The sequence below is a fragment of the Mirounga leonina genome, unplaced genomic scaffold, assembly GCF_011800145.1.
Source record: "Mirounga leonina isolate KUSES-001 unplaced genomic scaffold, KU_Mleo_1.0 Mir_53, whole genome shotgun sequence".
Lineage (NCBI taxonomy): Eukaryota > Metazoa > Chordata > Mammalia > Carnivora > Phocidae > Mirounga > Mirounga leonina.
This window is the reverse complement of record NW_023270807.1, coordinates 87,807,545-87,879,633: the sequence shown is the minus strand read 5'-3', so window position 1 is coordinate 87,879,633 and position 72,089 is coordinate 87,807,545.

Here is a 72,089-nt window from a genome sequence, read left to right as displayed (position 1 = left end):
TTTTCGTTACCGGAAATATTAGATCCAATAATTACATTTGGTACTCTATAAATTAAGATAAATTGTTAGCAGTTTAAAAAAAAATCAAGTAGTGATAAAAACAATGGGCATAATGATTTTATCACTGTTCACTTTGTTTTTAAGGTATCTGTAGCCTTTTAAGCATTGAATCAAATGCATGAAGAGATTCACTACACGGAGGAGCACATAAAATGAATATAAATGACTGATTAATATGAACAAAAGGAATAACATAAAATGCTTAATAACATTTTAACTAAGCAAAATATCTTATTCCTTATATTTTAAAAAAAGTTTTTAAAATTCACATCCTCGGTATCTATTCCGTCACGTGTTTAGTGAAGAAAGCTGCGGATATATTTTCTCAGTAGAATCTTCTTGGATTATTTCACCAAGACTCACTACATAATGAAATAAAGTTCCTTAAGAAGTGCAACCAACCGTACTTGATGGAAATAAAGGACAAACTGTATGAAAATATCTTAGAGTGGAAAAAAAAATAGACATCAGTAAACTGTTGCCTTTTTAAGCATCATTTCCCCCTGTAATTCTAAATTCCTTTTCTGTTTTCTGACCCATGGGCCACTGAGCTGCCAGCAAGAGCCATAATCATGGGCAACCCAAGCCAGACACAGGGTCAGGGCAAGCACGTGGCCAGCACAGGCTGGTGGAGGGACCGGGCCTAGTCTTCCTGGATGAATGGCTGCCTCCTACACTGGAGATTAGTAGAGACCTCATTTGAAAGCCAATTACTTGTGAAAGGGAAGTGAACGTGAAGGGCAAAGCTCAAAGGGACATGGAAGTAATAACCATTGCTGCCGTCCCTTTTCATTTAAAGAGCAAATACTTGAAGAAGGAAAAAACAAAGACACTACCAACAAAACAAACACAGGATGAGAAAGTCCAAGACGACCTGTATCTTAGGTCAAACTATTCTTTTAAAAAATGTTTTATGTAAATAAAGAAATAATGTAAGTGCCTAGATTGAGAGTACTAGATGCACCTAGATTGTGATAGAACAGTGTAAATGCGTGGGAGTTAAACACACCAGAACTTGCCCACCACTGATTTATAACCAAGTGGAAATAACCAAGTGGAAGGGTTGGGCATGGTTTGGGGGTACAGAAAATAGTACTCCAGGGTCCACTTACCCTCAACCTATTTGCAAAACCTACTATTAGTGGTAAGTGACAGGGGCAGGGGGTGGGCTGGAGCAACGTGAAGACTTTTCCCTTAACAGCATATTGGCAACTAATGTTATATAATTTCCTCCTACTGAGCACAGAATAGCTGGTCATTACAGCTTTTAGGCACTAAGCATTGTTGTTATCATGTAATATCATACACAATAGAGTTTACCACAAATACTGCAATGAATCTTTACACAGCAAAAATCCTAGGAAAATACTATGATTTGTAGAGTAATAGTTCAACCGGAAGGAAATGTGTGACTTTTTATGGGTATTTACAATAAGTGGGGTAGCATAATGATGATTAAGGGTATTATTTGAAATGTACCTTTAGGTGGAAAATTTCAAAATAAAGAATAATAAATAAAAGTACCAGACATTAACATTTTAAACCACCTTATACAAAAGTACTTATTTATACCAGAAATTTCTTACAATTCTAGGTACAAGTGTGAATTATGTGAAGGTTTTCTCCCCTATTTCTTTTCTCCCTTAACTCCTTAAATATTCAGTTATATGACCTGCATCCTACTCCCCTTAACATACCCAGATTAAAGTTTCCCTTCTGAAAAGGGATCTGAAAAGCTAAAGCACACTAAGGTGTAACTGATAATGATCTTTATATCCTACCTGTTTCAAAATATTGGCAGTTTAAATCTTAGAAGGCTTAAATCAAAAGATTGAGTCAAAATGCTTTGATGCTAAGATTTCCTGGATAGTTTCTCCTGAATCTCCAGACATGATCCCTATTGGTTTCTCCTTGCTGCCTCGATAGGATCATTACAGGTATAATTTCTCATTTTTCCTTATTAAAATGCCAATATACTTGGGAAGGAACACTTACTATGCCATATTAGCCAATAATACACAAGTTGGAATTATACGATCTTTCTGAAAATTAATTAAAAGTGGGTTTGTTAGGAAACAAGATGGTGAGGTAATCTCCAAAAGGAAGGAGAGAGAATAATCCGAGAGAGACTATTATATGGCAAGCACAATGCCGTATCTCTAATGCTATATACATTATTTCATTTAGTCAGCATTTAAGTGGCATGGTATAGATAGTTTCCCCATTCTATAAATGATAAAATTGAGATTCAGAGAGGTAAATCTAATAGTTGAAGTTCATGAGTGACAGAAATTCAAACTAAAAGATGTGTGAATTCAAAGATCTTGCTTTTTTAAGGAGTACTGAAATCTGAAAGCTAGAGGCATATAAGCCGCAGTGGAGTCCAACAAAGCTGGCCCTGCCACTTGTCCTCAAAACTGGACCAAGAGCAAATCTCCGATTTCCTGACTCCTGGCCAAGTGTTCTCTCTATGAGACCACACACAGGCTCTTAGGCAATGATCAGGATCAGGACTTGGCTCTTTTGTCCAGCAGTCTAAGCCAATCTCTATGAATCAAGCCAGATTTTTTTTTTTTTTTATACTGGTCTGGAGCAATCAGAGATAAGAGTCAACCTGTGCAACTCATCTTCTGGAAACAGGAATTTGGCTCCTTCTTCAAACACTTTTTCAAAAGTACCAATTAATCCTACAAGGCAATTGCTCTCTTATGTGGTATTGAGACATAAGGGCATATGGTGCACTTGTGAGAGGCATGGCATTGACAGTGAGTCCTCATCAGTCATGGGATCTCAGTCCTGAAAAGGACCATAGTTGATGAGACCACAAAAGCTCACCAAAAGCGGGGGAGGGAGAATTAGGATCGAAACATTTTAAACAAATTATTGCATAGGAGTTAACCCAATAGAAACTCTAGAACACATTCACTTTTATTTGTTGATGTTACAAATCTTCTCCAAAATGTGTTCCCATAAATCAACTTCTTTAACCCATCTAGTGTTACCAAAACATCTAATCAGGTTTGGTTTTTATGAAGTACAAACGCAAGGTAAACAAAGAGGTTTCCTCCACCAACTGAACAATTGTTAAATAATTGTTTTTGGAGCTAAGCCTCTATTTCAGTTCAGATGATTGTGAGATCCAAGCGGAGTGTAATTTTTCCTTTAACTCCACATTCCCAGGAATCCGACATAACTTTCCAGTATTATAAGTAACCTGTATTTCTTTCATCCTTCTGACTCCAAGGAAGCTAACAGAGCAGTATGATCCCTTTGCTATTTTTGCTCCTGGGGTCTTATATTGCTCTTAATTTGTACAAGCTCATCATATTTGAAATATACTAACTATTAAATATTTGTGTGGATATTCCTTCTCAGTTATCTTTAACATTGGGAATTTTAATGTAATCAATATTAATGTTTTGTAATTTATTTAATAATTTCTAAGCTAAGAAAGTCCTTCCTACCTAGAGATAAGCTAAATATTTATCTATAGATAAATCTGTAGATAATTTCCTAAATTTGTGTATGTGTGAGTGTGTGTTTAGCATCTCATTCCTAAATCGTATTGAAATTTGTTTTGCCCTTGGAATAAAGTGATGATATACAGTGATTTTTAAACAAATGATTAAATAACTTTTAAATACTATTTGCTGAATAGTTGACTCAACTTCCACAATGATTTGTGATGTCAACTTTTATCATATATCACTATATATATTAAGAGCTATTTCTGGGCTACATATATTTTTATCATTGATTATCATTGTACCCTAATGTAAAAATATATTCTCATTTGAGTTTTGGTTTTTCATTTCTTTACAAAAAATTTTTAATGTATTACTTTATTTTTCATGCTACAGTATCTAAAATCAAATAATATATTCAACACAATATTAACAATACATAGTAACTAACATTTGTTGAAAGTTTGCTTATGCCAGGCACTATTCAAACTACAGTGTACAGTACAGAGGAGAAAGCTGGAGGCCTCACAATCCCATATTTCAAGATATACTACAAAGCTGTAGTAATCAAAACAGTATGGTACTGGCACAAAAATAGACACACAGATCAAAGAACAGAATAGAGAGCCCAGAAATATAGCCAAGCTTATATGATCAGTTAATCTATAACAAAGAAGGCAAGGATATAGTGGGGATAAGACAGCCTCTTCAACAAATGGTGCTGGGAAAACTGGACAGCAACATACAAAGGAATAAAACTGGACCACTTTCTAACACTATACACAAAAATAAACTCAAAATGGATTGAACACCTAAATGTGAGACCAGAAACCACAAAACTCCTAGAAGAAAACATAGGCAGTCATTTCTTTAATATTGGCCATAGAAACATTTTTCTAGGTATGTATCCTTAGGCAAGGGAAACAAAAGCAAAAATAAGCTATTGGGACTACATCAAAATAAAGGCAACCTACTGAGTGGGAGAAGATATTTGCAAATAATATATCCAATAAGGAACTAATGTCCAAAATAGATAAAGAACTTATACAAGTCAACTCAAAAAAACCCAAACAATTCCATGAAAAAATGGGCAGAAAGACATTTTTCCAAAGAAGACATAGAGAAGCCAACATATACATGAAAAGATGCTCAGCATTACTAATCATCAGGAAAATGCAAATCCAAACCACAATGAGGTATTACCTTACACTTGTCAGAATGGCTAAAATAAAAAAGACAAGAAGTAACAAGTGTTGGAGAGGATGTGGAGAAAGGGGGAACCCTCGTGCACTTTTGGTGGGAATGTAAATTGGGGCAGCCATTATAGAAGACAGTATGGAGTTTCCTCAAAAAATTAAAAATAAAAATACCATATGATCCAGTAATTCCACTACTGGGTATTTACTCAGAGAAAACAAAAACACTAATTTGAAAAGATATATGAACCCCTATGTTTATTGCCGCATTATTTACTATAGCTGAGATATGGAAGCAATCCAAGTGTTCATCCACAGATAAAAGGATAAAGAAGTGGCATATACATACAATAGAATTTTACTCAGCCATAAAAAAGAATGAGATCTTACCATTTGCAACAACATGGATGGATCTAAGGAGTATAATGCTAAGTGAATTAAGTCAGACAGAGCAAGACAAATACCATATGATTTCACTCTTACGTAGAATTTAAGAAATAAATCAAAGAGTAAAAAGACAAAGTACTTTATATATTGTAATGGTTAATTTTTTTTGTCAGCTTGGCTGGCTGTGGTGCCTAAATATGTGAACAAACATTATTCTGGATATTCCCATCAGAGTTTCTTGAATTAGTTTTTTGAATTAATTTTTAATTTGGTGGACTTTGAATAACATAGTGTTCTTCATAATATGAATGGGCTTCATCCCATCAGCTGAAGGACTGATTAGAACAAAAGACTGACCTCCCCAGTGCAGAAGGCCTTCAAACTTGAACTGCACCACTGGTTCTTCCCTAGGTCTCCAGCCTGTTGGTGCACCCTGTAGATTTTGGATTCTCTTGCCTCCAAAATCACAGGAGCCAGTTCCTTAAAATAAATTTCTCTCCTCTCTTTTTCTTTCCCTCCCTCTTTTCCCGATATAAAATATATTATTTTATAATATAAAATATTTATCTATTATCTATTATATAACATGTTTTATATTAAATATAATTTATCATATTATATGATATAATAATATTATGTGCATATACACATCTGTAGACATACACACACATTATATACATGTACATCCATTGGTTCTGTTTCTCTGGGAAACTGACTAATACACATGTATAAGGTCATTTGTTCATCACAACTAGGTATATTTTTACTATCTTTATTTTACAGATGAGGTCACTGAGTCTGGAAAGCTTAAATATCTTGTCTAATGTCATTCAATTGGTAAGTGGCAAGATGAGGATTAAAACTCATTGCCCACAATCTAAACAATACAAATATATTTTTTTAGATCAATGACACTAACTTTTAAAACTTTCTTCAAAGAAGTTCCTTATACTTTTTTTTGGGAGATCAAAATATTTGAGAGTAAGTTCTCAAAGTGGTTATCAAGAAGTAATTCTAAGAAGTGATCTGCCTTTCTCACTCTCATTTCCTCATTTGTTAACAATTTAGGTCTTCAGTAGCTATATGACATATGATGATACCATTGCTTTGATGTTAACAGATAGTGAGTCTATTTCTATTAATTTTGAATGAATTAATAAATATTTTAAAAACTTCTCAGGTTTAACTTTCAATACAGTAAATATTTATTGATATAATTCCCATAAACAAAAGACCTTTGGGGTCTGAATAATTTATAAATTTGAAGAGGTCCTGAGACCAAGAAATTTGAGAACTGCTGTTTTAGATTCAACATAAAAATTAAGACATTTTTGTGAAATGAGCACATTTATCAGTTAGCAGATGCATTTTTTTATATAAAATTCTGTTTCTATAAAATTCTTTAATTCTTCCCATACTCAAGTCTGGGTAAGGGGGGTGGGGAATAAACCTAAAGTGAATCTTCACAAATATCTCGAATGCTATTTTCAATTTTATTGTTTTTAATTTGGCCATAGTCAGAAAAATTTTAGGCGCCGGGTCTACAGCCCAGTCATAATTTCTACCAATTTCATCCAATTCCAGTTGGATAAATGCTATCTTACCTTCTTAATGGTGAGTGAAAGACTAACAGGACATTTTCCCAACTTTTTGAAATGTCCAATATTGGGCATTTGCAAGAAGGCCCACTGAAAATGCATGTGGTGGAGAAAAGATGTGCGTGCTGGTGCCTGGGTGCACAGGGACTCTGCGCTTTCTGCTCCAGCTTCCTGTGGGCTGCCTGGGGGCCGTCCACATCCCCTGGGCATTTTCCCAAGGGTGGGGTAACAGCCATAACCACTTAACATCTCTTTTGCTGAGCCTTTCAGAGGAGCAGCCACAAAGCTGAGGCAGAATGAAGGGAGCCTCCTCACAGCTCTTAGATCAGTAACCCTCTCTGGAGATGCAGAATGGCTCAGCTCCAGGGCAGAAATAGGAGGGAATCCAGAAGGCTCGGCTTCCCCCTCCATATTTGGCCAACCTTCGTTCTCCCAGCCCACAGGGGAGAATGCAGGAAAAAGTCGTCGCCTCAGTGTTATTAGATGACTCAATGAGATGGAACAAAGGAATCCCAGGTTGACTCCTTTCTCTCACCACTGTTGTGGAGAGTCTCATTCTGTCAAAACCAACACCATCATTCCTTATGTTTGTATAGAACTGTCGTAGTTTAAAAGCGCTTTCACATTTACTATCTCTCAAGGACACCATGAAGTAACCCTGGCAAGTGTTGTTATCCTTAAAGCTGGGAATCCAGAGGGTCAGGCAATTTACTCAAGGTCACAGGTAGCAACAGCCTTGCCAAGGCCTGGAAGCCAGCTCATCTGGTTTCAATCCCACGTCGTGTCCACTGACGCGATGGTACACATGACAGGCCTCCTCATTTTACCTGACATTACCTAACCACAGGCATGTTTTCTGCACAAATGTATTTGGAAGAAAGGTAGAGAAACAGAACGAAAAAAGTGGAGATGAAAAAGGAAGAGAAAAAAAATCAGGGGGAAATGCACCTCCTTTTACAAAATGTATGACTGCTCTCATTTCTTTACTAATTACATGTAGGAGGTCTATGGTCATCATTGTCAACTTGGAGAGGTTAAAAGAATTTTGAACATCCACCAAGGTCATCATTTGAAGTAGTATGAAAACACCCTTGACACAAGTTTTTCTTTACAGGTGTCAATGGCCAAAATGAATGAGGGTGCAGAGGAGACTGAGATTGAGACAGGAGTCTTCCAGCATGCACCAGGATGCTCCCTCGGGGTGTGAGAGGTGGCCACTTTGGGGCCATAGCTCGTTGTGAATGCAGAATGGTCTTCTGCAGGACGTGCTAGAGTTTCTTTAGCCATTAATTACTTTTACAGCTGCCTCTCTAAAAACAGAAGGGATACAAATTGCCCTGTTTGTTCCACTGAAAGTGCAGAAAGGACCAGCAAAAAGAAACCCACAGCCTCTGCCTCCCAAATGAATCAAATAAGCTTCTCTTTTAATGTATATTTGCTTATTTGAAAATCACTTATGAGAGAGTACTGACAAATAAAATATGAACATACAAAAATTACTGACCTCTAGATACTTCAATTTCTGATTTATGCGCCTGTTCTCTCTTCTCTAATTAATTTGGCATAAAATAGTAGCTTACTGTTTATACAGTCAGACCCCTTTGTGGGATATACTATAGTCAGTACACTGACATTCTTTCTGTTCATGAGTTTACACCTGGAAATTACGTTATGTTTATATTTATATCTAGATTAAAAATAATGAATTATTGGATGGGGTTCAAGATTTTCTCAATCATACCAAATTCTCTTTCTTGGAAATATGTTGCAGCCATGTTCTAGTGCATTAAAGTGTGGTAATGCTCTTTGGATCACATACAAGTCTTAAAGAAAACCACGGAAACATTCCTATTTCATAGGTAAATTATAGTGTAAATAATCCAGTGTGTGAAAAACAATGTCAGAATTTTCCTCACTTCTCCCAGTTACAATATTTTTTTTTCAAATGAATTTAGAATCAGTTATTATCTACCATCAGTAGTGGCTAAGAGTGTGGGCTCTGGAGGATACACTCAGAAGATACAATGTTGGCCTTGCCACTTTTGGCTCTATGACCTTGAGCAAGTTCCTATACCTCTCCAAGCCTCAGCCTTCTTCTCTGTAAAATGGAATATTAAAGGAACCTATCTCATAGAGTTGCTATGGGCATTTAACAGATAAGACTTATAAGAAATGTGGCATAGAGGTGGATACATAATAGGAGTTCAGTAAAGGAGAGCTCTTGTTCTTATTTTTAATCTCTAGAATCCCTTTTTGTGCTTTTACTTACAGAGAGGTGGCAGACAGCACAAGCATACTAATTCTGCCCCTTAATAAGCCTCATGTGAATATATATTTGGGAAATGGGAAAATGCGAAAAACATGCATATCAGTATCATTTAGTATAAAGTGTAAACAGTTAAGGGGATTTAAACAGCAATGTTTAAAGTGAAGATAACACAAAAGAGGGAGTTTAAGTTGAGGAATAGAAAATTTAGGGTCTGATCAAAGAATTTATTAACTATAACTTCTTAGTTACCTTTGGGGGTTTTGTTGTGGTTTGTGTGTTTGTTTTGACTAACTCTCTTTATTATCTAGTCTCAAAACCAGAATCATTGCTTTTACTTTCAATCTGTCACCAGGTTGTGTCAAAGTTTCCTGGCTGACATCTATCACTTTTTTTTTTCATTCCCAATATTATCTCCTAGGCTGAGTTCTCACACTGTTACACCTGGATTAATGTAACATTCTCCTAGACATTCTCTCTGTCTTTCAATAGCTTCTTTCTTCTAGTCAATCCTGCATTTTGCCTACAGATTAATTTTCTCAAAAACTTCTTTGTTTCACCTCCGATTTTCCACTGCTTACATGGTAAGATTCTAATTCCTTAATTTAGCTTTCAAGCCTTGATACAATCCAACTTTAACCTACTTTTTTATCTCCATCCTCCCATCCCTTCTCCCCGCCCCACCTAACCCACCCCAGTTAGAGGGAAGTGATCTGGCAGAATAGGAATGTGGACTCCAGAGCAGGCTGCCTACAAGTCAGCCCCAGCCCTAGCACCAAACCACTTAAACCCAAAAGTTCAGGTTTTATGAATTATGGAACGAGCATTACATGTACCCCCTGGGGGCGGAATCGACCCGTTGGTAAGGGTCCTGCCTAAATCTGTGGAGTGGGCAACTCACCTAATTTCTGTGTTTACACTAATCATCTAGATGGAGATTGCAAACATTCTAACGCTACAGAGATAGAGCATGGCTGGCAGCCAAAAAGAGATTTAAGGCATCAGTAATGAGAATATTTAATGAGTCCTTTAGCCAAACTCAGGAGGTCTGGAGTCAACGGGGGAGGAGTTCAGGGATGGGGAAAGCTAGAAATGGTGGGACTGGGAGAGTAAGCATGCTTGAGGACCACCAGGAGCCTGCCACTCCGTTCTGTACTCTACCTTCCCTAACCCCACACTCTTCTAGTGGGAAGAAGTGCCCCAAAGTGCAAATCATAGGTGGGGTCTGGACTAGGCTGCCTGAAGGTGGCAGTGACTTGCTAGACTGCACTGAGAGTCAGAGTTGAGTGGGTGCTGGGGTTACAGGTCTGGGGAACCATCAGATCTGAGCCTCAGCCACTGAGAGCAATAGTTCCCTTGCAAGGTCCTCAAATCCTGTGGGAGAAGACCTGAGCTCAAGGTCTCAAGAGTTCCCAGCTTTCCTTGGCCCCACTGTAATATCCTCATGGATGGGCTTTGGGTGGTGTTTAGACTATACCCAGAATCTTCTATGATTCCTGGATGATATTTACTATATTTTTGTACCACTGAAAGTTTTTTGGAATAATGGTAACATTTCTTGAGCCCCTACTATATTCTAGAACCTAATCATACTGCTTCTAATTGCATTATTATCAATCCCACTTTATAAATGAAGAAACTGAGGCTCATTTAGGTTAAGTGGTAGAGCCATGATCCTAAAGGAGTCTATATCTGCCTCTAACCCAAGGTCTTATAGGTTTCTTCATGAAGATCTACAGATCTATTACCTTTCTTTCTCATTTGCACCCCCCCCCCCGCCCCCAGCTTTGACCTTTCTGTCATCCCCAGCAAAGTTCTGAACACAGGTTCTGACTCTGAGCTGAGACATACTACACGGAATTTTCTGTTGCTCTTTCTCCACCCTCTTTGAACATAGAATGGAATTCGAGGATGTAAAATGTAAACATTACAGTTCCCATGTTATTCCTTATAGAGATTTAAAAGAAAATATAGAAAGCAAAGCAAAGCTAATAACTCAGTGTTGTATCTGTTAGCTATAACAAAATAAAGTAGCCAGTCCCAGAATATAGCAAAAGTTCCATTTCGAAGATAAATGCAAGATATTTACAAAGCAGCCTCATATAAAATTTATGCTGTACTATTTTATGGCCTTCAAGCCAGGCATTCAATGTGTCAACAAATCTTTAGAGGGAATCTATTATGTGACAAGCATGTTGTGGGTGCCTGCCATATATCTGCTTTGTTTTATGAGTTTCATCTTTCCTACTGAATTTCTTATAAACTTTGCAACATTCCTATAATCAGGTTAAATATTCTAAAATTTTAAATAAATTATGTTAAATGACATGGAAGCAGTATGAGTGAGTATTTTTTAAGACTCTGTTGGATTTATTCACGTTTATGACTTCTTGGTCAGGAAAAAATGAGACACTTTTTCGTATATAATAACATTCTTATAACTTACAATTTGGTTAATAATTAACGTTTAAAACTTTTTTTACTTCAAAAACTGATATTTGGATGCTGGATCAAATCGTGAATGACTTAGCTGCAGCTCTCTTTTTCCAGGTCTACTTCACTGAAGCTCTGTTTAAAAAAACAAACCAAAAAAAGGCAAACACTATCTATGTCACCAAAGTTTAATCAGACAAGTGATCCAAGTTGTGGAAACACTGGTATCAATAAAAAACAAAAACGATCCCCCCTAAAAGCCCCAATTCTTAATATATTTTACCTACTAGAAAATATTTTATTAACAAGCAAGTTGTCTCATTCTCTAAACTCAACTTTAACCACTTTATCCACATGGCTTATATCCCTTTGATGCCTAAATTATCCACCTAGCTAATTGTTCCTGTGCCAACATGTACCGTAAAATCCTACTGAATAGCTCCTTGACTGATGTTCTACTTGTCAAGAGGTGTTCTCCTCGGCTTCCCTTTTTATCTTTTCTTCCCCCAACCCCACCCCTGGCCTTCCCAGGAGAGCTATATGACTGTGTGAAGTGTTCAGTTATTAAACAGAGCTACACACTGATGGGTGAGGGCTCCACAGAGCTGAGAAGGTCTTTATCGGGAAAACCTGGGAACAACTGGTCTCTTGGTTGAAAAACATCAGAACTCTTGCACTAAAAACCAGGCAGCAATCCAGATGTACTCAGTTGCTTTTTTTTTTTTTTTCTTGGTATCCATTCTAAGAAGTTATCATTTCCATGAGAATGAGGTGCTTATTCCACTACAGAAATTTTAAGTTTAGCATCTCTTTGTAGTTCTAATTTCTTTGAGGATAGTATTTTTCAGGCTTGTTTATGTCTTCCGTGTTTGGACATCTGAGTTGCCCATGTTTGGACGTCACATTTTGAGGCTCTGTGTCCTCAGTGCTCTGTCCTATGGCAATTTATGCCAGTACTCTGTAGCTAAAGTAAAAGTGAAAATAATTAGGAACCTAAACCTATTCATGACAAAACCTGTGTTTCCTAGTTTAACATGTTTTATTTTGCTATACCTAGAACATTGCTTCAAATCACTCCTTCATTTCGGAAATGATAATTTTTTTATACAATGCTATTTTTTTTTTTGCTTTTCTTGCAGAACAGTGAGTGAAGTATATCTATTATAATATGGCTTATTGCTATCATATCATTACATCTCCTTTAATAATAATCCCTAATATATTGGGTATTGCACTGAAAGGTACTAAAAAGCTTTTTACTAGTACTGCTAACAAGATAAGCTTCTGTTGATAGGTTACACTGATATTAGTTTGTATCATTTTTATTTATTTATTTATTTATTTTACTTTTATTTTATTATGTTATGTTAGTCACCATACAATACATCATTAGTTTTTGATGTGGTGATTCACGATTCATTGTTTTCATATAACACCCAGTGCTCCATGCAGTACGTGCCCTCCTTAATACCCATCACCGGGCTAACCCATCCCCCCACCCCCTTCCCCTCTAAAACCCTCAGTTTGTTTCTCAGAGTCCATAGTCTCTCATGGTTCACCTCTCCCTCCAATTTCCCCCCCTTCATTTTTCGCTTCCTTCTCCTAATGTCCTCCATGCTATTCCTTATGTTCTACAAATAAGTGAAACCATATGATAATTGACTTTCTCTGCTTGACTTATTTCACTTAGCGTAATCTCCTCCAGTCCCATCCATGTTGATGTAAAAATTGAGTATTCATCCTTTCTGATGGCTGAGTAATATTCCATTGTATATATGGACCACATCTTCTTTATTCATTCATCTGTCGAAGGGCATCTCGGCTCTTTCCACAGTTTGGCTATTGCAGACATTGCTGCTATGAACATTGGGGTGCATACAGCCCTTCTTTTCACTACATCTGTGTCTTTGGGGTAAGTACCCAGGAGTGTAATTGCTGGGTCATAGGGTAGCTCTATTTTTAATTTTTTGAGGCACCTCCACACTGTTTTCCAAAGTGGCTACAGCAACTTGCATTCCCACCAACAGTATAAGAGGGGTCCCCCTTCTCCACAACCTCGCCAACATTTGTTGTTTCTTGCTCTGTCAATTTTTGCCATTCTAACTGGTGTAAGGTGGTATCTCAATGTGGTTTTGATTTGAATTTCCCTGATGGCTAATGGTGATGAACATTTTTTCATGTGTCTGTTAGCCATTTGTATGTCTTCTTCAGAGAAGTGTCTGTTCATGTCTTCTGCCCATTTTTTGACTTGATTTTTTGTTTTTTGGGTGTTGAATTTGAGAAGTTCTTTATAGATCTTGGATACCAGCCCTTTATCTGTAGTGTCATTTGCAAATATCTTCTCCCATTCTGTGGGTTGCCTCTTTGTTTTGTTGACTGTTTCCTTTGCTGTGCAGAAGCTTTTTATCTTGATGAAGTCCCAAAAGTTCATTTTGCTTTTGTTTCACTAGCTTTTGGAGATGTATCTTGAAAGAAGTTGCTGTGGCCGATGTCAAAGAGGTTACTGACTCTGTTCTCCTCTAGGATTTTGATGGATTCCTGTCTCACATTGAGGTCTTTCATCCGTTTTGAGTTTATCTTTGTGTATGGTGTTAGAGAATGGTCGAGTTTCATTCTTCTGCATGTGGCTGTCCAATTTTCCCAGCACCATTTATTGAAGAGACTGTCTTTTTTCCACTGCATATTTTTTCCTGCTTTGTCGAAGATTATTTGACCATAGAGTTGAGGGTCCATATCTGGGCTCTCTATTCTGTTCCATTGGTCTCTATGTCTGTTTTTGTGCCAGTACCATGCTGTCTTGGTGATCACTGCTTTGTAATATAGCTTGAAATCGGGCAACGTGATGCCCCAGCTTTGTTTTTCTTCTTCAACATTTCCTTGGCAATTCGGGGTCTTTTCTGATTCCATACAAATTTTAGGATTGTTTGTTCCAGCACTTTGAAAAATGTCATTGGAATTTTGATCAGGATGGCATTGAAGGTATAGATTGCTCTGGGTAGCATAGACATTTTAACAATGTTTATTCTTCTGATCCATGAGCATGTAATGTTTTTCCATCTTTTTGTGTCTTCTTCAATTTCTTTCATGAGTGTTCTGTAGTTTCTAGAGTAGAGATCTTTTACCTCTTTGGTTAGGTTTATTCCAAGGTATCTTATGGTTTTTGGAGCTATTGTAAATGAAATTGTTTCTCTAATTTCTCTTTCTACAGTTGCATTGTTAGTGTATAAGAAAGCAACGGATTTCTGTGCATTGATTTTGTATCCTGCCACATTACTGAATTGCTGTATGAGTTCTAGTAATTTGGGGGTGGAGTCTTTTGGGTTTTCCACATAAAATATCATGTCATCTGCGAAAAGCGAGTTTCTTTGCCAATTTGAATACCTTTTATTTCTTTTGTTGTCTGATTGCTGTCTCTCATCGTTCATCTCTCCCTCTGATTCCCCCCCCTTCATTTTTCGCTTCCTTCTCCTAAAGTCCTCCATGCTATTCCTTATGTTCTACAAATAAGTGAAACCATATAATAATTGACTTTCTCTGCTTGACTTACTTCACTTAGCATAAACTCTAGTACTATGTTGAACAAGAGTGGCAAGAGTGGGCATTCTTGATGTGTTCCTGATCTTAAGGGAAAGGCTCTCAGCTTTTCCCCATTGAGGATGATATTCACTGTGGGTTTTTCATAGATGGATTTTGTGAACTTGAAGAATGTTCCCTCTATCCCTATACTCTGAAGAGTTTTAGTCAGGAGAGGATGCTGTATTTTGTCAAATGCTTTTTCTGCATCAATTGAGAGGACCATATGAGTCTTCTCTCTCCTCTTATTAATGTGTTCTATCACATTGATTGATTTGCGAATGCTGAACCACCCTTGCATCCCAGGGATAAATCCCACTTGGTCGTGGTGGATGATCTTTTTAATGTATTGTTGGATCCTGCTAGCTAGGATTTTGTTGAAGATTTTGGAAACCATATTCATCAGGGATATTGGTCTGAAATTCTCCTTTTTGATGGGGTCTTTGCCTGGTTTGGGGATTAGGGTAATGCTGGCCTCATAGAATGAGTCTGGAAGCTTTCCTTCTGTTTCTATTTTTGGAAACAGCTTCAGGAGAATAGGTGTTATTTCTTCTTTGGATGTTTGGTAGAATTCCCCAGGGAATCCACCAGAAACTGGACTCTTGTTTTTTGGGAGGTTTTTGATCACTGCTTCAATCTTGTTACTGGTTATTGGTCTATTCAGGTTGTTGATTTCTTCCTGTTTCAGTCTTGGCAGTTTATAGGTTTCCAGGAAGGCATCCATTTCATCCAGATTGCTCAGTTTATTGGCACACAGTTGTTGGTAATAATTTCTAATAATCGTTTCTATTTCCTTGGTGTTAGTTGTGATCTCTCCCCTTTCATTCATAATTTTATTAATTTGGGTCCTTTCCTTTTCTTTTGGATAAGTCTGGCCAGTGGTTTATCGATTTCATTAATTCTTTCAAAGAACCAGCTTCTAGTTTCATTGATCTGATCTACTGTGTTTCTGGTTTCGAATTCATTGGTCTTTGCTCTAATCTTAATTATTTCTCTTCTAATGCGTGGCTTAGGCATTGTTTGTTGCCTTTTCTCTAGTTCTTTAAGGTGTAGAGTCAGTTGGTAAATTCAGGATTTTTCTATTTTTTTGAGTGAGGCTTGGATGGCTATGTATTTCCACTTTAGGACCACCTTTGCAGTATCCCTTAGGTTTTGGACCAATGTGTTTTCATTCTCATTGGTGTCCATGAATTGTTTAAGTTCTTCTCTGATTTCCTGGTTGACCCAAACATTCTTGAGCACAGTGGTCTTTAGCTTCCAAGTGTTTGAATTTCTGCCTAATTTTTTCTTGTGATTGAGTTCCAGTTTTAAAGCATTGTGGTCTGAGCATATGTAGGGAATAATCTCATTCTTTTGGTATTGGTTGAGACCCGATTTATGATCCAGTATGTGGTCTATCCTGGAGAAAGTTCCATGTGTGTTCGAGAAGATTGAGTATTCTGTTGTTTTAGGGTGGAATGTTCTGTAAATATCTATGAAGTCCATCTGGTCCAATGTGTCATTCAAAGCTCTTGTTTCCTTGTTGATTCTCTGCTTAGATGATCTGTCCATTGCTGCAAGTGGAGTATTGAGGTCTCCTACAATTAATGTATTGTTACCAATATGATTCTTTATTTTGGTTAACAGTTGGGTTATGTAGATGGCTGCTCCCATGCTGGGGGTGTAGATATTTACAACTGTTCGATCTTCTTGTTGGATAGACCCTTTAAGAATGATATAGTGTCCTTCTGTGTCTCTAACTACAGTCTTTAGTTTAAAATCTAATTTGTCTCATATAAGAATTGCTACCCCAGCTTTCTTTTGAGGTCCGCTGGCATGGAAGATGGATCTCCATCCCTTCACTTTCAGTCTGGATGTATCTTTAGGTTCAAAATGAGTCTCTTGTAGACAGCATATGGATGGGTCCTGTTTTTTTATCCAATCTGCAACCCTGTGCCATTTTATGGGAGCGGTTAGGCCGTTCACATTGAGAGTGATTATTGAAAGATAGGAATTTATTGTAATCATGTTGCCTGTGAAAACCTTGTTTTTATAGATTGTCCCTGTAAATTTCTGTTGTATATCATTCTTGGGGTCTTTCTCCTTTTATAGAACCCCCAGTTTGTATCATTTTTAGATATCATCTTGAACATGAAGTTATTTCCATTTGATCCAAAGGTCTGGGTTGCTGATGAGAACCCAAGCTTTGAGAATCAAAGGTTGTTTCATTCTTGTTAAGTAAAGCAATGCATTACTGATTTTGTAATTAACCCAAACTGACATTTTCATGACTCTTATAGACTAAATGTTTGCATTCCCCCAAAATTTACTTATCAAAGCCCTAACCCCTTGTGTGGCTGTATTTGGAGATGGAGCCTCTAAGGAAGTAATTAAGGGTAAACAAGGTCATAAAAATGGGGCCCTGATCCAATAGGATTAGTGTACTTAAAAGAAGAGACGTCTGAGAGCTCACTATCTCTCCATTTACATGTGCCAAAGAAAGGCACATAGCAAGGGAGTGGCCATCTGCAAGCCAAGGGGGAAGTCCTCACCAGACACCAATCCTACTGCCACCTTGATCTTAGACTTCCTTTCTCCAAAACTATGAACAAATACATTTTTGTTTTTTAAGCTACCCAGTCTATGATATTTTGTTATTGCAGCCCAACTAGACAAATACTATGACTAACTTATTTTCTTGAAAAAGTTTAGCTAGCTTTTCTTCAATTGGGAAATGCACAACATAAGGATAATGCAGTATTAAGTTTTCCAAAATAAATTTCTATATTGGGGTACTCCAAAAGTGTGATCACTTTTGGCTTTAGGTCTTTTGCTAATGAACATGATTGTTGAAATCTACTAAAACCAACTTAAAACCAATCTAGGCATATCTCAGCAGTGACATTCAAGATTTGTCATTGTTTTGAACATTCAGATAAGGTGTAGCAAGACAGTTCATTGTCATATATAGATCTGTAGAAATTGCTAAGAAATTGAAAGTAAAGAAAAACATGAGTTCTAGACAGTTTATAAAATAAAATTTTGCTTTCTGATATTTATTCATTAAATTATTTAGAGTTAAGCAGTCTTAACTATATAGTTTTATAGGTAAGCAATATAGTTTTATAACTAAGTCAATAAAGTCAAGCAAATTAAGTAACAGTTGCACTTCTGATATGATTGTACCTAAAAGAATCAAACAAAACTTGGAAGAATAATGTTTTGTTTGATAAAGAAACATTTAGATTATTTAATTGTTATAGAATGCAGAACTGTATCAATCTCTAGCATCTTGCACAATAAAGAACTAATAAAGAATGAATAAACACAATTTTCAAAAGGTCACAAAATGCTATCTTTCAAGATGTCATTAGTATTTAATAATTATGTATTTTTTCTGTGGACTTTTTTGATTCAGAAAATAAGAATTAACTTTGTACTTAATTATTGGAAAAACAAACCTAAAAAATGATAGATGAAATTTTAAATCAAATTGTAAATATTTATAATCCAAACAATACACAACATTTCCATATTGGGCAAAAGTATCAAATCAATATAGCACTTGTTCAACACCAGCAGATGGACTAGGGCTAATGTGTCTAAAAAATGACAATGCTGTCACAAAGATCTGAAAATAAAATACCTATAAAATTTAAACTAATTCCTGGCACTAGATGAGAACTTGATTAATGACATTTCCACATGTGACCAGGTTTTTCTTCCTGACATTGGTTGTATTTGTAATTAAGTCATCATTTGTATAATTGCTTGTGTGACAAGAAGTTCTAAGCTCCATTGGGGTGGGACTACATCTGTCTTGTTCACAGCTGTGCTGCCATTATTTACAACAATAAGTGCTCAAATAACAATTTGACAGATTAATGAACAAATGGGAGGGGGAAGGTATGAGCATCTACAGATTAGTGGATCTATAAATAAATGCAAAACTACCAGATAAAAGTTGTAAATGTGAGTAACAGAACAAAACAGAAAGAAAACCTACATGTAAGGCTTATTTGGATGTCAGAAAGTGAAAAAAAACCAAGGACCATCGGAAAGCGATTTATCCTATTTCCTTTTTTTTTTTTAATTTTTCCTTTATTTATCATTTTCCAGCATTCTTGTTTTAGCTAAAGATTTATCCTATTTCCTAATGGAAATATCCCACTTAGTAAATTCAATCTATTTTTTTTTAAATAGCAAATACTCAGGCGCCTGGGTGGCTTAGTTGGTTGAGCATAGGACTCTTGGTTTTGGCACAGGTCATGATCTCATGGGTCATGGAACAGAGCCTCATAATGGGCTCCATACTCAGCAAGGAGTCTGCTTGAAGATTCTCTCCCTCTGTCCCTCCCCCCACTTGTGTGTGCACTCTCTTTCGCTCCCTAACATAAATAAATAAATCTTTAAAAAAAAAAAAAAATAATAATAAAATAGCAAATACTCAATTCATGATATGTTTGGTCAGAACACATTCTGTAAGAATATTCCCCATGTTACTGTGTGAATAGCTACAGGGTATACAAATATTAGAAACTAATATAAATGTATGAATCAAGAATTTTTAAAAAATTTACAACTGTAGCCACCACCAAAAATCATGGCTTTATAGAAGACTTAAAAGAGGACATAAAGCCATGATTTAAATATATTCTTACTAGGTTATTAATGAACTTGATTCTTTGCAGGAAGATCTGTGCTATTGAGAGAATTTTCTGAATGAAAGCAGTAATTATGTTCCAAAGACTTAACTTGTTTCTTAATGTGATTAACAGAGTTATGTATTTTTAAAAATTTCAGTGCAGCTATTCAAAGATATCTTGTAATAATAGAGATTGAGGGGACATTATGTGCTTCATAAAGGCTGCCTGTGCATGCACATTTTTCTTCTCATTATCTTGTTTCTTTTTCTGGTTTTTTATTTGTTTTTTCTTTTTGCCTTTCTTGTTTGTTTTTGTTCTTTTAAAAATTTGAGAGTTTTTTTGTTTTGTTTGCTTTCTTTCTCTCACTGTAATTAATTGAGGCGCTGAAGTTTTTGTTTCTTTTCCTAGGAGTTGATTCCATTCGTTGATTAAGAATGGTAAAGTCATTCAACAGACATTACAGACACCTGCAGGCAGCATGAGTGATCTTGAGGTTCCACAGCACTAACAGCCCCTCACAGATCAAGTGGACATTGATTGTAGCCCAGGGAAGCAGAACAGGAAGATAGGCTCTGAGGCTGATACTAGGTGTCAAATAATATAACCACCACAGAGGAATCTTACTATACATAAAGCTGCTCAACAAATGAGAATTCATACTAGATAATCCCCCCAGGTTTTTGCAAGTGATGAAATGTTTTTGATATATTAGGAATTCAGCCTGGTAGGAGACAGTTTAACCTGACATGCTGGTGAACTTGAGCAGTAATTATGCACAGTATCCTATGGATCATTTTGACTTTTCTGATTTTAGTAACTTTTACGCTAGAGTACATAGTCAATCACAAGAGCCCAATGATAGCTATAAGAGGTCCTGAAACAAACACTCCTGGGCATGAAAATGATAACTGTGTACTAGGGCCTGGACAGGACAATTTGATTTAGAAAGGCAGGAAACAGCTGCTGAAGATAGTTCACAACTTAAAAAAAAAAAAGTGTGCATGGAAGCACAATAAAAAATAGTTTGGTTCAATTTATGTAAATATTTGAATACCTATTATGTGATGACCCCCAGAAAAGTGTAATTATATACAGTAAAATGACAGATTAAAAGAAGTGCCTGTTCAGTGTGATAAGTTTGGACAATTACATATACTCGTGAAACTCAAATTCTTACTGAAATCTAGAACATGTCTATAATCCAGAATGTTCTCTTGTGCCCCTTCCCAGTAAACCTCAGCCCTTCCTTCACCCAGAAGTATCACCATTCTGGTATCCTCAGTAATAGACTAGCAGAATCATACAGGATGTACTCTTGTGTCTGGCTTCTTTCATTCAGCATAATTTTTTGAAGCTTATTCATATTGTTGCATACATGAGTAGTTAGGTCTTTTTTTTAGTGAGCTATATCAATATATTATATAAATATACCACAGTTCCTTTATCCTTTCTTCTGTATGGGGCTATTTGGATTGTTTCTAGCCTTTACTTATTTATTAATAAATCTGCTTGGAACATTTTTGTACATCTTTTTGTGTACACACAAGAAAACATAACTCTTGGGCAAATGCCTGACTGTATGATTGCTGGGTCATAGGGCAGATACATGACTAAACTTATGAGCAACTGTGAGACTCATTTCCAAAGTGGTTATATGCCATTTGACAGCCCTACCAGCAATGTACAAAAATTTCAGTTGCTCCACACCTCCTCCAACATTTGGTATTGTCAGTACTTTTAATTTTAACTATTTTACTGGGTTCGTTGTGATGTCTTATTGTAGTTCTAATTTACCTCACTGATAACTAATGAGACTGAGCACTTTTTCATGTGCTTATAATTTTACATGCATGTATCTTTCTTTATGAAGTACCAGTTCAAGCAATTTATCTATTTTTATTGTGTTGTTTATCTTACCATCACTGAGTTGTAGAAGTGTTTGTATGTTTTAGAGAGAAGCTTTTGTATTACAAATGTTTCCCCTCAATCCTCAATCCATGGCTTTCATATTTACTTTCTTAACATCAGCACTGATAAGCAGAACTTTTAACTTTGGTAAAGTTCTTCTAACCAGAGCTACTATTTCATATCCTGTGAATCACTGGCCAGGTCACCTACAGCTTCATGGAGAAGGTTTCCAGCTTAGCTTGCAAGTCACTCACATCAACAAAATTAAAGGGGTGAGACAAACACATGTTCTTATTTGTTCTAGTGGGTTCTAATTTTCCCTCACAGATTCCGTCAGGGTTCATCTTTGCTCTTTTCCACTTCATGTCTGTATTTCTTTGCCAATTACAGGCCTAACACTGCCACAGCGGCAACAGCCTTATACAGACTGCCAACCAGTTTCCACAGTGGCTTAAAGTCTAATCCTCAAAATAAATCCCTTATTGTACATCCCATATAGTGGATCTCTTACCTAATTGAGCCCCAACGGATATGCTCTGGGACGGTCTCCTTGATGTTTACCCTGCTTGGGATTCGTTGAACTTCTTAGATCTGCTTGAAGTTATACCATAAATTACCAAAACTCTATTATTATTTTTCAGCTGGCTTTTTTTCTTCTATGCTTCAGTTTGGATAATTTCCATTGCTCTATCTTCAAGTTAATTGATAGCTTCTTCTGCAGTATCGAGTCTGCTGATGCACCCAGTCAGTGAGTTTTAATTTTTGATACTATATTTTTTTATTTGTAGTATATCCTTTTTTTATAGTTTCATTTCCCTGTTGAGATTTATCATATTCTTTTCTTTATCTTCTTCCCCCCGCCTTTAAATCCTTGAGTATTTTTATAATAGCTTTCATAAAGACATGGTCTACTAATTTCATCATCTATGTTATTTCTGGGTCTATTTTTACTGAATAATTTTTATTTTGGTTATGAGCCACATTTTCCTACTTCTTTTTATGTTTGGTAATTTTTTTTATTACACACTGGACATTATGGATGCTTCATTGTTGACTATCTGGATTTTATTGACTTTCTTACCAGAGTGTTGAGTTCTGTTCCCATAGACAGTCAAATTATTCGTGGTAGAATTTGATTCTTTCAAGCCCTGTTGTTAGGGTAGGTCAAAGGTCACCTTTCTCTAGGACTGGTTTTGCCCTACTCCTAAGGCATAGCCCTTCTGGAGTCTCTATTGAATCTGCACTGTTCATAAGTTACTTTCATGCTGGCAGGTCAGAACACAAACACAAATGTCTTCCTGCTCTGTCTAGCTGTAGTAGTTCAATTCTCAGCTCTTCAGTATGCATCCTTTTCTAGTATTATACTTTGTCTCACCTCAGAATTTCAACCTGCATATACACTGCTTACTATTCAGCCAAAGATTCAAGAGGATCCCTATTCAGATTTCTGGGACTCCTTCTCTGCCCCACTCACTTCCCTCCAGAAACCTGCCTTTCAGATTCCAGCTCCCTCACTGGCTCTGAATTCTCACCTGGGTTTCCTCAGCTCAGGAAGACTGCTGTGCTGTTTGGGCTCCCCTTCCCTGAGCCACAGTCAAGAAAGTGACACCAGGTGGAAAGCTGATACAATTGCAGGGCTCATTTTTTTTCCCCCTCCTTCAGGGATCACAGTTTTGTGCTGCTTTTTTTTCAATGCCTAAAAGCAGTGATTTCGTATAAGTTTTCTCGTTTTCTAGTTGCTATTGATGAAAGGCCTACTGTGATACTTGTTCCTCTATCATGGTTGGAAGTACAATTTATTTGTTCCGCTCCTGTTTAATCTTGACAACAGACAAATCTATTTGCATATATTACGTTTTTAGAGGTTTAACATTAAACCAAATGGAATCAACTCCACAGCAAGCGGAACCACTTAAAATTGTTCTTTCACCCCCTTCCCCACCATAGACTGCTTAGGATTTGATAATCTTAAAAGCAGAGTTATCGGAATGCTCAGACATTTATATGTAAATTTTTATTTTGTTTCTTTTGTTCAGCTCAGTGGTTGTCAAAATTTACTATGCATAAGAATGACTATATAAATCAATGATCCCCTACTTAACAGGATATTTAAAGGTTGTTCTAGGATAGTTTTGACTATAACGTATTCAAGTACAATTTTAGTCCCAATGTAAAATGTGAATCTATTGTATGTCTTTCATGGATATTAGGGTTATTTGGTTGCATTTGCATTTGTGTATTTTGGGAGAATTTTCAAGGACAACTCAGTTCTGTGGAAAGGAGATGGAGTGAAGTCATGTTGTGTATAGAGTACCTAAAGGGGGAAAAAAATACCCAGAGCAAAAACTAAAACCGAGATACTAGGCCTTAGATAGAAAGGAAAATATAATCTGTGTCTTAACTTTTCTTTCGATTTAGATTGCAAAAAAACAATATATATATAAAATAATATAAATATATATATATGTTACACACACAACACACACACCACACACACACACTCCAGAAACGTAGTGTTAAAGATGGTTTCAATTTAGGTTAAATAAATAACTTTAGATTTAAGAAAAATCACAAAAGTAGTACAAAGAATTTTCTTATACTTTCACTCAGATTCCCCAAATTAATATTTTATCATATTTGTTTTCTGTGTATGTATGTGTAATTTTTCTGATTTGAGGATAAGTTACAGAAGTAATGACCATTTGCCCCTAAATACTTTCATGCTGTTTCTTAAAAACAATCACATTCTTTTATATAACCACCATAGGTATGGATCTAGGATCCAATCCAGAACCACAATTTACATTTAGTTGTTCTGTGTCTTTAATCTCCTTTAATCTCATACAGTTCCTTAGTCTTTTATGACTCATGATCTTGATACTTCTGAAGAGTATAGGTCACTTACTTTGTAGGATATCTCCCACACTGTCTGATGTTTCCTCATAAATTCAAGTTATACATTTTTGGCAGAAACAGCACAAAAGTGATCTCAGTGCATCAAGTCAGGAGGTTGAAAAATGGTGATTTTCTGCTGACTTTTTAAAAAGAAGATATATCCTTATCATGATTTTCATGATTTCCCTAGGATTTTAGTCCACTCCCACCCCACCGAAGGAGAAAAAAACAATTCTATCTGACTGCATTCACAGAAAATGACATCTACAGGATCTGGTTTCTGCTTACCTGTTAGATTTTGCTCACTATACTATATCTCTCATTATGTGACCCAATGGGCATATCTATTATTTAAAGAAAAATATTGCTGGAAAAATCCAATTTCTACTATATTTACCATTTCTAGTGAGATTTGACATATGTTGAAGTTATGTTTTAATTTGGCTCACAGCATGTTCAGTGATAGTTACTCGCCTCATACGAGAAATAGAGAAGAAATATTTGGACACAGAACAGATGACATCTCCTTCTGCCTTGTAGTATGTTATGATGTCATTTTCTGTGAATGCAGTCAGATAGAATTGTTTTTTGCTCCTTTGGTGGGGTGGGAGTGGGCTAAAATCCTAGAAGAAAAATGTTATCTGGTGTGTCTAATATATTTTATTTTGCTCTTGTTTTTCAAGAAGAGTTGAAATTTTTTAATATAGTTGACGTACAATATTATATTAGTTTTAGGTGTACAATTTAGTGATTTGACAAGCTTATACATTATGTTATGTTCACCACAAGTGTAGCTACCATCTGTCCTGTCACATTGCTTTTACAGTGTCATTGACTGTATTTCTTATGCTCTGCCTTTTATTCCTGTAACTTATTCATTCCATAGCTGAAAGTCTGTATCTCCCTCTCCCCTTCACCCATTTTGTCCAACCCCCTGTCCTCCTCCTGCTCTGGCAACCATCAGTTTGTTCTCTGTATTTATAGGTCTGATTCTGCTGTTTGTTTCTTCTTTTTTTTTTTTTAGATTTCACTTATGTGTGAAATCATATGATATTTGTCTTTCTCAGTCTGACTTATTTCACTTAGCATAATACCTTCTAGGTACATCCATGTTGTCTCAAATGGTATGATCTCATTCTTTTTATAGCTGCATAATACTCCATTGTATATATATATGTACACCATATTTTCCTTATCTATTCATCTATTGATGGACTCTTAGGTTGCTTCCATATCTTAGCTATTGTAAATAATGCCACTATATACATAGGGATGCATATACCTTTTTGAATTAATGTTTTCGTATTCTTTGGGTAAATACCCAGTAGTGGAATTATTAGATTATATGGTACCTCTATTTTTAATTTTTTGAGGAACCCCCCATACTGTTTTCCACAGGGACTATAGCAATTTACATTCCTGCCAACAGTGCACAAGGGTTTCTTTTTCTCTATATCCTCACCAACACTTGTTATTTCTTGTCATTTTGATTTTAGCCATTCTAACTGGCATAAGATAATATCTCATTGTGGTTTTGACTTGCATTTCTCTGATAATTAGTGATGTTGAGTGTCTTCTCATGTGTCTGTTAGCCATTTGTGTGTCTTCTTTGGAAAAATGTTCATTTGGGTCCTCTGCCAATTTTTAAATCTGATTGAACTATTTTTGATAACATGAGTAAATGGTGGAAAATTATTTAAAAAAAAAAAAGTCATGTCCTCTTTCTAAGATCCTTTGTGTCTATGGTCTACCTGAGATACTCCTCTCTTCTCCAACATCCTCCACCTTACCTGGGCATCATCTGTCAGCTCTCCCTATATTGGGATAGTTATCCAGCCCTAACCTGTCAGACCATTTCACATTTTTAATTACTTGTTTTATGTGCTTCCTTCCAGGCAAACTCTAAACTACTTAAAAAGTGTGATATTGGTATATTCTTAGCACCAAAACCCTACTACAGTATTTGGCACATAGAACACTTAAAAATATAATTTTGAGTAAATTCATTTTAGGATATAATTCCCTGGGAAGTTTGGGAAGAGGAAGTTCAAGTGTAAAAATTAAGGACATAGTCATTGAATTAGAAGAAAGCTGAGTTTATACCCATTTCTACCACTTCTTAGCTCAGTGACCTTAGGCAACTTCATTAATGAAAATAATAACTCTTATTTGAGATTAAATGAGTCAATGTATGTCCCATGCTCAGTACAAATACAGATAATTTGAATAGTGTCCCATAAGTGGTGGCTGGTATTAAACTTGCTATGAATCCATTGTGCACACTTGGACCGTGATGTGAAGAGTAAAGACCCAAGCCCACAGTGAAGGCCGCAGCATCTAACTGCCAGAAACCTGAAGGAGGGAGTAACCTCAGGGAGGCAGAACAGTGCCATGGGCAGCCTTTCTATTCCTGCTTAGATACTCTTGCTGGAGCCAACTTTGAAGTCATGGGGTTTTGTTTATTGAAGGTAAAAGTAGATTTGTGATAAATGCCGACTCTAGGCACAGTGATGATTAAGCAAAAGACAAAAGAGGTGGTATGATAAAGGTCACTCAGTCCACTTCGTGACATCACACTTGACGAGCTATTTCCTGGGTAATATACGCTTAATTCGATGCTAGGATTGTCTGGTTGAATCTTTATCTCTGTGTCAGAACATGCATGTACGTGAGATAGCACTGCATAACACATGGATGTTAAGTTATGGGCTCAGAAGTCAAAATGCCTTTAAGACTTTGAACATATAATGTGCTATCTAGTGTGCCACAGTTTTTTCCTTTTAACTCTAACATGGTGATAAGAAAAGTTCCTGGTTTATAGGATTGTGAGGATTAAATCTGCTAGTCTACATAAATCACTTAGCCTAGACAGAATAAGCACTCAAAACTGTTAGCTATTATTATACTGTATGTGTATTTGAGTTTATATGTGTGTGACTACAGGCTCGTTGGTCTTTAATATACCACATCATCCAGAGACGTCCTTGTTTCTCAGTTTTATGTTAATGTCCTGGTCTAATGGTTTAGCTACAATGTGTAGATTGCATTCTCTCAAATATGCTCATTTGGGGACTTAACATCCTTCAGCAGAGAAGCACTGTATTTTTAAATGCTCTGTTTTGGATACAGTAGAGGCATCTGATTGGAAATATGCCACATTTTCTGTCATAGGCCTATAATCAGCATCTGGCATTCTTGGCTAAATATTTGTGGTAATGTTAATGTGAAGTCTTTTAATGTTTAATAAACAAATAAAAGATATAAATAAATTCAACTTATGGAAGTGAATTTTTCTAAATAATAAAAAATTATTTCAAGATTATTTTCTGAAATACACATTAATCTAGTTGATTCATCGTATACTTCAGTTTACAGAATGTAGCTCTTTTTCATTCTTTTCTGCTGGAAAGAAAACATTTTGGTATACTTATTTCTATGCTTTTGGGAAAATATTTGTCTTCAAATCTGCCAAGATTACATCCAATAATTGTAATCACAGCAAGTTTTATTTGCTTATTAGCTCTGAGAAAAAGGTAATGCTATTTTTTAATGGGTTTAGTAGAACCATTTCTGTATACACAATCTTCTGTTTTTACTGTTTTAAAAAGAATTGTATACTTTTTACAATTCCAAGAACTCAACTGCTGTGAAATACTGTGCTCTGAAGGAGAAAATACAAAGCATGTAGAGATTTTTATACATTTGCCAATTTATATTAATTTGAAGGGATATTGCTTCATATGGTTCTGAAACATTAAAATTGCAATGAAATCACCAGACACAGAAAAAAAAAAATCTTTGTCTTGCTACCATACTTTTAGTTCAGGTTGAATAAAGAAATAGAAGACGAATTTTCTAAAGCAAATTTCTCTTGTCTTGTGCTTGCAGAAGTCTGTATTTCCCAATCCTTGTTCTGCATGCTCAACAAATGTTAACAGCACCTGGGATAATTTTAGAATTCACTATTTTTATTACGTCCAAAATATGAGGATATATTAATGAGAATATTCAGTGGAGTTTCATAGTCTGAGTTATTTTGCAATCAAGTTTTATTGCCTTAAAATGCAAATACAAAAATACAGGCTATACAGGATTTTCCACTAATGAATAATTAAGCATTAGCTAGCAGGTGCTTAATTATTAACTAGATAGGTGCTCTTCAAGATATGTTATTTTGACAAAATAAGGAAATAGCTAAAAACCTATTATTTTGATGCTAATATTTTACTATGATTCTATTTGCTATAATTCAGCACAGATAAAGCCAAAATCCAACTTTCTGGTTATAAAACTGATATTTAAATAATAAAGTACTGATTTTTAAAATGTGTTATTTAAATAACTTTCCGGCAAATACAAATTTATGTGTGTGTCTTGAGAAAAATTAACATAGGTTAGATTAAATTCCAGCCTTACTGAATAGAATTATTATGTCCATATTTTCTAGTAAAAAATAGAGACATATATTATGACATACGTCCTAATGAGTCAGGCAAAACGTTTACAGTTGAGAAGTGTGCCAACCATAAATTTAATTTCTCTGTGATGACAACGCATTGTGGGGAAATCCCTATTTGTTAGTAAAATAGATAACCCTTGAATATACAAATTTCAGAACATACAGATTTCTGAACATTTTAACCAATTTATGAAGATCATTATTTCAACTGTGGAAATGGTTTGATAATATGAATAAGCTCTGCTTTTTACTAAATTCAAATTGGGTGTCAAAAGCTAAGCTTGTTATCTCTTTAATTATAGTTGAAATGGGTCAATTTTTAAATATATGATGATAAAAAAGGCAAACTGAAAAAATTGGGATTAAATTTGTCTGCTTAACTTTTTAAATAAAGGAGTTTGTGAAATGCACTCATTATTTGCAACTCTTTCCCCATGAAATTATATAAAAATGCATGTTGCAGTGCCTAGCACTTGATATTTTACATTTTTCAAAAGTTTTAACATATGTAATTCCACTTGATTCTTATCACAGCCTTTGGAGTAAACCAGGATGGATATTGTTAGCTAGGTTTTAGAGATGAGTAAACCATTCTGGATGTGTATGTTATTTTCCTCCCTAGCAGACGTATGTGTTTGTGTGAGTATGTGTATGTGTATGTGTACAATACACATGTAAATGGCAATTTGTACTACTGTAGAAATAACTAAAATAATATGGCAAGCAATCCTGGATTCTCCAAATTCCACCAACATTAAAAAAAATAGTTTGACCACATAACATTTAGTTTAAACACTTACTCTACAAGCATTTATTATTGAGTGGTCAAAAGGACTTTTGCTATATTTAGTGGGAAGAAAAAGACCTATCAAAATTGTAACATTTAGAGAAATCAGGAACTCTTTTGGAATCTTTAGGAAGAATTCATGCATGAAAACACGATCGTAATCCATTCACTCAGTTAACAAATACGTTTTGAACACCAGCTCTGTGCCAGGCAGTATTCGAGGCACCAGGCACATAGCAGTGAACAAAATAGACAAAAATCCTGGTAGTCAGGGACTTTGCATTGTTTCCTGATCAAAGCTGACAAAAGTGATTTTCTGGGAAGTGTGTCTATATAAGGAATCATTGTAAAAAGGCATAGATTCACGATTCTTATTTTTTTTAACCAGTTCCTTAGCAGCCCAGGAAAGAAATATTCAGGAGGAAAGCAATAAGCCAAATTTCACCCCATATATGTAAACATGCAGATTGATTCCTACACATGGAGCAGAAGTGGGAGTGTTTCAGGAATGTCACACCAGAGCATAAATTTAAACACTAACAATTAATAAGTGGTATTGAAGAAATGTCCATTCCTTCTATAGTTAGAAAATGGAGTCCTGTGAATATTGTCCCTAATCCGGAAATACCATAATGTAAAAAGTCTCATCTAAGTCTGATTTCCAGATGTAGGATCAAGTTAAATCTCATCTTGGTAAAAGAATTAATGACCATGCATAGTCTGCAACAATCTCAGTTGGACACAGAAATGGAAGAGTGGAAGATCAAGATTTTCCCAACTGACTCCATCATTTGGACAAATATTTGGAGCTATTTTAAAAGTCCTTTCTGAGGAGACTCCCTATACAAATTTAAAAAATTATTTAGGGGCGCCTGGGTGGCTCAGTTGGTTAAGCGACTGCCTTCGGCTCAGGTCATGATCCTGGAGTCCCAGGATCGAGTCCCGCATCGGGCTCCCTGCTCAGCGAGGAGCCTGCTTCTCCCTCTGACCCTCCCCCCTCTCATGTACTCTCTCTCATTCTCGCTCTCTCAAATAAATAAATCTTTAAAAAATAAATAAATAAATAAATAATAAATAAATAAATAAATAAATAAATAAATAAATATTTAAAACATTGAATGAAAAGACACTGAAGATATGTCTGATTTGCTTAGAAATTGCTTCTAATCATAAAGGACAAAAATAAAAGGAGAGACTACTTCTATGTGATGTTTATTTGGCCTGCTTTGGGGGCTTTAATCTCTGATATGTGTGCTCATAAATGTTCCTTCCTCCCTCCTCTCCTTCTTCATCTTAAACTATTGCCATCTTACCATCTTAAGAACTGAAAAGTCAGATGGAAGAAAGAAGTGACGAGCCCACTTTAAGCCAGGGCCACCCAAGCTCCTGGAGAGAGATAAAAGCCCAGCCTCATTATCAGGATGTTCAGAAGGAGCCACATAAACCTTTCTTTGCAACCTATGGCAATATTAAAGAACTCATCAACCTGGGAAAGTTAGCCTTATATTTAACCTAAATTTCCAATTCTGTTTAGGGAAGCGGAAAATAGCTGGTTCTCATGCTCCACATAAAAAATAAATCACTTTTGGGGTGCCTGGGTGGCTCAGTCGTTGAGTGTCTGCCTTCAGCTCAGGTCAGGGTCCTGGGATCGAGCCCCGCATCGGGCTCCCTGCTCCGTGGGAAGCCTGCTTCTCCCTCTCCCACTCCCCCTGTTTGTGTTCCCTCTCTCACTGTCTCTCTCTGTCAAATAAAATCTTTTAAAATAAATAAATAAATAAATAAATAAATAAATAAATAAATAAATAAACCACTTTTTTTAGCTTCAGGCTGAATAATCTTGCTTTCTTTAAACTTTCTTATTATGGAATATTTCAGAAATGCCAAAAGGCAAAAGGTACTGTAATATGCATCCCTAACCTATACTTGGTATAAAAAAATTAAATCTTACCAATATAATCAAATATTTCTGTGTTCATCTGTCTCTGGATATTATTCTCTTTTCTCCTTCCCCAAATATAAACACCCCTGATTTCATGTTTATTGTCACATGCATGCTTTTATTCTTACATTTGTATGTACCCAGTAAAAAAAAAAACCACAACAATGATGTAACTTCAAATGTTTTTCAACCATAAAAATGGCATCATACCAAGTGTATCTCCCTGCCACGTTTTTCCCCATCTATCTAATGTTTTGGAGATATTTGTTATTAAGCCAAAGTGTTCTCCAACATAGTGGAGCCATTTTATACAACTACACCCTTCTTTATGCATTTTTAAAATTTTCCACTTATCTAATACTGCTCATATTAAATAGGAAAAGAGAGGGAGTTAGACCTGAAAAATAATGAATTTTCTTTCCCTTTTACCTTTTCTTACTTTATTTAACTTATTGAGGGGAAAGGAATGGAAGAAAGATGACTAGGGAGTGATGCTTTCTATTGAATATTAACTTTTCCATCCATTTGGTGCTTATATTCCTTGTGATCTGGTCTCAATATTGAAACAAAATATTGAGTCATATTGACCAAGAATCTTATCATTAAAAGTGACATTGAGATGTCATCTGGTTCATTATTTCATATGTAGACTATATATCTCAGGTTAATAGAATAATGATATTTGAGTCCATTGTGCCTGACTAGTTGACTTGTATATATTAGTGATGTGAAGACAAAGGCCAAAGAGGTTAAGGACAACATTTTAGTGTCCACATGGGACAAGTACTTGAGCCACTGCAAAAAAGATAAATGATAAATGCATATTCCTGATTTAAACAATCAGCACTATCTATAATTTCTGATTTATACCTTACTTAATTCCTTTGTTCAATGGTTCTTAAACTTATTTTGATACATTGCCATTCAAATGAGTCTAGATTCAAAATATGGTGAAATATATTTTGATTTCTAACACACTGTTTGCTATGTGTTCACTGAATAGTTCATTAGATGTCTTTGTATTTTCATGTTCCTCACATGCAAGATCATCATTACCACCCCATATCTTTACACAGGATTTTTGACCTGGTATTTCTTAATGATGATTTAGAATTTTCACACAAGAAAATGTTAATCTATCCTTTTTTTTTATAAAGATTTTATTTATTCATTTGAGACACAGAGATACAGAGACAGAGAGAGAGCATGAGCAGGGAGAGAGGCAGAGGGAGAGGGAGAAGCAGGCTCCTTGCTGAGCCAGGAGCCCAATATGGGGCTCGATCCCAGGACTCTGGGATCATGACCTCAGCCGAAGGCAGACGCTTAACCGACTGAGCCACCCAGGTGCCCCAAGAAAATGTTAATCTATCCTTGTAAACTTTTACTCCTAGTATAGAAGAGAATAAAATCAAAGTAACTTTAGGTAAACTTGCACATTTGGAAGCATTTAGCTATTTTTAAAAAATCTTAAACTTGGAGGCTGACATATTTCTAATTTTTGGCTTCTTTGTCTCTGCAGTCTCCATGAAAAATGGTCCTGGCCATCACTAGCCATGAAAAGCACTATGTTCTAATGTTTATATTGTATTTGGGTTGCTTCTGAGCTACTACTCATCAAAACTTTGACTTTGTGGTTTTAATATAATTTTCATAGAAACATTAAGAACAGATGTATGAGCCAATCAAAAGGAAATATGTAAATATGGCAATTAAATCAACATAAATAAAAGAGTAGTCTGCATTTTTTCTGATTACCACAAAGAAACATAAGATTATTATTTACTCATTGGTATAGAAATATGTTCTGGAAAAAAAAAAGAAATATGTTCTGAAATAAAAACATGCCTATATTTTTTATAATCTTACATAATTCAATGGTATTAATGGAAATTATTATAACTTAACTGTAAGCTAACTTTTCCCTAAAATGTAATCAGTATCAACTTATTTTTAAGTGATTCCGATGTCATGGATCACATTTCAAACATTCAAATTATCTATCTATATTTTGTCTGAGTAAAATTTGTTTAGATAATGTAATAAATTCTCTAAGTAAATTTGCATCAAATGTGCATGTTGGAAAATATTTTTGGATGCTCAGTAAGGTGGCATTACTTTTGATATTACTTTTCTTCTACTCTACATCACAATTTCACATAGTCAAAGAATTATAAAAGTGAGAGTCCTTCAAGATTAAAATCAACTACTTATTTTAGGGGTCAGACCGTTGCACAGTTGACAAAGGAAGATACAGATTTTAGTGAACTGACCTCTGGTTCTTTGGTATCTCTTACTTAGTGCCTGTGCAAGGGAACAAAGTAAGTTTCTGATGATTAAGTTTCACCCTTTGATCACAAGTCTAATAGCTTGTTTGATGAGAGAAGTTTCAATTAAATTCTCTTATTGTCATCAAGCAAGAATTAAACATTTTTATTGTTGAACATTTTTATTGTTGTCAAGCTTGAATTCAGTCATTTCTTTACTTTCCATGTTTCCTGTTGATACAGATGAGAGGAATGAAGTGAAATGATGAGACTCAGAGGGCAGAAATAAGAAACACTTGCAGACAAACAGGTCCTTTGGTATTTTTCTGTTGTTAACAACAGCAAACTATGTTTGCTTCTAGAGAGTCACACACAAACCAAATGTTGTTGTTTTGTGTTTAATTTACTTCCAAACTAAATGTGGGCAGCCTCCTGATACCTGACTGATTCATGACATCTGTCGTATTTCAAACTCAGCCACCAGACAATTATGATACTTATTATATACCATGAAACTGATCAGACTTATTGCAAGAAGCCAAATTCCAGCAAATTTCATTGCCACCCCTCTATGCATTGTAAGTAGTCTGAAAAGCTTAGTTCACTGCTTCATTCCACACACATGTAACTCTCACTATCCAAAACATTTGGGGAAATTGGTGACTTTATTTGTAACTAACATGAAACTTTGAAAGATATTTATTAATTGGTATTGTGGTGAAGGGCTGCTAGGGGAAGAGGAATTTAAAGGTACTGACTGCCTCAGGTAAATTTGGACCTCTTCCGGATTGGCAGTTTGAGATTCAAATAATAAATGGGCAATATTAACTAATATAGAATATTAATTTATATACACTTTAATTATGAAACTTATTCTACTGCATTATAATTTTTTCTTTTTTTAAATCAACTTTATTGAGGTATAATTTATATCAATAAAATGTGTCCATTTTATGTGCACAGCATGATGAATTTTGACAAATGTAAGCACTCATGTAACACTACTCAAACCAAGTTATGGAACACGTCCACCACACCACCAGGTTCCCTCTTGCCCTTTTGTAGTCAATTCCATACCTCCCCTTTCTCAGCCCCAGGATAAAACTGATGGGCTTCCTGTCACTCTAGTTTGGCTTGCTGTAGAATTATATTTAAATGGAATCATGGAAGACAGACTCTTTTTTTTTTTTTAAGATTTTTTTATTTATTTGACAGAGAAAGACACAGCGAGAGAGGGAACCCAAGCAGGGGGAGCAGGAGAGGGAGAAGCAGGCTTCTGGCGGAGCAGGGAGCCCGATGCGGGGCTCCATCCCAGGACCCTGGGATCATGACCTGAGCCGAAGGCAGACGCTTAACGACTGAGCCACCCAGGCGCCCCAGAAGATAGACTCTTGAGTCTGGTCTTTGGTTCGCCACAATCTTGTCTTCAAGATTCATCCATACTGTTGCATGCATCAGTAGTTTACTGTTTTTATTGCTGAGTATTATTTCATTGAATGAATATCCCAGAAAATCTTTATCCATTTCCCTAATGACGGACATTTGAGTTGTTTCCAGTTTGGCTATTGTGAATAAACCGCTACGAATATTCTCAAATAAGTTGTGTAGTGGACTTAAGTTTTGGGTAAATACCTTGAAGTGGTCATAGAGTAGGTTTTATTTAGCTTTATAAGAGACTACCAGAGAGTTCCCTAAAGTGGTTGTAAAAATTTATACTTAGACCAGCAATGAATGAGAGTTCTGATGGCGCCATAACCCTTAAACATTTCTGTTGGCATTTTTTCCTTAAATTTTAGCCATTCTAGTGGATGTGTGGTGGTATGTCATTGTGATATTAATTTACATTCTCCTGATGACTAAGAATGAAGAGCATCTTTCAGTGTGTTTATTGGCTAATGATCCCATTTTTCTTTGTTCCTTCAATTCAATTTTCAATTAATTGAATATTTTTAGTATTTCATTTTATCTTCTATTAGATTATTAGTTCTACTTCACTGTTTTATTTTTTAGGTGGTTATTCAAGAGATTACAATATGCAACCTTTAAGTTTCACAATCTACTATCAAATATTACACCGCTCCATATATGATATATTTTTGTTTCTGTCCTCTTGTCCTTTGTAGTATTATTTTCATATATTTTAACCTCTAATACAGTCTTATTATTTTTAATGTAAGCAATCAATCTTATTTTAAAGAAGCCATGAAAGGGGAAAAATTATTACTTATTTATATATTTACATTTCTGAGGTTCTTCATTCCTTTCTCTAGATCCAAGTTTCCATTGGGTATCATTTCCTTAGCCTGAAGAAGAGTGACACATTCTCTCAGCTTTTGTTTGTGTTGAAATGCTTTTATGTTGTCTTAATAAGGACATTTTCTCTAGATACAGAATTCTAGGCTGACAATTTCCTTTTTTCTTTAATTACATTAAAGATGTTATTCCACAGCCTTTGGGCTTATATTTAATTCCATGATCATTCTTATTTTTGCTCCCCTATATGTAATACATCTTTTATCTCTTTCTGTTTTTAAGATATTCTCTACATTACTGGTTTTGAAAAATGATGAAATGTGCTTTGTATGTAGCCCACCCAGAGTATTTTTCAGTTCAGGTATTTCTTAACTGTAGAAATTCCGTATGATCCTTTTTGTAAAGATCTTTCATTTCTTTCATAGCCAAATAAAATTTTTTCATATTTGTTTTTTTCCACTTAGCCAAAATGTCCACCGCTTGAAAGAAGAATCTTAAAGAACATGCTTATGGTTAGCATTATGTTTTTGTTTATATGTTTGTTTTGCAAATTGGAATTCCTACCTATTAGAGTCAGAAAACCTGTCTGTGGTTTCTGGCTCCAATCCTTACTATTTATCTGATCATGGACAATTTAACTTAAGTTTTGCTATGCGAAATGAGTCTACAAAATCCCATCTTGGTGTGCTGATTCATTATGATAATGTATGTGAAAATGTTTTGTGCAAAAACTAAACAAGTATAGGCTATTCATTTTCCATTAAACCTTTTTAATAAAATATTTACAATGAATAACTTTCTATAGATCTTTTTTCTACTTAGAACATTCAGAGTGTGATTGCTAGCTATCTAACCATTAAGGAATTGCCTGAATATTAATATTCACTTTCATATATTGCCATGGGAAAAAAACACAAAAAAGGGACTAAATAATCTTACTTCCATTGGCACACTGTAAATCTGTATGTTCCTATCATGAGTTTTCATGTGTCTTGAAAAACTTAAAGAATTGTCCTTATGTCCAGAGAATACCAAACTTTTCTTGGGGAATGCTATAAGAGGAAGCTACCTTGCCACTTCAGAAGGGTCTTGAATACACACTTCTTCAATGAGAAGAGTTTCTATATTCTATTTCAGTATTATAGAATAACTAGTGAGACTCTACAGTCCAGGAATAGGGGTGCCATTAATGATTTTTACATTTTTTACATTTGATCCATTGTTCTTATCTAAGAGAAAATCCCAACTCAACTTGCTTACATGGTACCTTTTCATTCTTTGTGGAATAAGGGCTTTACACACAAACACACATACACAGAGCACACACAAAATTATATTTGAGAGAATGTTTTAAATGCTTAAATAGATCTTCAAGTTATTTGAGACAAATTAATTTATGTGCCTTCAAGTAATTTGAAAACATAAATTCACTTACACATAATTTATTTGCTGATTACAAATCACTTTTTTTTATTTTTTTATTTGTTTTTAAAGATTTTATTTATTTATTTGAGAGAGAGAGAATGAGAGAGAGCACACGAGAGGGGGGAGGGTCAGAGGGAGAAGCAGACTCCCTGCCGAGCAGGGAGCCCGATGTGGGACTCGATCCAGGGACTCCAGGATCATGACCTGAGCCGAAGGCAGTCGCTTAACCAACTGAGCCACCCAGGAGCCCTACAAATCACTTTTACCAATCCTGGTGCATGCAATTCCTACAAGGATCTCTTATTTAATAGATTTGCCTGATTCCCAGTTGCTGCACTAGGTTGAAAATATTAATTTTTCCTCTTTGAAAAGACTTCTATTTTGTCAGGTTATATAGATTTTAATTATTACTTTCTTGTTCCCATCCTTCCTCCATTGTTTTCCCTTTTAAAAGAGAAGTTATCAGGATGCCTGAGTGGCTCAGTCCCATTATTTCCCTGTATTTCTACTTAATGGATAATTTCTTATTGCTGCACAGGGTCCCAGCATAACCCATCAAGAATGAAGGAAGTCAAATTAAGAGGATGGAGCAGCTTAAGCAGTGGAATCTATGAAGCTTGGCATTGGAAAAGAAGGAATTACCTTAGAATTCTATGTGGATATCCTCTGCAGGTCTCTGAGGGAGGTCTGGGCTGTACCTACATCAGGCAGCACCATCTGAGGCTTAGAATTAAACCAAACCCTACATGAGTTCAAAATGATCAAATTCCTTGTCAAAATAATAATCAACATTCTTCATAGATAAAGAACAGTATCTAGAATCTCTAAGGTATATTACTTTTAATATCCAGTGTTCAATAAACAATTCCTTAGACATACAAAGAAACACTAATCCATAATCAGGAGAAAAAAAAGCAGACAATAGAAATCAACCCTGAGACTGACAAGATAATAGACTTAACAGATAAAAAAGTTAAAGCTGCTTTTACAAATATGTTCAAAAAATTAAAGGAAAATATGTGAAATAATTAATAATAATTGGCTTACCATCAAATAAAGCAGCCAGAGGGAAAAGGACGTATTACATATAAGGGAAAGCGATAGGTTTATTTTCATCTTTTCATCAGAAAAAAATGGAGCCCACAAAACAATGAAATGACATCTTCAAAGCTCCGAAAGAAAAAACTGCCAATAGAGAATTCAATATCTGGGAAACTTTTCTTCAAACCCAGGATGAAATAAAGATTTTTCAGATAAATGAAAGCTGAGCAAATTTTCCACAAGCCAACTACACAGCCAGAAATTCTGAAGGTTGATCATAAGGCAAAAAGAAAATATATCCCAATAAAACCTGGATCTAAAAGAGAGAATGCAACATCATCCCCCAAATTTATAACTGCATAAATATAAAAGATTAGGTTTGTTTTCTTTTCATAAAGTAGTTAAAATGTTGCTATATTAGTATTGGACAAAGCTGACTTTGAGACAAAGTATACGATGATAAAACATAAGCATCATCAGCAGGTGAGTGGTTAAATAACTTATGGTATATTCACACAGTGAAATACTACCCAGCAATACAAAGGGAATACTTTCACATGTGAAAACATGGATGAAGCCCATAAACATTAAATTGAGGGAAAGAAGCCAGGCACAAAAGAGTACAAACTGATTCCATTTATGTGAACTCCTAGAATAGGTAAAACTATTCTATAGTAAGAAGATTTTTGTTTTTGGAGCAAAAAATAGTGGATATAGTATAGAAGGGCATGAGAAAACTTTCTGGGTAAATGGAAATAGTCTATATTTTGATTTGGGTGATGGGTACACAAGGTATATATTTATCAAAAGTAACCCACTTGTTCATATAAAATGTGTGAATTTTATTGTATATGAATTATACCTCAAAAACATTTATTTTTTCAAAAGTAGATTAGGGTAAGGAGAAATATTTAGTTTGATAAACACTTACAGAGTGCCCACAGGCTTCGGTTACTATCCAGATAGAGACAGAGTCAAATGAAATTCAGGTCGTACCCTATTGTCTGGTGGAGGAGGCTAGAGAGCAAATGAGTGATTTCAGAAGATTACAATGAACATTGAGAAAGATACAATACAAAGGCAAATCCTTATCAGCCTGGGACATCAGAGAATCTTCCTAGAAAGAAATGAATGTTTAGATGTTGAACTCAGGTACTAGCAGTGAGGATGAGAACAGATATGTATTAGAGCAGCTGGTTAAACTTTTGAAGACCTGAGTGATTAGTCCAGTGCAGTAATGTATAACTTGAACAAAACAGGACAAAATCCTTTTCCTCAAAGGGTCTCACTGTTGAATCAGAGAGACATAACATGAAGTTCTAGTTCAATGTGATTTATGTAATAGACATACATGCAGAGATGCAAGAAGAACCATCTCAGCAAGATTCTGAAGGAGAAATAGGAGTTTCCAAGAGACCAAAAGAACAAGCACATTCTAGGGAGAGGAAAACCCTAGTCCAAAGTCAGGTTATTTGAGGCTCAGAGGAGCAAATTTAAAGGAACTCATGATAGTACCTAGCAATAGTAGACACGCTATTAGTATGCTGTTTTAATGGGGAAAGTTTTCTCCCACTAGACTGAGAAATCCTTGAGAGCCGCTGGTTTTGTTTGTGTTGAAAGCACTCTTTAAGGAGATTCTAGCCCATATTAGGCAATAACTCCTTGAAAAAATGTGGATATTGAGTTCTTATGTAAGGAGCTGTGTTATTATCCATATCAATAATATTCTCAATTGTTTACAAACTCTTGGCTGAATTTCAGGTACGTGTTTATTCAACTACAGCACCAAACTACACAGTAAAATATCTGGATGGTTATTATTAGAAGGATCAGCTACAGCTTTGTCTAAAAATACCAATTTATGTTCACAATATATATGCCTAAATTCAGATTTTGATACATGTGGATTTTGCAAAAAGATAATTAAAGCCCTAATTTCCTGGCACCTCAGATGAAGTGTCTAATGATACTCTTCAAAAGAGAAATGCTCAAGATACATATTTTAAACTGTGACCGTTCTTTTTTACAGCAAGAAAATTTTACAAGCACGGTTATCATCTTAGATATTTTAAATGGCTGCACTTTGTGTTTGTACATTCTCAACAGAACTTGCCCAAGACAAAGGCTCACTCACCTTTAGCAGATAGAAGTTTAAGAAAAATAGTTCCACTAGTAGGCTGCATAAGACCATAGAATATTTTTAAGACCTGCATTATGGGGAAAAAGTAATGAGTTCTATGTCAGAACATGTGACAAGCTCACACTGTGCTTCCTGGACAAGTGCTCCTCCCCAGAAAAATGTGCCGAATGATTACAGCCTCAATAGGCGTTCGTGAACAAAATGCAATGACATTTTAAAATCACTAGGACAAAAACATGCACATAGCATCACTTCATTTACATTTATAGGAAAAGAATTCCAAAGTTGCTTTTGTTTTCCCTTAAATAGCATTTTTTAAATTTTATTTTATTATGTTATGTTGATCACCATACATTACATCATTTGTTTTTGATGTAGTGTTCCATGATTCATTGTTTGCGTATAACACCCAGTGCTCCATTCAATATGTGCCCTCCTCAATACCCATCACCAGGCTAACCCAACCCCCCACCTTCCTCCCCTCTAGAACCCTCAGAGTCCATAGTCTCTCATGGTTCATCTCCCCCACCGATTTCCCACCCTTCATTTTTCCCTTCCTACTATCTTTTTTTTCTTCTTTTTTTAAACATATAATGTATTATTTGTTTCAGAGGTACAGGTGTGTGATTCATCAGTCTTACAAAATTCACAGTGCTCACCATAGCACATACCCTCCCCAATGTCTATCACCCAGCCACCCCATCCCTCCCACCCCCCACCACTCCAGCAACCCTCAGTTTGTTTCCCCCGATCCCTTAAATAACATTTTAAAAAGCTAACTTGCATGAGAGAGTAGTAACTCACCTATAAATTTAATGGAAAAAGAAATTATATAACCATCTATTTAGCAAACATTCTTAAAATTTTGCATTCCAACCCCACCAAAACTAGTTTGATTTTGTTTTAAAATGTTAAATTTAAAAATTAAGAATGAATACTTCTAATATTTTTAATAAATAAAAAGTATCAATTTATAGCCTTTGGTAAGATCAACAGACTAAAATGTTCAAAGTGTTATTCAGAGACTTAACATTTTCCCAAACTCTACAGTGCAAAAAAAGGGATCTAATTCTACCTCTCCTGTAACAACTATACAGACAAATAACAGAGTACTTGTATGACTTTAACTTTGGAAAGAGAAATTAAAATATATTAACTTAAAAGTTTCTCTTCTGTGCTTGATGTTAAGCAATATATCTTAATGCCATATATATATTTTAAATTTTTAAAAAAAATTTAAAAATTTTATTATGTTATGTTAGTCACCATACAATACATCATCAGTTTTTGATGTGGTGATCACAATCCATTGTTTTCATATAACACCCAGTGCTCCAAATATTTTAAGTAATTATGCTTGTGAGAAAATTCTTATAGTACTTTTTTTAAAGATTTATTTATTTATTTGAAAGAGAGAGAGCGAGCGAGTGGGGGATGGAGCAGAGGGAGAGGGACAAGCAGACTCCACGCTGAGTGTGGAGCCAGACGTGGGGCTCAATCTCAGGACCTGAGATCATGGTCTGAGCTGAAATCAACAGTTGGACACTTAACGCACTGAGCCACCCAGGTGCCCCTAAAATACCCTTTTAAATGACAGATATGTTTTCAATTTATTGTTACAAGATGATGTATCACAATAAACATAATTATACATATATTTTTGCACATTTTAAGAAGTATTTCTTTAGATTAAATTCCTAAACATCAAATTGCTGGACCATAAGATATACATGTGTTCAAATTTATAGGCACTGCCAAATTGCTCTCTAGGAAAAATGTTTGAAAAAAAGTTATTGGTAATATGGCATCTATATGGAAGTTGTTAATTGTTTTTGGCTTGGGTTTTTTTCCTCTTATTTTAATATATAGATATAGATAGTCACACACATATAAATATATACATATATAAATTAAAACACATATGCATATTTATATTCTTCAATGTGTATAACTCATAATGAAGTATGTGTGTGTGAATAGATGCTGCATTCATTTATATGTCATCATGAGTGTCCTGTCTGGCTGGGAATAACAAAGGTTTCAAGTGATTTTTCTTTATTATGAAAGCTCATTTGGGGTATGGAGGAAACAGGGTGGAAAAGATTCTTTACATTAAAAAATATGCCCTTTCAACATTGCTAAAAACAGAAAATATCACCTGAAATGTTACCAGACAACGGCTGAGTTTTGGGGATAGGGGCCAGGCTGGTAGTTTCCTATCACTGCTATAACAAATCACCATTAATTAGGGTCTTAAATTTAACACCAATTTTTTTCTCTTATAGTTCTGAAGTTCAGAGGTCCAAAATGAGTCTTACAAGGTGTCTTAGTCCATTCAGGCTGCCATAAAAAAATGCCATAGACTGGATGGCTTAAAAACAGCAGAAATTTATTTCTCACCTTCCTGGAGGCCGGGAATTTCAAGATCCAGGCACCCTCAAACTTGGTATCTGGTGAGAGTTTGCTTCCTGGTTCCTAAATGGCCATCATCTGGCTGTGTCCTCATGGGGCAGTGGGGGTGAGGGAGCTTTCCAGGGTCTCCCTTATCAGGGCACTGATCCCACTCATGACAGCTCCACCTTCATGACCTAATCATCTTCCAAAGGTCCCACTTCCAAATACTATCAAATGGGGATTAAGTTTCAGCATACAAATTCGGGGGAGACAAATAATCAGTCTAGAGCATGAGACTAAGGTCAAACTGTTGGCAGGGCTGGTTCCTTCTGGAGACTCTAGGGGAGAACACACTTTCTTGCCATTTTCAGCTTATAAAGGCCACCTGCCTTCTTTGGCTTATGGCCTCTTCCCTACATGACTCCAACTTCTTGCTTCTGTCATCACATCTACTAGTGCTTTTGACCTCTTTTTTTCTTTCTCTCTTATAAGACCATTGTGATTATATTTAAGGCCCAACCAGCTAATCCAGGATGATCTCAACTTAACCGTACCTGTAAAGTTCCTTTTGCCATACAGGGTAACATCCAAAGATTCCAGGGATTAGGACATGAACATCTTGGAAGGGAGCGGAGGAGGAGGCATTATTCTGTCACTGTTGGTGAGGGGCACGTGGGCCAGATAAAAGGACTGGGTGGGAGGGATCCTCTCGGGTTATTATCAGCTCTTTTTATCTATGAAATGGTTTGATTTTTGCATTGTTTCCTACTAGTAATTGTAATCCCAGTTAAAAGTATGCTGCCCTCCAAGACTGATTCTCCAGAGCCCCAGTAATTGATTCAGGGACAAGAGTATGTTAAGAGGAACTGTAATCTCTGGTTTTGAAACATAATGTGATAAGATCCTTGAATTTTTTGATGTTGAGGGAATAGAGTGAAGCCACAAACTATTTTCTATATACAACACACATGTGCACACACTTAGGTAAATGTAGGTAACATATAGAAGAAATGTTTGTAAATGTTTTTTTCTTCGCTATCTCTTATGTGGCTCTAAATGGTCAGGAATCTCTCCAGCGCTAAGTACATATGGGGTCCCCTCTGAACCTCGCTCGGATACCCTGTAATGGCAGGTGTCTCATCACTACCAGTTCTTTCTTTTTCAGGAGCGCTGAAGCTGGCCCAGGGATTGGGATGACAATGTCGGATTTGCTGCCGTGTCAGTCCTCTGCTGAGTCACCCCCCCACCCTAACCCCTTTAAAGGGTCTGTGGCTCTCTTCCCTAGAGTAAGCGCAATCTTAATCCTCAAAATCTGTATGACTGAGTATTTGAAGGAGTATTACCTTCTACCTTAGCTACTTACACATGAGTAAACCAAAATAATTTAGAGAGATGATAAATGCTGGTCTCTTATTTTTTAAGTAATAAAAATGATGGTTCATCATTGTTTCAAAAAAAAATTTCATGAGGCATATCAGCCAAGTGAGTTTGTGTTTTTTATTTTGTTCACCAAAATTGTCTTCAACACAGAAAATTAGATATGGTCAAATGTACTTTTCTTATTGTTTATATTTAAAACAGCATTATATTTGTGGAAATATGTAGAAGACCGATCTTATAGATTGATATGTGTCTTTACCCAGTTCTGATGCTAGACTCAGTGAGAATTATGAACAGGCATGCCTCAAAGATACTGCAGGTTCTAGACCACCACAATAAAACAAGTTGAATGGAAAAAAAAAAAAAAAGCCAAAAAAAAACAAAGACCAAACAGCTATGTGAAGCAGGCCCAGAACCTGTTAATCTGAAGTGCCAGGCTCCACATGAGGTTCCTATGCTTTGATATAGGAGCTCTAAGGCAGACAGGGGAATGTTTGAAAGGAGAACCCAAACTCCACATCCTTAAGTGTAGCTCCTTTTTTAGTTCAAGGGGAGTCTGGAGCAAGCTCCTATGTAGTATAAACTCCTTAAAAGTGATAGTTCTATGACTCATTCCATTGCTAACTTACCATTTCCTAAAACATCTTCTCTCTATAAAGGAACATTTTGTCAGATATAAAGACACATATTTACATGCATGTTTGCTGTTCTTCTTCCTTTTCCAAAAAAATAATTTAAGTTTGGGGAGCCTGGGTGGCTTAGTCAGTTAAGTGTTGGACTCTTGATTTCAGCTCAGGTCATGATCACAGGGTCCTGAGATCGAGCTCCATGTCAGGCTCATGCTGGGCATGGAGCCTGCTTGATATTCTCACTCTCACTCTCCTTCTCCCTCTGGCCCTCCCCACACCCCTACTCGCACTCTTCTCTCTCCCTCTAAAAAAAAAAAAATTAAGAAAATAATAATTTAAGGCAACTAACAATGAAAGACAGATTTGTATAGCAGAAACAGAAATATAAAATTAGGTCTAAGGAGAAATACTTAATATTAAAATAAAATCATTGTAAAAGAATAAATAAAATAAAATTGTTGTGCATAGTGAAAAACTAGCTTTGAGGGTATGAATTGCTTCTTTCTGGTCATCCACTTACTTTCTCTAAACTTACTGTACCCATAAAGGGAACAGTGAAATTATAAGATTAAAAACTTAGAGATGGCCAAGAGATTCTCAAACTGTATTACTAAACTTTTGCTACCTAAAGTTGTTCTATAACTACTTTTTATTTTCTCAAAACTTTCTCTGGTTTCCTAATCTATTATGTATCAAGAGATGAAGTACAATCTTAAATGAACCTGTCTAGTCCATAACTGACTAAATGTCATCAGAAAGATCGTTTGGAGAGGAACTCTAATTATGGGAAAGACACAGAGATGTGGTGATAATAAGGAGACTATCTGTTGAACAGGTAAGGCTTGTCCTGGATTGAGTTTCTACTTTTTAAATATACTGAGCACAATGAGTGGAAAATTAAATATATATAAAAATCTCATTACATTAAAAAATTTAGTGCCTACTTTCTCTCTCTCTCTCTCTCTCTCTCTCTCTCTCTCTCTATATATATATATATATAAAATCAACGGATTTTTCAAGGGCCAAAGCTCATAATAGGTTACTCATTGCTCTGATAATGAGGTAAATTACCGATGTTTTCTTATGTTCTATAATCTTGATTCTCTGGAATCTGGGGCCTTGCTGGCTGGGGAGAGACTGCCCCTCCCAGAGCTAGCTAATTCTTAGAGATAACACATGTGAACATATCTTTGATATACAAACCAACCAATCCTGATTTCATACCCCAACATGCTTCTTTGTGTTAGAAACCTGTGGTCTGGGCCACTGTTCCTCCTGCTGTAAACCACCCCAGAGCCAAGTACTAGACCACCAGGAACCACCCCTGTAGCTCAAGTTTAGCCAAAATTATTCAAACTAGCCAATCCTAAACCTGCTCAGCTTGCTTACTCTGCTTCTCCCATTCCTTCCTGCAAAAACCACAGTAAAGTCTCTCATTCATATTTTCTTTCCCTTCACTTCTGCCTCCTGACAGACCTTGGTGCTTCCCTTGGTGCTTGGTGTGGTGTGCCCACAGAACCTTCTTGGAACTGTGTGTAACAAACTATCTTTTCTTTTTTTTTTAAAGATTTTTATTTATTTATTTGACAGAGAGAAACACAGTGAGAGAGGGAACACAAGCAGGGGGAGCAGGAGAGGGAGAAGCAGGCCTCCCGCCAAGCACGGAGCCTGATGCGGGGCTTGATCCCAGGACCCTGGGATCATGACCTGAGCCGAAGGCAGACGCTTAACGACTGAGCCACCCAGGTGCCCCAACAAACTATCTTTTCAATGGCAATCATGCCCTGATCTGTTGGCCTCACCATACCTGAATAAAATAAAAATCCTGAGTACATTTTAAAACACAAAATAAAGCAAAAGAAAACAGAAGACTTATCCTTAGTGATGGGCAGTTTCTCAGTGGATTTTTTGGTATGATGTGTTGAGGCAATAGGAAGGTACCTTTTGTTTGCTGAACTTTGGAATTCTAGAATAGGAAAAATAAAGAGATGTCTGACATAGTTTCTTTCCCATACTGAGTTTCTAACAAATTCAAAGACAAATCAGAAAAACCTGCAGAAGGCAGGTAGGAAATTTGTAGAATTATTTGATACATGTTTATGATTTGGGATTAGATGGCTGTTTACTAAATTTTCCCTGGTCCTATAAATCCAGAATGTGTAGGCAGCCATGAAATGTGATTTAAAAAAAATGGTAATGTTATAAAATTGTTGCTTTTTCACAAACAGTTGCCATCATGATTGACATAGAATCTGTCCTCCCTCTTGGGAGGAATATTCTCAGCCAGAATCCCTTTTGGTGCCCTGTGTTTACTGTGTTATTAGTGGCAGATTTCCCTCGGCTCAGTTGAACTGAGTTTCGGCCTTTGAGTCTACAGGAACCTTCGACATAAGAACTGAAGAAAAATCAGTTGGAAAGGATCCCTAGAGTTATAACAAACGTGCTCATAGTTAAGTCAAACATCCCACCTAAGAAATTTAGTTCCGTTCAAAGATAGAGCTGTAAAGTATCACATTACACACAGAGTCAGGCCAAATTCTTGTCTTTAAAAAGATTCATGTAAAGTATAAAATTGCTTTGTATCTTGCAAATGTAGAATGACCCTTGACTGTATAATAAAAGGAATTATATCATTGCTCTTTTTATTTGAACTTATATAATGCTATCAACAATATTGAATCTAAAGTCCTACGTTATTTCCATATAAAGATTATAATTTAGTTAGAAGTTGGGATAATTATTCTTATTTGTAACTCTGTCTCTGCCCAACAATTTTCTTTTTTCTCACCATCTGCAGTCCAATCTCAAAACCTAAAGCTATGTTTTAGTTTTTCTTTGAAACACTGTGCTAGGCAAACCTGTATGAGCCCAGTCCCCATCCATAAATCAGGCACTCCATATCTAACTATGGATTGATTGGTTGAATGATGCAGAGTGTTCACAGCACAGAACTGTTACTCTGCAACCTCCACACTCTGTGTTTGAGGCTGACAGCTGAGTTATGTAACAAAAAGCATCGCTATAGCCCCAGTGGACACATGTTCCAGAAAGTCTCTACTGGGCATCCTGCCTTGAGATTTGGTGCTAAGATCCACACGTAGGTGATGATGGAATCTGTAGGAGTAATCAAGATTTCTTCACATCTTCGAAGTTTGTTTGGCTTCTTGAGGCCAAAGTTATTTGTATGATAGTACCAGGTTTAACATTTCTCTGCTTACAAAAGTAACACTTAAGAAAATATTTCTACTTTGATTCATCAAACAATACCTCATTTTTCTTTTGAATTTCATATCTTTCCACTGGCAACACTTCTGAAAGTGCTGATTAGTAGTGCATGTTTTTCCTCTTGCTTTCAAAATATCCATCAGAGTAGCTAATGTATTTCTTTAATTACCTTTTCTGGTGTTCACTCATATTCCCTGTAATATTTTAATATGAGCAAGCAATGAGTTAAAAAGACTGAGTATATCTGAGATGCATGTACATTTGGAATCACAGAAAGGCTGCTGAGTGAATCTGAAATTGTCCTGTAAAAGAACTGGCCTTAGATGGGACTCCCTTTGGCCAAGCAGCAAACTCTAGCAACCCTCCTTCTCTCTTTATCTGGTGCTCCTCTCACCTGGTTCACCAACTCCAGGCCTTTGCATTTGTAAAGAACATTCCAGCAGGCTTCCCTAGCTTCCACCATGGGGCCCCCCTCCAGGATTCAGTTGGATACTTCCTCTCTCCTCAATCCACACATGCATAGCTATGGGAGAGAGGCAATTCTGCTTCTGTTCTAGGGCCAAGGGAACCCTGTTGCATGGCTCACTTAATCCAACCTCTTCATCTGGGGTAGGGAAACCAACCCAATGCATGCTTATTGATGTATAGAAAGTCATTATTGGCTAGACAGATTGGGGGCATTAAATGTAAATGGCTCACTTAACTAATATCACATAGTCAAAGAAGGTATTATAGTGGTTAGTTGATAGTATAAAAGGCAAAATGGACTACATCAGGAAGGAGTTCTGAGAACCCTCTGAAGACCATTTTATTCACAGCACAGGGTATTTCAAACAGCTGAATTTATCTATCTTTCCAAAAGCGATTCCTTTTAGATACAGTACTGGCATAACAGATGTCATCTTTGACCTGTCATTTATTTTAATGAAAATATCATTAAATGTTTCACAAGTAGGAGATATGTTGCCAGATAGTCTTTCTGAGGTTAATGATGCTTCCTTTTTTACTGATTTCCTAAGATATTTTATTAAGTCAAGAGTAGTTACTAATTTATAAAATGTTTCATGCTCTTTTACATATATTTAAATCATCATGTAATTTAGTAATGGTAGTACTGGATATAAGGACAGATAAAAGAGATATTTTAAAACTAAAATAATCAGGGTTTGTGAGAAATTGGGATAAGACAAGTGAGGATGAGGGAAAAGATAGTGCCAGTGATATTATTCAATATGTTCTTATAATAGAAAAATACTGAAAAAATTATTCAACAATAAGAGACTGGTTTACTATATTATGAGGCAAATAAGTCTGTTATGTAAGGTCACAAATAAATTAAATATCCTACTTATAATCACACAGCTAGTAAGTGGTAGAACAGTGATTTGAACTCACAAAATTTTGTCCTATAGACTGTATCGTATCCTTAACCACTACACTATACTACCTTCCATCAAGAGGACAGTATTCAACCAGTAAAGACACAAATATATATTTAGCCATCTGGCTTAATATTCACAATACACTGTGAAATGAAATAGAGATTTTTAAAATGTGTAATTATTTCATAGTATTATACCATTTAATAAAAACATATTAATATTTATAGGAAACATGTAGGAGGAAAGTCTACAATAGTTTAGATTAGATAACAAGAATCAAGGTATGATATAACAAGATGACAAGATATATCTGTATCTATATTTATCTACAACAAGACAACAAGAATCAGGAATTTAGAAAGTTATTTGGATTAGTCAGTTTAAGGTGTATATGGTACAGTTAACGAATAACCCACAAATCTCAGTATCTCAAAAAACACAGGTTTATATTTCATTCAATTACACAGTTACAGACTGACCAAGATTTGCTCCAAGAGTACTTTATTTTGAGACCAAGACTTCATGATATGCTATTCTAGAAGAAAAGAGGACAAAATTGTTGGTATATTCAGGCAATTACTCTTAAGGATTCTGCTTGAAAATGTAACATGTTACTTCTACATATATTTCACTGACCCAAACAAAGTATATTGCCAAACCTGAAGTCAATGGGGGCAGGATGCATAATTTTGGGGCTTAGAGAGGGTCAGGTTAAAGACCCAGTAGGAAAAAGCAGCATATTACTTCCACAATAATACAATCTATAAAACAATTGCCAGGATCATCTGACTAATTTCCTGGAGAATGTTTCTTTGTCTTGAATTCAGTTTTGATAGGTTAGACACATAAAGATAGATAGCATCTTAAAGGATATAAAAATTAAGTTCCTTTTACAAAATAACTTATTCAAGACTCATTGGCAAAAAAGATACATAACAGATAAGAAATACACCATAATTATCATAAACTATATATATAAACATTATAAATACAGGAAAATTTTATTTTATTTCATTTCATTTAGTTTCATTTCATTTCATTTCATTTCATTGGATCTTCTCCACAATAACTAGGCTGCTTCTCAACTTTTCTGATCATGTGTTCAGGAAAACCTCTTTCTCACATCCAGGGTTAGGGTTGGAGTTAGGGTTAGGGTCAGGGTGAGGTTACATGCCTGGTGTCAGAGACCTCTCCAGATGATTAGGTTTAGGGTTAGGGTTATAGTCATGATTAGGGTTAGAGGTTAGTGGTTAGGGGTAGAGTTAGGATCAGATTTAGGATTAGGGTTAGGGTTGGGTTAGGCCAAAGATATGTGCATGGCATCCTGCAGTTCAGAGTCCTCTCCAGAGAATAAAACCCCAGACTTCTGCTGAGGTGAGAATTGACATGGCAGGCATCCACTGAGCTTAGGTACAGAAGGGATGTGTGCCTCTAAATACTCTTTAAATTACAGGATAATTTTACGGGGTGCCTGGGTGGCTCAGTTGGTTAAGCAACTGCCTTCGGCTCAGGTCATGATCCTGGAGTCCCGGGATCGAGTCCCGCATCGGGCTCCCTGCTCAGCAGGGAGTCTGCTTCTCCCTCTGACCCTCCTCCCTCTCATTCTCTCTGTCTCAAATAAATAAATAAAATCTTTAAAATAAAAAATAAAAAAAAAATAAATTACAGGATAATTTTAAATCAGGATAGGAAGAAATAAAATAAACACAGTAAAGGGGCTGCCACCTATTTAAAAGATGTCAAAAATATGGGCCAGATCCTGGGAAGTTTCAAGATTAACAATGGTTTAAATATGATTAGAAGTACAAAAACATACAGACATAAATGTAGATACATAATCCACTGAAATATCTGAATAGAATATTGCCAGCATAACTGAAAGATCTATTTGTTAGAAAGCACTGCTACTAGATCTTCCATAAGAATAATGTTAAATAATGGGGCGCCTGGGTGGTTCAGCCATTAAGTGTCTGCCTTCTGCTCAGGTCATGATCCCAGGGTCCTGGGATCGAGCCCTGCATCTGGCTCCCTGCTCAGTGAGAAGCCTGCTTCTCCCTCTCCCACTCCCCCTGCTTGTGTTCCCTGTCTTGCTGTGTCTCTCTCTGTCAAATAAATAAATAAAATATTAAAAAAAGAATAATGTTAAATAAAATATGACTTTCATATCTAAAAATACTTTATTTTTACTAGAATGTTACCACACTTCAAAATTACCCAACTGTTGATCCTACTTACCAATTATTTCAAATTTATATCAGTATCTGACAGAAATATTGCTTGTATTTTAGAAATAATAACATGATCAACGAAAACAGCAAAAGATGATTTGTATTTTAATAGAGATTTCTGATACAATGATGAGCAGATTTACATGCTAAGCAGGTAGTCAAAACTCCAGTACACACATACATTGTGAGGAATTATATAATATGGACTAGAATAATAAAAATACTATATATAATATATCTCAGTAAAGATTTTATACACACACACACTGGAATATTACTCAGCCATAAAAAAGAATAAAATCATTTTAGAGGGGAGAGGGGTAGGGGGATGGGCTAGCCCGGTGATGGGTATTAAGGAGGGCGCACATACTGCATGGAGCACTAGGTGTTATACGAAAACAATGAATCGTTGATCACTACATCAAAAACTAATGTTGTATTGTATGGTGACTAACAAAACGTAATAAAATAAAATTTAAAAAAAAGAATAAAATCTTGCCATTTGCAACAAATGCATGGATACAGAGGGTATAATGCTAAATGAAATCAGTCAGAGAAAGACAAATACTATATGATTTCATTCATATGTGGAATTTAAGAAACAAAACAAAGGAAAAAGAAACAAACAGACTCTTAAATATAGATAACAAACTAGTGGTTGCCAAGGGGTGATGAGTGGGGGGATGGGTGAAATGGGTGAAGGGGATGAAGAGTACACTTATCATGATGAGCACTGAGTAATGTATAGAATTGTTGAATAACTATATTGTATACCTGAAATTAATCCTGTATGTTAATTATACTGGAACTAAAAAATAAATAAAAATATTATATATCTCAGAATATATATAATAAACAGGGACTCAAACTGTGTGGAGCTGATTATTACAATTGAAAAGTAGGGAAGATAATTATAGGCTACACTTTTTCACAAAAACCCGAGCTGAACACATCTTTCCTTTCAAACCTCTTCTCCTCCTGTGTCCCTTCTCAGTAAGAAGGGCACCTTCTCCACACTACTCAGGCTACAAAATGTGAGCTCATCTCCTATTCCTCCCTCCCATTTGTTCCCATAATAAATCATTGACCAAAGCTTCTGGACCCTATTTTTGAGATATGTTCTCTTTAGTAGAAGTCTCTCCACTTGTATCCTAACTGGTTGGCTTTCCCACGAGGCATTTCTTCCCTCCAGTTAACCCTACACTTTGCTGCTAGAGATCTCATTCTAAAATTCATCTGATTATATAACCCATGTCTAAAATCTTTACTAGGTCCAGGCTGCATATGGAATGAATCCAAATCTTTTTTTTTTTTTTAACATTCAAGGCTCTCCACAATCTGGCTACAGGTTATGCTTCTACATCTATCTCTTTCTAAATCCTGCCTTCTTCCTACATCCTCAATCTTAGTCACATGGGAAATCTCACCTTTCAGCCCGGTGCTCCCACAGTCTCAGCCACCAGACTTCTACTTATGCTTTCCCATCTGAATGTCCTTTCCCAGTCTCTGCTTGTCACAGTCCTATTCAGACTGCAAAGCTTATCTCCTTCAAATGGGTTTCCAAGACTTACCTTCATAATTCTTTTTTCCCACTAAGCACAATGAAAAATATTTTTTTAAAGATGTTATTTATTTATTTATTTATTTATTTATATAAGAGAGAGCATGCACAAGTTGGGGGGGGGAACAGAAGGAGAGAGAGGAGGGAGAGAGAATCTCAAGCAGACTAGAATGCTGAACGCAGAGCCTGACCCATGATCTCACGACTTTGAGATCATGACCTGAGCCAAAACCAAGAGTCAGATGCTTAACTGACTGAGCCACACAGATGTCCCCCAAAATATTTTTAACTAAAAAAAAATTAAAGTGCATACTAGATCCACTTTCATTAATTATGGTCATGTTCATTTCTTTAAATACTTTTTTGGGTGTTATAGCTTTTAGTGTATATGCTACTGTATTTTGTACTTATCATGTTCTCAGTAAATGTTTTCCAAGGTGAGCATGAGGGAAATAAGACCACCTGGGTTCAAAACTCAGTTCTGCCACTTAACAGCAGTGTGACTTTGCATCCCAGTTTCTTACTTACAGATTTACCGAGCTAATATGTTACAACATTAGTTTTTGTGTTTTTAAGATATTTGTTATCTACACTTTGAAAAACACCAACAAGGAAACAAAATATCCCCTCTTCTGAATAATCCAAAAATTGAGCACAGCTGAAAACTGGAAATAAGACAATAGATTGCCTTCAGAAACCTGGTCAATTTCTTAAAGAATACTAAATAAGAATATGAAAAGTAACAAGAATATCAGACAGAACTCTACAATTGGAGAAAGAACTCCCTAGAAAAATAACTAACTAACTGGCTTTCAGCCCATGTTTTATTAACTATGAAGTTTTGAAGAACTTAAAGACAGTAAGAATGTAAGAATAATAAAAAATTAGCTTGGAAGCCAGCTATAAGAAGGAAAGTCCTAGGTACAAAATGACGCCAACATTTTGTCTCCTGGGCTTTTCTTCATCCTATTTTCTTTGACTTCCTCTTTTGCCAAGTAACATGTGTCATGATCTAATTCTTGTTCTTGTCTCAGTCTTATTTTCTTTGCCAAATACTGAAGTGGAAAGTTTCCTTCGGAAGTTTCAGTTTCCATATGCTTCATAGTGTCATGGTGAAGATTCTGAACCTCTCTGTACCAACCATAAACTTTGCCTGAAAACATGACCTTGACAGAATTCATGCCAGGAAGGAAAGACTCCCACTGACTTTATCTGGTGTCATCCTAACGAAGTTAATGACTTGTATAGAAAAAAAAAAAACCAACACCATTCTTAGACACCATCCTCCTTAGAAAGATGTGGGAATGAGGAAATAAAGTGCAGAATTCTCTTAGGGAAAATAGCCTTCTAAGAAAAGGGAAAGAGAAGGGGGCTCTTTTTTTGAGGGGGAGAGGATAAAATTGACAAGGGAACAAGGGGAAGGAGCCGCCAAGGCCAATGAACACAACATATTTTAAAAAGTTCACAGAATGCTGCCAAGTAGCTTTTCCGAGTGTGTTGAGCCATGTTTTCCTTGTTTCATTTCATTTTCTGTCTATAATTTTGTGCCTTTTATCCTCAAATGCATACCCATCATTGAAATTCCAATAAAAGACACAATTTTAAATAGAGAAAATATCTCCATGGCTAAAGTTTTTATATACTAAATAATTACTAAATATTTACCAGCCCACATTTCCCTCTTTAGTTGGCCCACCCTGCCACATGGGGATGCTCTGACTATAAAATGGATGAGCTCACCATTCTTTTCTTCTTGCTCAGTAGAGACAGTTACTTAAATCATCTGATGGGCAGCTGAATTTAGTAGGTACTTTCTCCAGTTAGAATGGTGTAACTATGAGCCTGATTTAGAAATCAATATGTTGTAAAATGTTTCATAGGTGTTTGTTGTTCAGATTTGTAAAGACATCTTTTCTCAAAAGTGGGTACCATAACTGTTAGCCAGCTTGCAAAAATCAATGAACCCATAATGTAATTTAGATTTATTTCTAGTAAAAGTAGGCTTAGTTCAAGTCTCCTGTTGGTAGAGACACACTTGTCCAGGGTAAGGAGAAGAAGGGGCAGAAAAAAGTAGAGAGCAAAGAGCAAGAAGAGGATAAAAGTTGGAATCTCTCTCACCTTAATCAAAACCCATCTAAGACAAATTTTTGAAACAACAAGCTGATCTGCCACCACTTTGCATCTTTTCCTCAACTCCAGCCCCAATTTTCACACTACCCTAAGAATTTCCCAATCTTTGTGCTATCCCGTCCTCCATGGTCTCTTTCTCTCAAATGAAAAACTTTATTCATTCAGTGGATTATCTCAGTAGTAATTAAGATAAACCAATTGCTTAAAATAATTTATACTAAGTTAAAGTGATTTATAAAATTATTCTTGACTGATGATATTTGCAATCTTAAAAGATGCTTATTAGTCTAAATGGTTCACTAATTTAAGAAGTTTCCACTGATGTAATAAAATGAGTATTTCAAAATTTCTAAGCTTTTTCAAGAAGACATCAATCTCATTTTAGAACTGGAAAGAAAGTTGCTATCAGGGTGAGGTTGAGAACAGAAGAGGAGCAATCCAATTGTGGTCATTTGAAAGCATATGGAGTTTATAAGTAAATTATAGCTTATAAATCACTTTAACATAAATATCTAAGTATTTAATCAAGAGGCCCCTTTTATTGGCACTTTATAATGGAGGGGGGCAAAAGGGGTGTGGAGGTTTTTTCAAAGACCATAATATTTCTATTCAAAAGGAAGAACTGGAGTTCAGGGGGAAAATACTATCAATACACTGATCTTCTAGGATTAGAGATGGTTGCTTATATTTTATTGGGAAAGTCTTAGAGAACATCTAGAATAAGGCTAAATAAAAATATTAAAGAATGGCTGAGTATTATCTTCTCAGGGAGATATGTATTTTAATAGAAAACAAAGTAGTTGATCAAAATGACAAATTCCTAATTGTGGCATTTTAGGACTCACAGTGTTTGAACCACTCATGGTGGTGGTGGCACCTGAAATAATCTCATGTTTGCTATCTATTTCACTTACTAGGAGATCATCCAGGCTATTGTATTGGTCACTTTTAAAAAATATATTGGGTCAGTTACCAATAATGCATTCTACAGAATCATCATGGCTTTTGCCAAACCTTACAGCATTAACAATGTTTAACTTAACTGACCCATATTTTGTGTTAGAAATACCCTTTCATACTGACTTTCTAGCAATACAAGTACAAGAAAATTTATTCAATAGATAAACTTTCTCTACTGTGTGTCTTTTGTAGTTTATTTTCCCAAACTGAAACCTAGATCTAATACTATTTATTACTAAAAACATAATCTATCATTGATATATTCATTTCATTTGTATTTTAAAAATGAGAAATCTGGCAGATTTTCTTTTTAAGAAACACTTGCAATTGCAAGTTCTAACAGATGCTGGAAACCTAATTCAAACATTTCTGTCTACTGCCACCAAAACTTCAATTCTGTTAATATACTTTAAAGTGTTGTGTTAAAAAACAAACTCTTTTTCTTGTTACATTTCTCTACTCTTAGTAGATTCTTTTCCCAAATAACTTGAATTTTATAGAAGTCTGAATCAGGGATATAAGGTAAAAACTGTGATATTTGCCAGCAAAGTTCAATGTAAGTTTATTACACCCCACTGATTTGCTTACTTGGGTAACTAAAAGCAAAGTTCTGGAAAATAGCATTTTGTTATCTAATACTGAGGAAGGAGGAGAAAAAAATTGGTATCACTTTTTTTTATAGGAAATTATTTCATGAAACAAATTGAATTACAATTGTTACGTCTTACATTTTCTTTTTCCTCCTAGGGAATCCATTTCTTATGGAACAATAGTAGAATTACATTTTAAACCTTGCCTAGTTCAAGTCAGTTTCACAAACATGGAGCACTTATTATGGGCAAGGTACCATGAAATACCCTACAGGGGATTCAAAGATAAATAAGACAAAATTCTTGCAGCTAAAGAATTTATCATCTACCAGAGAGAAAAAGAAAAGCACAAAAATAATGAAACATAAGGCTGACCAGAGAGAGCTATTTGGCTTAATGCAAAAAAGCATGGTCTTTATACCCAAACATACCTGCTTTCTTTTTTTGTTTGTTTTTAAAGATTTATTTGAGAGAGAGCGAGAGAGAGCATGAGCAGGAGGGGCAGAGGAAGAGAATCTTTTTTTTTTTTTAAAGATTTTATTTATTTATTCATGAGAGACAGAGAGAGAGAGAGACAGAGGCAGAGGGAGAAGCAGGCTCCCCGTGGAGCAGGGAGCCCGATGTGGGACTCGATCCAGGGACTCGATCCAGGGACTCCAGGATCATGACCTGAGCCGAAGGCAGTTGCTTAACCAACTGAGCCACCCAGGCGCCCCAGAGGAAGAGAATCTTAAACAGACTCCACGTGTGGAGTTGGAGGTGGGCCTCCCCATCTCATGACCCTGAGTGGAAACCAAGAGTCTGTGGCTTAACCAACTGAGCCACCCAGACATCCCATATACCCAAACATACCTGCTTTCAATTTGGTTGTGACATTTAGTAATAGCATATCTTTGCACAAATTACATAAATATTTTGAAAATAATTTTATCCTGCAAAATAGTGATATCATAATTACCTAAAAATCTTATCTCAAGACTTTTGGGCAGTAATAGATGTAAAGCACGCAGCAAACAGTGGATGTTCTAGGTTGGTTTCCCTAGAAAGAAGACCTTGAAATGAAAATTTCCAGCTGGAAAGTTTATTATGGTGTGCTCTCACAATTGACAACTGTGGGGTAGCTAAGGAAGCAGGAATTGGCAGAGGGAGAAGATGGGCTACAAAACAGTTTCAGCAAAGACCTTGGCTAAGTACACAGGGAGCTGTGGTGCTTGGACGGTCCTGTAGCATTCTCTCAGACTGGGACAAGGGAGTAAGGCCTTTAGAGACCTATCTCTACGGTAGAGTCTTTACATGCATACATGCATGTGTGTTACCTTGGAAGAGGCAACTCTCTTCAGAGGCAGCTTTTTCAATGAATGGCAATTATTGGAGGTGAAGGAAGGGGTTTTCAGCCGGGAGTGGACAGCCTTCAGTGCCTCTAGTAGCAGGGATATGAGAGTGTAGATCCTAACAGATGAGATAATGGGGAGAGAGGAGGAAGAATCTGGGTGACATATGACATAGTCTATTTTAAATGTTAGCATCAATTTTCCTGACACTTTTTAAAAAATATAAACATGCATAAGAAAATTTGGAAAATGCAGGAAACACAACATTTAAAATATTTATATCAATCGCAATCCCACAATACCACTAACATTTGGGCACATGTCTTTCTAATATTTTTTAAGCATCTATGTTTTCTAGAATATTTATTCTCTGGAATAATGGCATACTGGAAAAATTTTTTTCATACTGTGAACATTTTCTCATGTAAATAAATATTATTTTAAGAGATTATTTGGGCTTTATTCTCTTCTATTATAATGATATTCCAAAATTTGCTGAACTAAAACTATATTGCTAGACACTTAGGTTTTTATAATTTTTTTTACTTTTACAAAAAATGCTGTAATACATGATATTATATATGTATATGTAGTATATAATATATAATTATATATGTAATATATAATATATAATGTAATATAATAATTATATAATATATTATATATGTATTTCTGGCTATTTCCTTAGGAAAAAAAATCATAGAAATCGAAATTGTTATGCAAAGACTATTTGCGGTTTTAAGATTTTGGTACTTGTTGCCAAATTATCCCCTGAAAATTCCTACCAACAATGTTTGAGACTTTCTCTTCCCTCACCCTTGCCAAGATTGGGAATTATCATTCTTCTTCTCTGTCCCAGTTTTAAAGATAGAATTTCATCATTGATATATACAAATGCAATGAGAGTAGCAGAAGTCAAACAGTATCTATGGAGATTTAGAAGTGTCAGAGATTACAAAAAATCAGAGTAAATGAGAGAAGACTTCCAAGAAAAGAAGACAGATGATATGGGCCTTAAGTAATAGGATTTCAACAAACAAAAATGGAAGGAATCACAGACAGAGAAAACATCAGGAACAAAGACAACATTAGGAAATACTGATTACCCTGGTTTGATTAAAATGTAAGCAAGAAATGAGACAAAGTTAGAATGAGACCATAATGTAGCACAAAAATGGTAAGTAGAGTTCAAATTTTAACAATAACCAATAATTGCCTGACATTGGTGTTAATAATGATTTGGAAGCTAAGATTAGTTTCATTCATTTGTTCAAGAAGCCTTCATTCATAACCTACAATATGCCAAGTGCTTGCATCACTGATGAAAGCAGACAGAAATCCCTGCATTCTGGAGCACATGGGAAGAAGCACATAGAAAGAGAATAGGGCCACAAGAGGAATATTATGTTTACAAAATGGGAGAATAAAAAGGCAGGTAAGAGGCAAAAGAATTATAATCAAAAGGAAAACCGGGAGACTGAAATGCCATAGACGCCAAAGGAGGAATGCTGAAATGGATGTAAGAATCAAAGCAGAGAGGGTGCCTGGGTGGCTCAGTTGGTTAAGCGACTGCCTTCGGCTCAGGTCATGATCCTGGAGTCCCGGGATTGAGTCCCTTATTGGGCTCCTTGCTTAGCAGGGGGTCTGCTTCTCCCTCTGATCCTCCCCCCTCTCATGTGCTCTCTCGCTCTCATTCTCTCTCTCAAATAAATAAATAAAATCTTTAAAAAAAAAAAGAATCAAAGCAGAGAAAAACTGAAGGTAATAAAAACAAACACAAAAAATTATTGGTTTGGCAACTTAGGGATCATCAGTAACAATTTTAAAAATATATTTTTTTACAGGGATAGGAAAGGAAGCCAGATTGCAAGGGAATAAAGTAAATGGTGTGGAAATGGGAGAAATAGAATCTCCAAACTGATCATTCAAAAAAATGGACAGTTTAGGGAATTTGAGTACAGGATGAGATCAGGAGAAAGGATCAATGTTAAAGGAAGAGTTCTGTGGGTTTTTTTTTTTCCCAGTTATATCCTAAGTATCTAGGAATAAATTTTAAAATGTTAACAAAAATAGTGTTCCCCTTTCTCTGCATCCTCGCCAACATCTATTGTTTCCTGAGTTGTTAATTTTAGCCATTCTGACAGGTGTGGGGTGGTATCTCATTGTGGTTTTCATTTGTATTTCCCTGATGATGAGTGATGTTGAGCATCTTTTCATGCGTCTGTTAGCCATCTGAATGTCTTCTTTGGAAAAGCGTCCATTCATGTCTTCTGCCCATTTCTTAACTGGATTATTTGTTTTTTGGGTGTTGGGTTTTATAAGTACTTTATATATTTTGGATACTAACCCCTTATCAGATATGCCATTTGCAAATATCTTCTCTCATTCTGTTGGTTGACTTTTAGTTTTGTTGATTGTTTCCTTCACTGTGCAAAAGCTTTTTGTTTTGATGAAGTCCCAATAGTTTATTTTTGCTTTTATTTCCCTTGCCTCAGGAGACATATTTAGGAAGAAGCTGCTATGGCCATTGTCAAAGAGATTGCTGCCTGTGTTCTCCTCTAAGATTTTTATGGTTTCAGGTCTCATATTTAGGTCCTTAATCCATTTTGAATTTATTTTTGTATTTGGTGTAAGAAAGTGGTCTAGCTTCATTTTTTGCATGTAGCTGTCCAGTTTTTCCAGCACCATTTGTTGAAGAGACTGTCTTTTTCCCATTGGATATTCTTTCCTGCTTTGTTGAAGATTAACTAACCAAATAGTTGTGGTTCATTTCTACGTTTTCTATTCTGTTCTATTGATCTATGTGTCTTATTTTTGTGCCAGTACCACAGTCTTTTGATCACTAGAGTTTTGTAATATAACTTAAAGTCCAGAATTGTGATGCATCCAGCTTTGCTTTTCTTTTTCAAAGTTACCTTGGCTATTCAGGTTCTTTTGTGGTTCCATACAAGTTTTAAGAGTGTTTGTTCTAGCTCTGTGAAAAAAATGTTGTTGGTATTTTGATTCTTAGGCACTTATATCTCTGATAGAATAAGAGTTTTGTTACTGAACAGGAACAGTGGTTCAAAGGGTGGTTCCCAGACTAACAGCATCAGCATCACCAAGAACTTGTTAGAAATGCAAATTCTCAGGCCCTGTCTGAGACCAGTGGAATCAGAAACTCCAGGGGTGAGGTCCACAGCTTGTGTTTCAACAAGTGATTCTGATATATTATAAAGTTTGAGAGTCACTAAGCTAGAAGAGTGGAGGATCATTGAGAACCTGAAGTAGAAAAGAGAGGTACCAATTGATTAGTGGAAGTGAGGAAATAGATGGAACAGGAAAATAAAATTTGTGGGGGAAAAAGGAAATGTTAGAGTTTGAGATATTGGCAATAAGGTAGTTTTAAATAATGGTAAGATTTAAGTTCTGATCATAAATGGAATAGCTAAAGTGAATGGAAATGGAAATTGGTTTTTATAAAGATCATAGAAGTAAGACCAGAAGAAAAAGCAAGAGTAGTATTGAAGTCATTGTACTGACAAAAAAAATGAAGATTAGGCATGTGCTCTTAAAACTATGGAGATATGGTGGAGTGATTTCACAATCAGCTGACTGTAAAAATCAAGGATAAATATTCTCATGTTAGATGGAATTCACTTAGAAAAGTCTGGGATGTTCAGAGATGTGGAGGTACAAAGTATTTATGAAAACCATGAGAACCCCATCTCCATGGTTCATGAGTCTCTAGAAAAGAGACAAGAGGTTTCCACTAGAAAGAGGTTTACAATATCCCATGATATTGAACATTATAATAATTTTATTATTAATAATATTAAGATAGTGATTATTGATATTTGTTATGATTATAACATAATATTGATTCCATTTTATTTTGAACATAATAAAAATTTTGTATCTACTGAACATCAGTAGTTGGAAACTATAGTTAACATATAATGGGACATGTTAACCAAATAGATGCCTTCACTGTGTCTCAGATTTTCAATAGTTCAAAGTTTAGGAAAAAGTTAAAAATAAAAAAATTGGAAAGTTGAACTATTTCTACTCATAAATTATCCTATCAAACATTGCAAAATTACCAGAGGTATCTTGTTCTTTTAGATGTTATCAGATCCTTGGTTGTGTCTTGCTATTACCATATAAGTGGCCTAATCAGAATCCTCTAATAATAATCCTTATTTCAGACTTGGGGGACTACTTATTAGAAAGACATCATTTATAACTGAATTCTTAATCTTTAGGAGTTAAAGATTTGTAACAAAAACTCCAGTAGTGTACATGGTAGATCTGGGTCAATCACTAAAAAGAAGCAAGAAATGAGTGTGCCACAGCATGGCAGCACCATCTTCTCTTATCAGTGGGTTAGTGATGGGGACATTGCAATGTTCAAAAATCCACAAAATGTCACAGTGTTAGGCAAAAGTCTTCAAAATCCAAACTGGCTGCTGTGGACTGTAAAGAACTTTTTAAATAGAACCACCACATGCCTTCTTCCCCAAAGACTATGGAGGCAAACTTCCAATGCTCACCATCAAACAGTGTGTGTAAAGACTGCAGGATCAACCCTGGAATTAAAAAGCAAATAAACAAAACACTTTATAGGGACAAACTCAAAAGGGCTGTACTGTTCTCTGGACAGAAATGAGGCTGCAGGCTGGTATTTCAAAAGAGCCACAAATTCTCTATCTATCCCAAATGGGAAATAATAATTTTATTGAATAATAAATTAAAAATGAATCCACTTCTTTCTCCTTATAACTCAGTAAGTACTTATGATGTGGTCTTTATAGCCAGAGTGCAATTCTTCAGTTAATGAATGAAAGAAATGTGAGTCTGTGTGTACAATTATCCAAAATGAAAGAGTAGGAACAAAGTGAAAAATATTTCAAGAAGTTTAATTTTTGAATAAAAAGCAAACTAACGTCCTTTAGGGTTTCAAGTATGCTGGTAGTGTTGGCATTGCCCCATAAGGTATTAGTTTCCATGAGCAAAAAGCACAGGCAACTTTGAGTACCTCTCTATCTCCATTCACAAGAGAAAATATAAATACAATTTATAAAGATCAGTTTAGGGTTTTATTGCTTTTGGCCAAAGACCATTTGAAGACTTATAGAGTAAAAAGTCTATGTCATATGATTATTTAAATAAGGACCAAAAAAGGGCAAAGTTGAATTCTTCTTCAATAGGTAATACTTCAAAATGTATTGAATGAAAAGGATTTATAAAGGAACAAGTAATTATACTATTTACCTATTATATGAAATTTCTATTCTTATTTTTAAAGGAGTCAGGGTATATTATTAGAGAGTTTTGATAGTAAGATACAATTCTTATCACACAATAAATAACTTACATTTTCTGCTTTAGTTTTTAGCAGATGCTAATTTTATGTACTCCCATGAATATTCTGGCTGTGTTCCAAATGCACAGGAAAGACTAAAATTTAATGTAAATGGCCCGCTAGCCCACAGAGTTTATATACATAAGAGTCTTTGAAATGAGGAATGAGGTTTTAGAACAGGTTACTGGAAAGTAGTTTTCCTTAGACTTTGGGAGTCACACAACAGTGTGAGAATTTGGTGAAAGAGATGGATCCTCTTCAGGAACAATATATACACAAATACACATGGAATATGTACCATTGTGCATTGTGTTTCATGGAATTCACAGATGCTTTGACACCTACCCATGGAGCCCAAGTACTCTGGGTTAAGAATACCTGACGGTTTATCTGAGTTCAAAATATCAGGCTATCTAGATAGACAATCTACCGAAATATCTATCTGTTGTGGAGAATTTAGAAAATATTAAAAAGCATGAATAATCCCATGTGAATCCACATGAATGGTAAAATCACCATGATCCCATCACCCACAGATAAGTCTGCTTAACATTTGGGTGTATATCCTTCTTTTCCAATTAAAAATGTATTTGTCCACAAATAGAATTATATTGCACATAATATTTTATTATAGCTTTTGATTCAAATAATGTGATTATATCTCCATGCTATGAAATATTTAGTGACATTATTGTATTTTATCAAAATACAATTATTTATTTAACCAGGTTTTTATTATAAAACACTATTTATTTCTTAACATTATCATTTCTAATTTTTTATTCCTATAATTACTACTCCTATGGGAATAATTTATTTTTGGGGGGGGGAATAATTTCTTTTATGACCCATGCCTATTTACCACACTTTATTTTACATCTTCTAAAATCACCTTGTCCCAATTGCCAACCTATTAAACATGGAGTTTTAATCAAAGTATTTGTTACTTTTTCATGAAATATCATGTAAATGTAAGAAAGGAATATAGCTAAATTTGTCTGCAGTGCTTTAACCTAAAGACTTACTATTCTAGATATAGTATAAATTGGGCAGTAATTCTTATGGATCACTTTGATGGGGGTGCATGGCAGGATGAGCAGTATATTTGGTTGGTTTGGTTTGATTTGCTATAATGTGGTTAGGATATTGAATTCTGTAATCATTTACGAGTAGGTTCTAATTGAGGGAGGTTCAAACTCTATACAAATTCAAGGTCATTGATGCTGAGAAATAAATGTTGACAGGCAGGGAGACAGGAGACCTGACTTAGAGTGAGCCTTAGGTGAATCCTAAGGGCTCTCTCAGTGCTAAAAATCTTTTATTCTAGACAGAAAGGGAATTAATATGCCAAAAGATGAACACTAGTTGGTTCTGGGTGGGTGAGTGGGGGTATCTGTGATATTTTCCTCCTCTTTATGTTGTATTCTTCCTACATTTTCTAAATGAGCTTATATTAAGTTGATCATCAGAAAAACACAAGGGAAATATTTAAGTGCATTCTGTGATCCTACTTTAACCATGTTAATCTCATGTTCAGTTGGTCTTTCAGTCCTAATGTCTCCTAGTCATTTGTCACCCTAATTAATAGGGTCATTTTCCAGAAAATTCATGTTTTACATTCTTATAATTGAACAGAATTCATAACACCAAATATCTACCCCAGCTTCAAAATCTCAGAATAGATCTGTCCAAGACACCATGGCAGAAACTGGGAACCATTAAAAGTAATCACAGTATGTCTGGTCCTTTCTTCATTTTATGCACATTTTGGGTCTGAATGAAGACATAAGAGATGTTAAAGGATGAAACTGAAAACTCATGAACAAGAACATGAAAGATTTCATCTTACACAAATGGCTGGTCCTAGAGTTTAAAGCAGTTTCATCCCAATCTCGGATCATTCATTCTTTCATTAATCAAATATTTATTCTGTATCTTCCAGGGTGCCAGGTATTAGTCTAGGTGCAGAGAGTGCAAAGTGGAAAATAAAGTTGACATGACCCCTGCCTTTATGGAAATAATACTTTAAACAAATAAATGTGCATATAAACCTGTATTTATAAATTCTTGTTACAGGAATGGATTACACTGCTTAAATGCTTACCAGGCACGATGCACTATGTCAAGTGCTTTAAATAAATGATCTCATGTATTCTTCCCAATTTCCCTCTGGGGTTGGTATTATAGATGAGAAAACTGAAGCTTACAGAGTCAAGTATTTTGCCCAGAGTCACATGGGGGGGCAGGGTTTGAATGCAAGCTGTTTGATTTTCAAACCAGGGCTGTGACAGAAAAGAATAGGGCACTATGAGAGAGAGTGAGAAGGGAAAACAACTTCTCTTGGGTGTCAAGGGAAGCTCTTTCGAGGAAATGGCACTCAAGTGAGGCCTGAAGTAGGGGGGAGGGGGCGGTTAGGGAGGCTAGCTAGCTGGTAGGGAATGTGTACTCATGCAGCATTCAAAGGGTTTCTGACCTCAGTTTCACCCAAATCAATTATTTATAAATAACTGATTTGTTTAATAATACAGCTCTGAGATTTATTAACCATAATGAATTTGGAATAATGAGTCAAGAGGTCTTAGCTTTGGAGCGTTCTTTTATTCCTCTTGTTGCTGTGCTTTAAAATAGTATCAGCATACTCAACAGGGACAGTTGCTTGCCCATAACCCAACCAGCCCCGTCCTCACTGACTTGGTGCTGGGGCACAGTGCCATCAAAGCCCTCTTACATTCATAACAAATTCTGTCAACCTGGTGCTCTGTATCCAACCCAGCACACCCAACCTTATCCTGTAGGACCAATAAATATTGGGGGGAAAAGATGGGGAAAAGGGATGGTGGGTGTGGATGATAATGACCTGGAGGAAAAAACAAAATCTGTTAAATATTCACATCTGTTGAGTATGCTGATATCAAAGAATGGAACTGTCTTTAGAGAGTCCCACAAAAAAGCGAATTGATGGGTAAAGAGACATATAAACAAACATTGACTAGAAAAGAACCTGCAATCCTGCACACGTTGTTTCCCCAGGTGAAAATATAATATTCGTCACAGACCACAGAAGTCCACCACAAATGGGCAAATGTTAAATAATCAAATGCTCCATTTTTAAATGTCAAGAGTCTACTGTATATACCATATAAAGCAGGTGTATCCTGCTTTTTCTTCCACTAAATACTATTTTGTAAGCATTTTCTTGTGTCACTAAACAGTAGTCTAAAAGTTCCATTGTATGGTTTTATAACGTACTTCTCAGTTATTCTATTATTATACATAATGATTTATTCCTAGTTTTCATTTATAAATAAAAATTTAAAGAGGTCTTGTGGATAAGTCTTTGTTATAGATTTTAAATTGTTTCTTTGGGCTAAATTCACAGTGATCAAAAGTATGACTTTTTTAAAGCTTGCTTTCCAGAAATGATGTACCAATTTCCACTTCTAGCAGCAATGTAAGAAATGGTCATATTATAATAATCTTGCCTGAATTAAGTATTATACATATTTCTCATATTGACAGAGAAAAAAATAGCATTTTGTATGCATATTCTTCTTACTAGTGAGCTTAGATCCTTTCTATTTATTGGCTTTTGTGTTTCTTATTTAAATTATCTATACTTTTATGGGATAGTTGCTTTTTATAAATTTATAAAACTGTTGCCATATTATGTTAACCATTTGCCACTCATATTTGTTGCCTTTTGTATTTGTTTGTTTGTTACATTGAAGTCTTTAAACAATTTTGGAGGGGCGCCTGGGTGGCTCAGTCTGTTAAGAGTCTGCCTTCAGCTCAGGTCATGATCTCAGGGTCCTGGGATCAGGCCATACATGGGGCTCCCTGCTCAGCGGGGAGCCTACTTCTCCATCTCCCTCTACCTGACCCTCCCCCTGCTTGTGGGTACACACACACTCTCTCTCTCGCTTTCTGTCAAATAAATAAATAAAATCTTTAAAAAATTTTTTGGAATTAATTTTGGCTTGAAACATAAGTTGAGAGTCCAATTTGATTTTTTTCTCTTTTTTTTTAGAAGATTTTTTATTTATTTATTTGACAGAGAAAGACATAGCAGGAGAGGGAATACAAACAACGGGAGTGGGAGAGGGAGAAGCAGGCTTCCTGCTGAGCAGGGAGCCCGATGCTGGGCTCAATCCCAGGACCCTGGTATCATGACCTGAGCTGAAGGCAGACGCTCAGTGGCTGAGCCACCCAGGCGCCCCCCAATTTGATTTTTTCTAAAAGGCAATTACCCAGAATCATTTCTAAAATAATTTTACCTCTTTTCATTGGTTAATGAGGTGGCCTTTATATAGTCAGTACATTTCAAGATATACTACAAACTTATAATAATCAAAACAGTGTGGTACTGAGAAGCAAAATTGCCCTTGTTTGTGATGTTAATGGTATTAATACTCTATATGCCTTGCAGAAACAATATATCATATAAACTTATTATTCAAATGATCTGTTACTATTTATTCTTTGTTCTATTGAATCTGTCAAAAGCTGAGACAGATACGTTAAAATCTGCTGAACAGTTTTCTTTCGTTCAATTTCCATTTGTCTAGTAGTCTGAGGCTAAGTTACAGTTCATAATTTATATTATTCTGAGTCATAACTTTTGATTTGATAAAATTACTCTCTATGTCACTTTAGTGTCATTTAATTTTATTTTGTCTAAAAGTCATATTGCTACCATTGCTTCCTATTGATATCTCCCAAGTAAATGTCTCTTGAGCCTTTATTTTTAGCCACCTTGGGGTTTAAAGTAGAGAGCCAGTGTAGGACAGTAGTCATATCAAGAGTGCCAGAGTCCCATGACCTGCTTCCACATGCTGGCTCTGAGGTGAAAGAAAAAGAATGTGTATGGGGGAAAAGAATTAATAAATAAAAGACTAGAGGGAAATTCCTTAACCTGATAATATTTGTTTTCAAAATGTACTTAAAATTGAATGTTACTGATATTCCTTTTAAAATGAGGAATAAGACAAGGATACCATCTATTAGGAGTTGAATTGTTTTCTTTCCTTCTGCCCTCCAAAGTTCATATATTGAAGTTCCTTTTTTAAAATTTTTTATTATTATGTTATGTTAATCACCATACATTACATCATTAGTTTTTGATGGAATGTTCCATGATTCATTGTTTGCGTATAACACCCAGCGTTCCATTCAGTACGTGCCCTCCTTAGTACCCATCACCGGGCTAACCCATCCCCCCACACCCCTCCCCTCTAAAATTCTCAGTTTGTTTCCCAGAGTCCATAGTCTCTCATGGTTCGTCTCCCCCCTCTGATTTCCCCCCCTTCATTTTTCCCTTCCTATTATCTTCTTTTATTTTTTTTTAACATAGAATGAATTATTTGTTTCAGAGGTACAGGTCTGTGATTCATCAGTCTTACAAAATCACAGTGCTCACCATAGCACATACCCTCCCTGATGTCCATCACATTGGGGTTGAAGTTCTAACCCACAGCACCTCAGAATGTGACCTTATTTAGAGATAAGGTCTTCATAAAAGTAATCAAGTTAAAATGAGCCCATTAGGGGGCACCTGGTTGGCTCAGTTGGTTAAGCTTCTGACTCTTCACCTCAGCTCAGGTCTTGATCTCAGGGTCGTGAGTTCAAGCCCTGCATTGTGCTCCACAGCAGGTATGGAGTCTACTTAAAAAAATAAATATAAAAATAAAATGAGCCCATTAGGGTAGATGCTAATCCAGTATGACTGGTGTCTTATGAAAAGGGGAAGTTTGGAAACAGACATGTATACAAGGGAGAAAGTGAACATGAAGGTAACCATCTATAAGCCAAAGAGAGAAGCCTGGAATAGAACCTTGGCCCACAACCAAACTTGTCAATGCCTTAATTTCTGACTTCAGACATCCAGAAATGTAAGATAATAAATTTCTGTTCTTTAAGTGACCCAGTTTGTAGTACTTTGTTATGGCAGCCCCAGCAAACTAATACACCCCTTATCACTGCTTCCATTAAAAGTTGAACTGGAGGGGCACCTTGGTGGCTCAGTCAGTTAGGCGTCCAACTCTTGATTTTGGCTCAGGTCATGATCTCAGAGTCGTGAGATGGAGCCCCAAATCAGGTTCTGCACTCAGCGGGGAGTCTGCTTGAGATTCTCCCTCTCCCTCTGTCCCTCCCCACCATGCTCGCTCTCATCTCTCAAATAATAAATAAATCTTTAAAAAAAAAGTTTAACTGGAGACAGGAGGAGCAAGATGGCAGAGGAATAGGAAACCTAAATTTCGTCTGGCCCCAGGAATTCAGGTAGATAGGGACCAAACCATTCTGAACACCTACGAGCTAAACAGGAGATTAAAGAAAAGAATAGCAGCAACTCTCTGAACAGGAAAGTGACCACTTTCTGGAAGGTAGGATGTGCAGAGAAGTGAATCCGAGGCAATATTTGGGAAGGTAGATGGCGGGGGGAGGGAGCCTGCGTCAGCCACTACCAGCAAGTGATAGAGCCGTGGAGCACAAAATTGGAACTTTTAGAAGTCTGCTCTGCTGAGGGACGTTGCTCCAGTGGCTAAGCAGGGGGTGGACCCCTCGCTGGGACAGTGTGGTCTCAGGACCCTCCGGGTCACAGAAAGACTGGGGGTGCCTGAGTGTGGCAGAGCTCCCAGGTATCAGAGCAGGGAAGCAGGCTGCAGAGATGGAGCCGAGGAGTGGGCTCTCAGCTCGGGGTTGCCATAAACCGTGATCCGCGGCACAGTCAGGTCACTGTTCTTCCAGCAGGGACCCAACAAGTGGCAGACCCGGGGAGACTCCCCTTCCTCGCTCAGGAGGAGTGGTGTGGGAGCACATTGCAGGAATCTGCTGGGATTGGAGACTATAAATGGGGTTGTGTGCCAGAGATAGAAGCTTGGTCACAGGCCGGGTGAGCATGGAGTGCAGCTGGAGACGGGAGACAGGAATGATTGACTGCTCTTTTCTGGGGGCACACTGAGGAGTGGGGCCCTGAGTTCTCGGCCTCTCCGGGGCGGAGACTGGGAGGCCGCCATTTTCACTCTTGTCCTCAAAAGCTGTATGGAAAGCTTGCAGGGAACAAAAGCTCCCTAGAGCAAACCCAAGCAGATTACTTAGCCCGGACCAGCAAGGGTGGGGCAATTCCGCCTCCGGCAAAGACATTTGGGAACCACGGCAACAGGCCCCTCTCCCAGAAGATCAGCAAGAACAGCCAGCTAAGACCAAGTTTACCCATCAATGAGAACCGCAGAACTCCAGCGCTAGGGGAATACAGCCAGAGATTCATGGCTTTTTTTCCCCCTGATTCTTTAGTCTTTCAAAGTTAATTTTTTAAATTTTCTTTTCTTTTCTTTTCTTTTTGAATTTTCTTTTTCCCTTTTTCAACCAACATCTTATCAATCCCTTTTTTAAAAATCTTTTTTATTTTTCATTTTTAGAGTCATATTCTATCCCTTCATAGTAGTTAACCTTATTTTTGGTATATATATAAGTTGTTCTCTCTTTAAAATTTTGGGATACAGGTTCTTCTAACAGACCAAAGTATACCTCAAATCTCTAGTGTATGGCTTTGTTCTAGTCTCCTGCCTGATCACATTCTCTCCCTTTTGTTTTTAATTTCTCTTCTTTCTTTTTTCAACCAACTTCTTATCTTATCAATTCCTTTTATAAAATCTTTTATAATTTTATCTTTACAGTCATAGTCCATCCCTTCATCATATTTACCCTTATTTTTGTACATATATAAGCTTTTCTTTCTTTAAAATTTTGGGAGGCAGTTTCTTCTAACAGACCAAAATAGGCCCAAAATCTAGGCTGTGGCACTGATCTATTCACCAGCCTGATCATATTTGATCATATTCTTTTACCTTTTACTTTTTCTTTTCTTTTTTTTCTCTTTCTTTCCCTTCCTTTTCCCCCGGTTTCAGGTCTCTTCTGATTTGTTTACTGTATATTTTTCTGGGGTTGTTGTTACCTTGTTAGCATTTTGTTCTCTTATTCATTTATTGTCCTCTGGACAAAATGACAAGACGGAAAAAATTACCTCAAAAAGAAGAACAAAGGCAGTACCGACTGCCAGGGACCTAATCAATATGAACATTAGTAAGATATTGGAACTAGAGTTCAGAATGACGATTATAAAGATACTAGCTGGGCTTGAAAAAAGCATGGAAGATATTAGAGGAAACCCTTTCTGGAGAAATAAAAGAACTAAAATCTAACCAAGTCAAAATCATAAAGGTTAT